This window comes from Phyllobates terribilis, unplaced genomic scaffold, assembly GCF_046119375.1.
Source record: "Phyllobates terribilis strain yellow unplaced genomic scaffold, ASM4611937v1 Scaffold_3__8_contigs__length_932513732, whole genome shotgun sequence".
In the NCBI taxonomy this organism is placed as follows: Eukaryota; Metazoa; Chordata; class Amphibia; order Anura; family Dendrobatidae; genus Phyllobates; species Phyllobates terribilis.
This window is the reverse complement of record NW_027362763.1, coordinates 911,547,555-911,619,643: the sequence shown is the minus strand read 5'-3', so window position 1 is coordinate 911,619,643 and position 72,089 is coordinate 911,547,555.

Sequence of the window (72,089 nt, the reverse complement as noted above, 5' to 3'; positions counted from 1 at the left end):
TTTCAAATTGCAAGATCTACGATAGGTCACACTAGGTTTGTCCCCAAGATATCTTCCGAGCATCGGGTCATTCAGTAGGATAGGCCATGCATTCTCAAGGATCCGATACATCCGATTATTAAGACCATGAAATTGGGTAATAAATCTAACCTTATTGGTCTCCGGGTTTCTCGTGGTGTTTGAATATAGGGCTTGATGATGTGATACATATTTCGCTCTCTTATAGGCTCTTTTTATCGATCTCTTACTATATCCTCTACTCTGAAATCTTCCTTATCGATACCAGCTGCATTTAGAATAGGGACAGGTGCTGCATATCATTAGCTGGAAATGAGTGTTCATTGTCATCGTATACATCTCTTCCACACTGTATAACTTGATTGATTTTTTCCATGCACTCATTGACCGACTCATAACTTTTAACAGTGATCTGTACTCACAAATTCATGAAAGCAGGTAGGGTTGCTAGCGTTCCTTCAGTTTGCTGCTGCCACGTCCAATAAAAACTTTTTGAGCCGTTAAAATCTATTTTAGATTCTAAAATATTACCTCTCTTGTCTGCAATTCGTATACGGGTGAGTAGTGATGAGCGAAAATGCTCGTCACTACTCGTTACTCAACCGAGAATCACAGTGCTCGAGCAGCTCATTACTCAGCTAGTATTTTTTGAATGTTCGGGCGGGAGCTCGAGTCCCCGCCCCGCATGTTTGGTATTAGGCAGCCAATTACCATGCAGGGATTGCCTGACAGTCACTGTAATGCCGTAGCCATGTTGGTTGTGGCATTACAGTGATTGGCTGGCCGCATAGCGTCATTGGGTTTATATGAGACCAGGGACCTTAAGCTCGTCACCGTCTACCCGTCAAACAGGCAGAGTAGGGAGAGGTGCTGTGCCTATTTTAGGCAGGGATTCCACACTACTATTATTTATTTCATCTACACTAACAGTCCTTGTAAGGGCTCATTGAATGAATATTAATACTGCTGCTAGCAGTAGTTAGGCAGAGTTTGTGGAGAGCTAGCATAATACAGAATAAGGTTCATCACACTTTCTTTCTGCTGCTGGAACTCATATCAATAGCCCTAGATATCAGGGCTAATAATAATCTTTTAGCTTTTATTCCTGATAATTTTGGTGAAAAGCATTATTATACACCATTTATATTGATTCATTTACTTGTTAACAGCATGCAGCCAGATTTGGTTGATTTGATTAGCATTGCTGTTTTGTGCAAGCAGAGAAACATGTCCATCATCTCAAGTGGTCAAATATTACTGAGGTAATAATCCTGAATTTTTTTGGAAGCTGACAAATATGCTCCATTTAAAGTGTGCCAGTGGTGCATTCAAAACAAATCCATACTTGGTCGCTGACCAATAGCATCACTATACCACCACTTAATAAAAATGTGGTCATCAGACGTGATCAAATATTACTGCGGTAATAATCGTGAAATTTTCTGCAAGCTGCAAAATATTATACTCCATTTAAAGTGTGCCAGTTGTGCCTTCAAAACATATCCCCAGTTGGCGACTGATCAATAGCATCGCTATACCACCACTGCATAAAAACTTGTAACATAGGGAGAGGGGGAAAGGAAAAGTCAGCTTACCAATTGGTATATGCACCTTGCTCCTAAGGAGCCATCGCACAGAGCCGCTCTGGTCCGGGTGTAAAACAATGCAGAAATAGGAAGAAATCTCCAGCGATCAGGAAATAAAATGTCCAAAAACGTATTTATGAAAATCCAATAAAACCAAAGATATGGAAATCAGCAACCACCAAGTGCCAAATATTAGGATTGACGCACAACAAACACCCACATCATTTCGACCTAGCTTCCTGTCCCACTTTCTAGGGGGCCATGGAACATGACTTGAAGCCAGACCAGTGTGAAAAGGTTGTTGGTTGGATAACAGATAATGGTTCAAGTCAGTTTGCCACCACCACCCTATCTTCCACACAGTCAGTTCACAGTAGCCGTGAGTCTGGACCACATAATCCTCACCCTGGTCCTCCTTCCCACCATGCCGAGTGCCCGGAGACAATTGATTCCACACTTGGACACTCCGAAGAACTGCTCACATTTCCATTTATAAATTCTGGCCTTTCGCCCTGCCCACTTTAATCGGGACATGAGAAGATTGCATGTAGCGATGTTTGAGCAGCCACGGTCACAAGAAGGCAATGGTGGGAAACTGCAATTACTGTCGCAAGATGTGCATGATGATGATGAGACACAATTGTCAGAAAGTCAGGAGGAGGACGTAGAAGTTGAGGTGGTGGATAATGAAGTCACTGACCCAACCTGGAAAGGTGACATGCATAGTGAGGACAACAGCACAGAAGGGGAGGGAGCCGTAGCATCATAACAGGCAGGAAGAAGCAGTGGGGTGGCCACAGACACAAGGCGGGCAACTGTTCCCCAGACCACCAGTCTAACTGTTAGGTCTTCCCGAGTTTGGCTCTTTTTTAAAGACTGTCCAGATAATCAAAAAAGGTAATTTGCAACATCTGCCATGTCTGCATCACATAATAGTTCACATAGTCCAATCCATAAAATCCATTAATCACAGACAATGTGTGCAATAACCCCTGAGGAAGTACGGAAACATGAGTCGGGGCCTCCCCTGGCACTGCTGGTCACTTGTTTACTTTCACTAAGTATGTCTTACTTAACCCTTTCCATGGGATGCTTGTACTTTTTATGTCTTGCTGAAAAAACCTCTGTTGGTTGTTTATACTGTGATTTGATATAGGTCACTTGATCTATGTTATTTAACTTTTTCTGCACACATTGTCTGTGATTAATGGATTATATGGGTTGGACTATGGGACCTATTACAGGTCCAATGTGAATTTGATACCAGCTGTGTCTCTATGTACCCCCTCCTGCCTCACATGCCCATGTTATGTCTTTTCACACATGTTATTTATACCTATGTGTTATTTCTTAAAAAATACATAAATAAAGCATTTATCTCTTTTAGTCAACATATGGTGTTTTAATTATGTTATCTTGGGGATTTGAAAATACCTATGGTCTCTCTGGTTTATATAATGTTTAGTGGTATGCCCCCTATTACATCTAAGGTCCTATCTGTCATTGTTATGTTGTTGTACTGGATGAATATTGTGGAAGCCGGGACCCAATCAGACCCTGGGATGGAACACGTGCTATCGACACTGCAGATTACAAGCCCTGGTTCAATGGTTCAATCTGGGTTGCCCCCCGTCTTCTACAGCACCTCCTTTTCAGCCTCCATCTCTGAAATGACCCCATCAATCGCAAGCTGGAAGCACTGAGGCTGCCTCGGCCAGGCGGCAACAGGATCTGCTGAAGCTAATCTACTTAGGTGACAAACTGCACACTGCTGCAGAGTTGTTGAAAGCTGTAACAGAGCAGGCAGATCTGTGGCTCTCACCCCTGAACCAGGCATGGTTGTGTGTGATAATGGCCGGAACCAGGTGATGGCTCTGAAGCTTGGCAACCTCGCTCATGTACCATGCCTGGCCCATGTGTTCAACTTAGTGGTTCAGCGGTTTCTCAACACCTGCCCTGATCGGCTTGTGAAAGTACACTGTGTAGGCCCATTTACGAAAGTCAGCTACAGCTTCCACCACCCTAACAGTGCTTCAGCAGAGTTTGCAGCTTCCAGCTCGCCGACTAGTGTGTGATGTCACCACGCATTGGAACTCAACGTTGCATATATTGGGAAGGATTTGTGAGCAGCAGAGGGCAGTTGTTTAGTACCAGCTTCAACATGCCCGTTTGTATTCTGTTCAGCCTCCGCACATAAGAGCTGATGAGTGGGCATGGATGTCTGACATCAGTGTGGTTCTCCAAAAATTTGAGGACTCCACCAATATGGTGAGTGGCGATGACGCCATAATTAGCGTCACCATCCCGCTTCTCTGCCTATTGAAATGATCGCTGCTTACAATTAAAGAGGAGGCTTTTCAGGCAGAGCACGATAAGATGGAGCAAGGAACTAAACAGAATGATGCTATACTGCCCAACCTCATTTCATCTTAACGCGGATTGGGTGATAATGAGGAGGAGGACAAGAAGCTGGTTTCCTGCGCTACAAACGGTACTACCGACACAACATTCATACCATCTGTTCAGCGTGGGTGGCCTGAAGAGGGGGAGGAGAGGGAGAACTAATGAGGAGCAGGAGGAGGATGAGGAGAACATGAAAAGTCGTCCCCTTGGTGGGGACAGGGAATTCCTGGCTGTTGGCAGCCTGGCACACATGGCTGAGTTTATGTTCTGCTGCCTTTCCTGTCACCCTCGCGTTGCATGCATTTTGGGCAACAGTATTTTCTGGTTGATCACACTTCTAGACCCATGCTACAAGGAGAATTTTCTATCTCTCCTTCCCATGGCGAAGAGGTATAATAAAATGTTGCAGTACCAGAAGGCCCTTGCTAAAGAATTATTAAAAAAAATTCCCATCTGACAACGCTGGCAGCAGAGGTCACAGTTTCTTGGACAACCAAGGAGTACAGGCGAGGGAGACATAAACCAGATGCAGCAGAGGAAGAGGAACACCGTCAAAGGTCTGGGACAGTTTTCTCAGACCCTCCCAGCGCCCAGGTCCTGATGCGCAGGGTACTCTGACAAGGAGGGAAATGTTTTGGAAGATGCTGAAGGAGTACCTTGGTGACCGTACCAGTGTCCTCTGTGCCTTACAACTATTGGGTATCCAAGCTGGACACATGGCATGAACTGTTTCTCTACACTTTGGAGGTCTTGGCCTGCCCTGCCAATAGTGGTTTGTCAGAGCGGGCTGTTAGTGCCGTCGGAGATATTATAACTGATAGGTGCATCCGTCTGTCAACTGAAAATGCTGACAGGCTGACTCCTATCAAAATGAACAAGGGCTGGATTGGGCCAGATTTCCCAACCACCGGATAATAGCAGTGGAACATAAATTCAAATCCAGTGTTTTTTGGGGGGTTCTATTCCCATGCACTCCTTCACACCCAGACATGGGTATACGCTTCAGGATTTCGTCTATTTTATGTCATCCTCTTCCTTCTCCTCATCCTCCACCACCATATCAACAGGGTGACCATCATGCAACACCCACATTATTTTTTTTAAGGGTGTTTATGATGCCCGTAGGAAATATTTTTAGAGGCCTACCTCTAAAATTCTATAAAATATATATGTATCCCCCAGGGGTAAACGTTTTTCAACCCACTCCTTAACAAATTTTAATACAATTTTTCTGAGGCCCTTCACTACGTCTCTTCAAAGTGCTATTGGAGTACATCCTAATTTTTAGCAGCCCTTGCACTTACTGCATGCGCATTAACAGTATAGGAGACCCACTCCTTAATAGTGGGAAGGCCAATTCAAATTGATTCTATATTCTACAATATTATCTCTTATCTGCAATTCATGTATGGATGAGTTATCGCACTATGGATAGTGTATTACACACATCCAGACAGGGATTATTGCATTATACTCCTTGCTGCTGCAAGCAAACAAAAAAAAAATTCTATTCCTTATGAATACCGCTGTTAGCTGCATTTAGAATAGGGATAGGTGCTAGGTTGTAACATCAGCTGGAAATGAGTGTTCATTCTGGTCACATACATATCTTTCACAGTGCATAACTTTATTTTTTCCATGCACTCATTGACCGATTCATAACTTTTAGCTGTGATCTGTACTCAGAAATTCATCAAAGTTGACTGAAATTTATCATGGTTGACGGAAATTCAGCGAAGTTGAAGAAAGAAATTTTTCAAATCTGACAGATTAATCAAAGTTAAAATTTTATGATTTAATGTGCAAATTGCCTCTTCAGAGAAAAAGAGGACTTGAACTCTATAGCGCCACCTATTGGAAGCAGCAATCCTACGTGTCATTCGCAGTTTCTCTACAGATTCTGTATGCAACAGGTAGTGATGGGAGACTTGACGCTACTGGAGCTGGAATTACCACTTCAGAACTCTACAGTGCTTTTTTTCCATCCATTTCTGGGTGCTTCTTGATGTATGTTTAGGGTCATATGACACTGGCATTACATTACGACCCAAAATCCTTTGGGAATCTTCACATTTCATGATGGCTTGCACACAATCAAGGCACCTAGTGCCAGAGGAAGCAAATCAACCCCTAAATATCATTGAACCTCCACCATATTTAACTGTAAGTACTGTGTTCTTTAATTTGTAGGCCTCATTCCATTTACAGTAAACAGTCGGCTGATAGCCCTCTAATAATAGTAAGGGCCACCTGATGGCCCTCTACAAATAGTGAGGGCTACCTGATGGCCATGTAAAAATGGGCATTGTGACTTTCAGATTCCCTCCTTCACAAATGAAACAGGATGTGTCTGATAATGTCTCACACACCACATGGCCAGATAAGGTAGTAAATTGTTAAAATTACATTTACTGGTGAATGTATTTTTCAATTTTAAAAGCAATGCGAACGTGCAAAAACACAGCAAAAACACTACGTGTGAATATAGCCCAAGGTGTGGAGGAGCATTTTTTTCTGTTATTTATTTTGCCTTATATACAAATCATTATCCTGGAAGAATGTTTCTTAACATTTTTTCCAGGAAAATCCATTTTATCTTCTTTTTTGTATGTTTCATTGTCAGTCTATAATACTGGCCTAATACTCTTGACAACATTGTTCACAGCAGCGACTTGGGATTCAGAGATGCTTCCAGGGGTCTTCCCCATGCTGTTCTAATGCCATTTTAGCACTGTTTCCATCGATTTGAACAATTTTTAGACCCCCTCTTGACCTCCGGGGGGTGGGGGAGGGGCGCTGGAAAAATGCTTGAGTTTCCCATTGACTTCCATTATACTCACCAAAGCATTACGATTTGCTCAACCCGAGTATTTTAGTGTCTTTGCTCATCACTACTTAAGTAGTAGTAAAATCTGATCAATAAGTTCAAAATTAAATCCGTTGGTATTACTTTGTCATGATTAATGCTAAGCTATACAGCATATGATGACATTTTTTTCCTGATGAGCACTTAGTACAGACTCTATATCTCACAATTGCACTATCTTAAAGCTGAAGGTAAGGCAAATTTGATGTAGTACTCAAGAGAAATTTCCCTTTGCTGGATAGAAGGCTTTATTGTGGGTGAATGAAAAAGGAAAGCACTCCTTGAATTTGAACTCAGGATCTCCTTTTTTCAAGAAAGGCACATTAACCCAGCAAGCCGCAGGAACATCATGATTGATGACTTTTGTCAGGAAGGATAGTGAACACTGATTCACTAATCGGTCAGTCCAAAATGGAATCCATTGGTGTTACTTTTGTCCTGCTTAATGGCAAGCTAAACAGCATATGATGACATTTTATTCCTTACGAGCACTTAGTACAGACTCTATATCTCACAATTGCACTATGTTAAAGCCATAGTTAAGGCAAAATTGATGTAGTACTCGAAGAGAAATTTCCCTTTGCTGGATATAAAGTTTTACTGTGAGTAGATGAAAAACATGAACTCTGTGGAATCAAACTCAAAAGCTCCTGTTTACATGATAGGCGAAGATCACAACAAACAACTATCGTCATGAAGGGCAGTGAACATTGAATCACTAATAGGTAAGCTCAAAATGGAATCTATTGGTTTTACTTTGTCATGCTTAATGCTAAGTTATACAGCATAAGATGACATTATGTTCCTTATGAGCACTTAGTACAGACTTTATATTTCACAATTGCACTATCTTGATGCTGAAGGTAAAGCAAATTTGATGCAGTACTAAAGAGAAATTTCCCTTTGCTGGATATAAATCTTTACTGTGAGTAGGTGAAAAACATGCACTCTCTGGATCCAAATTCAGGAGCTCCTGTTTACAATATAGGCGCATTAACTCAACAAACCACAAGAACATCACAATAAATGATTATTGTCAGGTAGGGCAGTGAACATAGAATCGCTAATCAGTAAGTTCAATATGGAATCCATTGTTTTTTAGGTCATGCTTAATGCCAAGTTATGCAACATATGATTACATTTTGTTCCTTATGAGCACTTAGTGCAGACTTTATATCTCACAATTACTCTATCTTTAAGCTGAAGGTAAGGCAAATTTGATGCAGTACTCAAGAGAAATTCCCTTTACTGGCTATAAATCTCTATTGTGAGTAGAAGAAAAAGAAAAGCAATTCCTTGACTTGAACTCAAGATTTACTTGTTTACAAGATAGGTGCATTAACTCGGTAAGACATAAGAACATCACAAGTGAAGACTGTAGTCAGGAAGGACTGTGAACATTGAATCGATAATCGTTAAGTTCAAAATGGAATTCATTAGTTTAATTTGTCATGTTAATGCTAAGCTGTACAGCATACAATGACATTTTGCTTCTTATGAGCACTTAGTACAGACTCTGTATCTCACAATTGCACTTAAAGCCAAACACAAGGCAAATTTTATGTATTGTAGCTTCATTGTATTTGAACTCAGGATCTCCTGTTTACAAGACAGGGAATTTAACCCACTAAGCCACAGGAACATAACCACAAAGCAGTGAATCAAATCGCTAATCAGATGTCGTTTTCAGTCATGACAATTAAGAAACCAAATAATTTTTTGAAAGCATTCTTAAAGCTGATGGTAAGGCAAATTTGACATAGTAAGCAAGAGAAATTTCCCTTTGCTGAATAGAAAGCTTTATTGCGAGTGAATGAATGAAAAAGAAAATCACTTCTTAGATTTGAACTCAGGATCTCCTTTTTTCAAGAAAGGCGCATTAACCCAGTAAGCCACAGGAACATGACAAGCAAAGACTATCGTCAGGAAGGGCAGTGAACATTGAATCACTAATTGGCAAGTTAAAAATGGAATCCATTGGTTTTACTTTGTCATGCTTAATGCTAAGCTATATAGCATACAATGACATTTTATTCCTTATGAGAACTTAGTTCGAACTCTATATCTACAGTATATTTCACAATTGCTCTTAAAGCAGAACGCAAGGCAAATTTGATGTTGTACTGTAGCTTCATTGTGAGATGAAAAATAGGCTATCCTTGTATTTGAACTCAGTAATCTCCCGTTTACAAGACAGAGGATTTAACACACTAAACCACAGGAACATCACCACAAAACAGTGAATTGAATCGCTAATCAGTAAGTTCAAGTGGTTAACTGAGCAAAACATTGATCCTGAGTTACATGCGGGACCATGGAATAAGAGGTCGTTTTCAGTCATAAAAATTATGAAACCAAATAACTTTTTGAAAGGCATTCTTAAAAAGAAAAATTTGTAGATTGCTTTAGAAGCTGGTTTGAGGTCAAGTGCTACAGATCTGAAGTTCCACAATTCATTGATCTACGTTTTTTTTTTTCCCCCAACATCATTTTTATTTGATTTTTCAAGACACAAATACATAACATACATCTAATCTGGTACATAGAGAGGTAATAATGCACGTACGTAGACTGGGTCTATAACAACTCTATTCACATATTTAATTGGTAAAACAGATATAACAAACAACAAAATGAATTAGTTGACAGTATGCATTATATCTCATTGAAGCCATCATGGATAATTAATGCATTTATATCTATGCCAAAAGTCCTGGCCCACTGATTGTTCTCCTCACCATTCTCTTCTTCATTTTAAGTTAAACGAAGTAGACCTAAGTTATTTTTGAGATCTTCTAGTATATACCATGCCGCACATGTAAAGGGTTCTACCATTTTCCTTTTGTCCTCTATTGAACAGCAATTTATAATAAACCGTTTCCATTTTAGAAGGAATTTGCCTGCTTTCTTCTCTTTATTACATAGGACATCTTGTTGTTCTACTTCCATGTAATGCTTCATTTGTGCTATTAGTTCCTTAATGGGGGGGGGTATTGGGATCTAGCCAATGTTTTAGGAGCTGCTTTTTCGCCAATATAAGCCAGGTATGTAGTTATTTTGGGGTGACTCCCTATTAATTTGTTAGGGTTGTTTATGTTAGTCCAAACATGCAGCAGGGCTAGACTTGGAGAGAGAACATATCTTGGTCCCCATGTGGTGTTAATCATGTCAGCTACCTGGTCCCAATAGGAAACCGCTGCAGGACAGGACCAAAGGCCGTGTAGGAGTTCAGAGAGTGGATATTAGCACTTGGGTCACGCAATTAGTCTATTAGAAAGTGGGTCTTTTATTGGTAGATTAAAGGCATATATCGCACCATGCATGATTTTGTACTGAGTTTCTCTCCACGACTCATTTATAATGTTTCCTGAATAACCAACCCGTTCTAATCTTCTCGGGGATATCTACATCATCAAATTGTTGTTTCCAGTACTTAAAAAAGTATCTGGGTGTGTTTCCACAAGGTTAGGTTTCATTGATGAATATAGTGTAGATATTGAGGGGGTACCCATTGGAGATGACAGGATATTATCCTGTTCATTTCGGGAAGATTCAAAGGTAACATCTCTTAAGTTAGCCATGACGGAGAGTTTGATCTGTCCATAATGGAAATAGTGCTGTGGGGGTAGTTCATATTTTTCTAAAGTTTCTGCACATGTTAGCCATCTCTGTTCAATTGGGTGAAGAAGGCGAGATATGTTCACAACACCTGCTTGTTGCCATTTTATAAAAAATTTATTTTCACTACCTTGGGGGATTTCTGGGTTGTGCCACAATGGGAGGTGTTTTGAGATTCTGAATGAAAGGTCATATTTTTTCCTGATTGCTTTCCATGTAGAGATAGTTATCACTAAAGATCACGGATTTCTTGATTACTAAGAGTAGCGAGGTAAAACGTGAGTGGAGGAGAGCTGTTAAGTTATATGGGGAAGCATAGTCAGAATCTAGCGAGTAGTCCAAATATGTATGTCTCTTATGAAGCCAATCTATTATATATCAAAAAAGACAAGCTAGGTTGTAATTTCTAATGCATGGAATGTTGATACATCCCTCTTCCTTGGAGGCTATCAGTTTATTCATACTAATTCTAGGAGGTTTTCCCTTCCAAATGAACTGACTAAAAGCTCTATTAAGTATAGTAACTTCTGAGTGTTTTAAAAGTAATGGTAAGGTTTGTAGATGATACATGAGCTTTGCCGTACTTATCAACTTCACCAAGTGTGCCCTACCCATAAAGGATAAGGGTAGATCTTGCCAGGTCTTTAGCTGATCAATAATTTTCTTAATAAGGGGGGGGATACTTTACAATGTATAAAGACGAGGGCGAGGGACCTATCTTGATACCCAAGTATGTAATATATGAGGGGGCTAACGTTATGCCACCGAAAGATCCACTCGGGAATAATTGTATTCCTCTCTCGGTTAGGGGGAGTATTTCGCATTTTTTGACATTTATTTTAAAACCGGAGTAAGTGCCAATTTTTTTTAGTAGTTCGAGAACTTTACGCAAATGCTGAATGGGATCAGACATAAATAAAATGACGTCATCAGCAAAAAAGGCAGTACCTTATTAGTATACCTATGTATTAGTACCTTATATAGCCATTCCCAATTTATGTTGTCAAAGGCCTTTTCTGCGTCTAATGAGATGATTGCTGGGGAATTTTTTTAAGTTAGGTGAGGTGTGGATTTTATCTAGAACCAAGAGCGGCCCTTAATAAAACCTGCTTGAGCAGGAGATATCAGGTTGGGCAAAATGGAGGCCAGTCTATCGGCCATTATTTTGGACATGATTTTGATATCCGAATTAATGAGAGAAATTGGCCTATAAGAACTGGAGGACAAAGTGTCTTTATCTGGCTTTAATAAGTTTAATGTATGCCATGTTTACAGAAGGAAAAATGGGATCACCTTGAGATATTTTTTTAAAGATCGGCACCAACATTGGGGAGATTTCTACCACCAGTGATTTAAAGAATTCGTTAGTATAGCCATCAGGGCTGGGTGCTTATTGATCTACATTTTAGCACAGATGGAATTTGGGACTTGCCTTGCTTTACAGTCATGAAATAGAATACACAGATTGAAAAATAACTGAAGGATTGGCAGTGGCAAAAGGAGGAAGAATTAGGAATGATTAATGTGTTGGTATTAAATGACTGAGCATTGGCTCATTTCTGATAGACCTTGCACTAGTCTAACTTCAGGCGCTGTAGGAGATGAGGTAAGACCCACTCCAACTGAGTCGATATACCGCCCTTAGGGAAAATTTAAGACGCATCAAAATCCTCATCAGATCTGATAGGACTGGGTTCTGTTTTTATGCAGACAAGTTGGCTGTGTACTTAAGGTGATGCGTTAGCGATGCAGTCAATGGACTGGGCTATGCATGCATGGCTTTGAATTTCATCTTTGTTGTCTTATTGGATTCGAATGCAGGATCTCTTCTTTACAAGACAGAGGCTTTAACCCACTAATCCACAGGAACATCACCAGAAAACACAGCAGTCAGGAAGGTCAGTGAAAACAGAATCGCTAAATCAGTAAGTTCAAGTGGTTAACTGAGATAAAACATTAATCTTGAGTTCCATTACATGCAGGGGTATGGAATAAGATGCTTTTTTTTAAATCATGACAATTAAGATACCAAATAAGTGTCTGTGTTTATCGCAGTATCCGTCTACCATATTGTGTGCAAGGGAAGCATGTTTTGTTAGACTGGCGTTACTTGCCAGCAGAGAACGTTAAATTTGTGTAACGTGTTGCGTGCCACTGGAGCACGCAATATCGGTCTTATGTCTGCAGTGTTGCATGCTACAAAAGCACAAAATGTCTTTCATGCCACTGGAGCACCCTGTGTGAGCCTGGCTTGTTGCGTGCCACAAGAGTATCAAGCGTCTTGCTTGTTGTATGCCAACTGAGAAAGCAGTGTTTAACTGACATGCAGTGAGCCATCAGAGCATGTTGTATCTGTCTGGCGTGTTGCGTTCAACCAAAGCATGTAGTGTTGTGTGCCACTGGAGCATGTTGTGTTTGTATGTTTTCATTTTTTTTTCAAAGGTTGAAAGTAGACATAGGTTATAGGTTGAAATAGGCAAACTTAATATGTTGATCCAGAGGAAGGCAAAACCCTCATGAGGCAGAGGCTATCTGGCCCATTTAGGGGAAAAATTCCTGCATATTGTAATAAGATCACCCCTAAGGCCTCATTTTTTCCAAACTGAATAACACCAAGTTTCATAACTTGTATTAGTATTGCAGTTCTCCCATTCCCTTAATCTCGGTCGCTCTTCTCAACACCCGCTCTAGCTCAGCTATATCCTTCTTATACAATGGAGCCCAAAAATACAGTATTCGAAGTGTGGCAACACATTTTTTAACACATCCAATGATTTTATTTGACTTGGCACCAGCTGCCTAGCACTGGTCACATAAAGGGAACCTGTCAGGTTCCTCATGCCCTCCAACCCAGCAACATTTAACTACGTATGATAAAACTTCCAGCCTAACCAGCCCTGTATAACGTAATTCAGTTAAATAAATGCTTTAAAAAAACATTTATAATGTCCTCGTTTCCTATGCTAATGAGGGCTTTGACTTCTGGATAGGGCATTAGTTCCCCAGACTACACATGACCGGAAGCCATCTTCTGAACTTCTTGTCACACGCAGTGCGCCTCTGAGGCCGGGAAGCGTACACCCAGCTAAAGAAATGCAGTGACGTTGCCAAAATCAGGGGAGTGTGTGCACAGATTTGCATGAGCTGGCAATAAAGCAGACTTGTGCAAATTATGTTATCACACCCACAAGCGCGTGATAACATGGAAATAGGGCTGACTAGTCTGGGGTACTAACTCCCCATTGACTCGTCAAGGATTCTAGCAAGTTTAATCTCATAGGGAATACATAGTGCACAGGTCCTTTTCAGTCTGTTTATAAATGATTTCTATTTGCCTGTATATTTTTATTTTTATGGACATTGTCCCAGTTCACGGCACTAAGATCATCTCTTAGCAGGTGGAAATCAGTACACAAGTATAGTGTCCGTGTAGCTCCTCTACTATACATCTTACCAAAAGAGTTGCTGGACCTGCAGGTTTCAGCTCCCAAGTTTATATTAGGCTAGAAGAAGTTGTAAATAGTACATTCTTTATATAGGCGAAGGCCAGTGACTAGCCCAGGGGATGGGGTTGACTCGGTACCCGGGCCTTTGCCTGGCCTTGGGGATGTCGCAGTGGTCGGCTCCCAGGCCCGTACCCTGGGGTCACTCTTTAAAAAGGGGCTAATAGATTTCTTAGTTTTATGAAAGTTCGTGACGGCACCTGTGGCTTCTGGTGAGAATCACCAGCGCTGCGCAGTCCACTGAGGCCGGTGATAAGGCAGCTTGGTTGGTATAGCTCCCCACAGGTGGAGCTAGGCCTCGGGGCAGTGTACGGAAAGGGGAATGCAGGACAGGTGAGACCCAGCCGGGTCAGAGTAAGAACAGGGACAGACACGATAGTCACTTCAGCACCTTTTACTAGTGGAAATTCAGGCACATCCCGGAGCACTGTAGTTTGAAGGGTGCATATCAGGATCCTCCCCAATGAGCGCGTGTAGGGCCTCCTGTTTCTTTGCTCTGCGTAGTAAGTTTCTGACCTGCCTGGAGCTAGGCCTAACTTTGTCTCAGTCCTGCGCTGGCTGACCTTGTGGTAGGGCCCTTTTCTTGGAGTACACGCTTCTCAGCTGGCGGGGCCTATGGGTCTCCCGGCTCTGTTACGTATCAGCACTTTAGCGATCCTGGGACTTGTAGTTCTCCAGGGATTCCAGTTATGTCTTACTGGGTCATAGAGATCCTGGTAAGCTTCAGATCCGGTGTCCGGTAAATGCTTCGTGGTGAGCAAGTTAAGCTCCTCTGCCCCCTATGTACTAACTTTCCACTCACCTTCGCCCTACTCGGGCCCTCACTAGGCTATACACACTAACGGCAGCTTGCCGTGCTTCACCGATCTTATGGCGCCGGCACACCTAAAGCTCACTACTCTGAGCTACAACTGAGTCTAGACTGGGCTTACCTCTGCAGAAAAACTTCTGCAGGAACCGAGCTGAGAACTCTGTCCCTCTCTGGCTGTGAGCAGGAACTGAACTGCCTGGCTCGACCTTCCCTATTTATCTCTCTAACGGGCTCCCTCTGCTGGTCTGAGGTGGAAGGTGGAGATATGTGAATGTTTATGGGGGCCTCTTGTGGAGGAATCCATCAATGCACACTTCTAGGATCTGTGATACCAAGCGCAGCTGGGCGTCACATTCGCCCCTAGCAAAGCTCAGCACTCCCGGGCTGAAGTACATTTTATAACAATAACAATAACATTAAAAATCCATTAACAATCTTCCCTTTATGGGAGGCACCAAGCTTAAACGTTGCATAACTATATAACCAAATACAAAGTGTCCTCAGAATTCAAGTCTCTTGTGGTGAGGTTCCCAGACAGGATGTCCATCTCACAGGGTAGAGTACTTGGTGGTTTTTGAGGGACCTGTCCCAAACCCTCAAAGTAGGCCCTGGGGTGGCTGCAGGGCATGAAGATCCCGAGTTGGACCTCCAATAGAGCCACTCCAGACAGGTTTTCCTTCTGAGGTCACGTAAAAGGGGCACTCCAGGGAGCACAATTATATACAAAAGCAGCTTTTGGGCTGCACACAGTCCTCAGCCACGGAGTTCTTTATGCAAACAATAAAGGAATTAATAAGGTAAAGCACAAATTAATAAAAACATACGTTTAAGAAAGTACACAATTAATACAGTACATTACAATTTAATACCCCAGGGGTAACTATCTACATTTTCAGAAATGTAACTATTTTAATGAGTGTATCTGACAGGGGGTTTACCTCTCATGCTACGTGTTGATCTGCGTAGTGCGGTGGTCTGTGGGGTATCAGAATCTGCATTGTCAGTTACCCTACCAGTTCTACTTGTGACCAAGTTGTAAAACTGCCTTAACCTCTCTCTTGGACTGGCAAGTTCACAATTGGCTGGGCCCTCTTGCTCTGCTCCTACCGGGGATAGTTCGTCCGGGGATACTTCTTGAGCTGGCTCTTCTACAGCACTTACAGGTTCAACTTGCTGTGGAGGGTTTTCTGGCTGTTCGTAGAATTGGAGTGTTGGAATGATTACTGCACCTCCTATTTGAGGCCAATCTGCCGGGAAATCTCCTAGGTCAGTGTGTATCACTGCTTCTTCAGGTTCCTCCAGTTTGTTGAGAGGCACTTCTTCTTGGGGTTTCAGTAGGTCTGGACACAACTTTAGGTGGTCTCTGGACACTGTTGTAGACGTTGTTCCTCCATCTCGACTGATTATGCAGGTCAAATCTTGACGGTAACACAGTGCAGTGTTCTCTCTCCCACTGGTCATCAAGTTTGTGATTTCGTCTTTTCCTTTTCAATACTGTTTCACCAGGTGTGAAAGGTTCTGCGGGCGCGTATCTGTTGTATTGAGCCTCCTGCTTTTCTCTCACCCGAGTGAGACTGTCCTCGACACAGGCTTGTACCCTTCTGTACTGCTCTTGTCTGGTGGTGTCCCAGTCCTCAGTGGTCATATCAGCTTCAGGCTCGACAATGCCAAGCTCCAGATCCATGGGCAGCTTTCCTGGCCTTGACCGCATGAGGTATGCTGGAGTGCAGTTGGTGGAACTTACTGGTATATGATTATACAGATCCACTAGGTCAGGTAATAGGTCTGGCCACTGGTTTCTCTCCTCAAGTGGTATGGTCTTTAGCAGGTCGATGATGATGTTGTTCATCTTTTCGCAGATACCGTTTGTGTGTGGGTGGTACGGTGTAGTTCTTATCTTTTTACAACCGTACAAATGGCAGAACTCCTTGAACAACTCAGCCTCAAAGGCCGGGCCTTGGTCAGTCAGTACCTGCTCAGGGTATCCATGGGGTCTGCAGAAGTATGCTTGGAATGTCTTCGCTGCTGTCTCTGCTGTCAGGTCTTTGACGGGGGCGACCACCAGGAAACGTGAGTTTCCAACATTGTCAAAGCATAAGAGTATCCTGACCTGCTGGGGGACAACTTGACATGGTCCAGGGCCACGGTCTCCAGGGGCCGAGTTGTCTTGATGGGTTGCAGGGGTGCCTTCTGGCTGCTGAGGTCTTTTCTTCTTAGGCCACAGGGTCCACAGTCTCGGCACCACCTCTCAATAGAGCTACCCAGTAGAATCGACACTTCAGCAAGGTCTCTAGCTTTTTCCAGCCAAAGTGTCCCGCCTGATCATGGTATGCTTCTAATACCATCTGGATGTCTGTCTTCGGGACCACTATCTGCCATACCATCTCATGGGTTTTTGGATTGACGTACCTCCGACACAGCTTCTCACGGTAGATAAACAGCCGGCTTCTCTCGTTCCACAGCTGCTTTGCTTGCAGAGACCCTTCCTTCTCCAGGGAGTCACCTTCTTGGGTTATCAGCTCCTTAATGCGGCTGACAACCGGGTCGCTGTCCTGGGACTCTATCCAGCTGGTGTTTAACGTCTTTCCACGCTGCCTCCTGGAGGCTCGTTGCCTGTGGATCATCCCATTCCGGTGAAAGGCAGGTAGCTCGATCTCTTCCAGGTCATCCACTTCTTCTTCTGTGTCTGACTTGTGAGGCATCCTGGACAGGGCATCGGCGTTGGCGTTCATGCGACCCGCCCGGTATTTAATTGTGAATTGATAGTTTGACAGCCGAGCCATCCATCGTTGTTCCAGTGCTCCTAGCTTAGCTGTTTCAAGATGGGTCAAGGGGTTGTTATCAGTGAAGGCAGTGAAATTACTGGAGGCTAGGTAGTGCTTAAACCTTTCAGTGATTGCCCAAACCAAGGCCAGGAACTCCAACTTAAAGCTGCTGTAGTTCTCTGGGTTCCTCTCAGTCGGGCGGAGCTACCTGCTTGCGTATGCGATCACTTTCTCTTGGCTATTCTGCTTCTGACTTAAGACAGCTCCCAGCCCTTCGTTGCTGGCATCTGTATACAGCAGGAACGGTTGGCTGTAGTCAGGATAGGCTAGGATCTCATCGCCTGTCAGGATCTCCTTCATCTCCTGAAATGACTCGGCTTGCTCCTTACCCCAGTGGAATGGGGGGTTTTTGCCTTTGGGGGACTGCCCTACCAGGAGGTCTTGCAGAGGAGCTGCTTTCCTGGTGTAGTATTTTACAAACCTCCGGTAGTATCCTACTAGTCCCAAGAACTGACGCACCTACTTGAGGTTCTTCGGCTCCGGCCACTTCTGGATGGCTGTGACCTTCTCCGGGTCTGGTGCTGCCCTTTCCATACTGACAATGTGCCCCAGGTACTGTACCTTTCTCTTGAGCAGGTGGCACTTTGAGGGCTTCAACTTCATCCCGTACTGGGACAGTGACTCAAATACCTCTGCCAGGTGTTTCAAGTGGTCCTCGTACGTTCTGGAGTACACTATTACATCGTCCAGGTAAAGTAACACAGTCTCGAAGTTGCGGTGTCCCAGGCAGCACTCCATCAATCTCTGGAACGTTCCGGGGGCATTGCAGAGTCCAAACGGCATACTATTGAACGCGCAGAGTCCCATCGGGGTGGTGAAGGCCGTATTCTCCCGATCCTCCTCAGCCACAGCTACTTGCCAGTATCCACTAGTGAGGTCAAGGGTGGAAAAGTAATTTGCAGACTTTAAGGCAGCTAGGGTCTCCTCTATGCGTGGTAAAGGGTATGCATCTTTATGTGTATTGAAATTTACTTGACGATAATCTACACACATTCTCATGCTCCCGTCCTTTTTCCTAACTGCTGCCCAGGGACTACAACTATCCCTTCTTACCCCCGCCTTTCTCATGTCATTCAGCATTTCCTTAGCCTTCTGGTAGTGAGCTGGTGGTATAGGCCTGTAATGTTCTTTGATGGGTGGATGGTCACCTGTGGGGATATGGTGTTGAACCCCCTTAACCCTCCCGAACTCAAGTGGATGTTTACTGAACACCTGTGAGTATTCTTGAACCACCCGGTGTACACCCTGTTTTTGATGGGCAGGAGTGGTGTCTGTCCCAACATGGAGCTGTTGACACCAATCCTCCACCTGGGTTGCAGGGTCGTTATCCTCCACTTCATCTGGTGAGGTTAAGGACTCCGCCTTGTGAATGCAATTGTTATTTACAAAATGTAATTTGGCAACAGTGGCATACCGTGGCAGTCTGACCTCATCTTCCCCACAATTGAGAAGACGGACGGGCACCCTCCCATTGCGTACATCTACCACCCCCCTGGCGGTTAAGAGCGTGGGTCTATGCTCGGAGCAAAGGGGTTCTACTACCACCTGGTAGCTCTGTCCTCTAAGACCTATAGCAGCTCTACACCAGATGAGCATTTCACTCATTGGGGGGATGACAATGGGTATTGGGTCCGTCACCCGCACATTACCGATTTCACCGTCTGTTAACCTTACTTGCTGTTGATACATCAGGACTCGGATCTCCTTCTGCAGCGCCCTCCTCTGTCTGGGTCTGGCAGTGTCGGCTATCTGTTGGAGCAAGAACTCAACTTCTCCCAAACAGTTACCAACAATGTTAGTGCTTAATACCATATACGGATTGGTGTCATCAGAATTAGTCTCTACTACAATTAGCCCCTGGTCCTTCAGCTCCACTCTCCCCACCTTTACAGTCACATTCTTAACCCCGATTAAGTTAAGGGGGAGTCCGTTTGAGGCATAAACAGAAAGATTTGGAGCTGGCGGACGTAGATCGTCCTTGGACCAGAACCTCTTGTAGAGGATGACAGGCATGATGGTTACCTGAGATCCTGTGTCCAGCAGGGCGTGCATCGGGATCCAGTCCAGTACAATGGACAGGAAAGGTCTTCCTCCGACGAACCTGTTGTACCATTCTGATGGTCCTGGGGAATTTACTCCTGGGTGTCGGCCCTCGGCCCCAGGGTTTTCTCATTTAAAGGACAATTCTGGGTGGTGTGTCCGGTCTTACGGCAGCGGTAGCAGGTAGGGTCCCTCGGCGGACTGTGCTGGTCACTGGTCCTCATAGATGGTGGTGTTGGCCTCCTCCTCCTTCGCATCCAGGGAACATCCTCAGGGCTATCGGCTAACAGGATTTTCCCTCCTTCCTCAGGCTCCGTCCGTAGCTGCAGGGCACTCAGCACAGTGGTCAGGGTTTTGCTCAACTGACGCACTTCAGAGAGCAGACTGTCCAGCTCTCTAGGGGATGTTGCTGGAACCTTGGCATCAGCAGCCACTGGGGAAAAGGTGGTTGTAGCAGGCACTGGGGTAGCCCCACCCTGGTAACATTGGATGGCATTTGATTCCAGGGGCTGCAGTCCTTTTACAGCCATGTCCTTGAGATTGTCAAAGGTGGCATCTGGATAATCCAGGGACCACCAACGCACAGTCCTGCTCTCCTCTGGAGACCTCAGTCCCCGGACAAACTGGTCCTTCAGCATTTTGTTTTTGTTTTTGATGCTGGTCAGACTAACCTGGTTCATAGCCCGCAGGGCCCCTTGTAGATGCCAGGCGTAGTCCCGAACATTGTCCTCCGGCTGTTGGGAACAATTGTAGAATCTCATCTGAAGGTCCGCCTCAGTAAGATCCTCAAAGACAGTCTGTAGCTTTTGAAAAATTGCGGACACTGACTCCCGGTCTGCGGCCAACCATGTTTCCACTTCCTGTTCCGCAGCACCAGTCAGTTGTCCTAATACGACAGCGGCTCTTTGCTTGCCTGTCATAGAGTACATGTCTAAGATACCGCATATCTTCTGTTTGAATCCAGACAGGGCATCTGGTTTGCCGTTGGACTGGGGGAGCCACTTTGCTCCAGGAATGTACGGTAGAGTTATGGGAATAACAGGAGTTACAGGCGCTGCTGGTGGAGCGGCCGCCTCGGCCTGCCCGGCGTCGGGCGCGGGTTGAACATCAGGGACGTTGGCCGGTATTCCGGCGTTGTGATGCTCGTCGAACATTCTTGCGCCCCCCTAGCTAACCGTGGCCTACCTTTTAGTTTTTCTTCCGGTAGGCCGCAGCTCCGCAGGTGACGGTTGTCTTCAGGACCTTGCATCGCCTGCGTCCTACGTCAGAGCGTTCAGTGACGCTCCTTCCAGGACCTGGCGCTTCTCGGTTTGACGTCGAGGTGTGGGGCGTGTCCGGGGCTTCGCGCTCTCTTGCAGGTACGCCCCTCAGTTTCCCGCGGTTACGCCCTTCTTCTCGCTCGGCGGCCCAACAATGGCGGCAACCTTCACCACAGTCAATATACAGTTCACTTCAATAAAGGCGCACAGTACCCGGTGGCAACGGGCATAACACTCCGTCGTTGCAGTCGGCACGCGATCCTGTTCGTGACTCCAGGAAAGAGATGACTAGCCCAGGGGATGGGGTTGACTTGGTACCCGGGCCTTTGCCTGGCCTTGGGAATGTCGCGATGATCGGCTCCCGGGCCCGTACCCTGGGGTCACTCTTTAAAAAGGGGCTAATAGATTTCTTAGTTTTATGAAAGTTCATGATGCCACCTGTGGCTTCTGGTGAGAATCACCAGCGCTGCGCAGTCCACTGAGGCCGGTGATAAGGCAGCTTGGCTGGTATAGCTCCCCACAGGTGGAGCTAGGCCTCAGGGCAGCGTACGGAAAGGGGAATGCAGGACAGGCGAGACCCAGCTGGGTCAGAGCAAGAACAGGGACAGACACGATAGTCACTTCAGTACCTTTTGCTAGTGGAAATTCAGGCACATCCCGGAGCACTGTAGGGTGAAGGGTGCATGTCAGGATCCTCCCCAATGAGCGGGTGTAAGGCCTTCTGTTTCTTGCCTCTGCGTAGTAAGTTTCTGACCTGCTTGGAGCTAGGCCTAACTTTGTCTCGGTCCTGCGCTGGCTGACCTTGTGGTAGGGCCCTTTTCTTGGAGTACACGCTCCTCAGCTTGTGGTGCCTATGTGTCTCTGAGCTACAACTGAGTCTAGACTGGGCTTACCTCTGCAGAAAAACTACTGCAGGAACCGAACTGAGAACTCTGTCCCTCTCTGGCTGTGAGCAGGAACTGAACTGCCTGGCTCCACCTTCCCTATTTATCTCCCTAAAGGGCTCCCTCTGCTGGTCTGAGGTGGAAGGTGGAGATGTGTGAATGTTTATGGGGGCCTCTTGTGGAGGAATCCATCAATGCACACTTCTAGGATCTGGGATACCAAGCGCAGCTGGGCGTCACACCAGCAGTGGGGTACCACAAAGACTTGAGTTAGGACCAATTTGTTGTAATATTTTTATTATTACCCTTGTGGATGGGATTGAGAGAAAAATGTCATTCTATGCTGATGACATAAAACTATGTGGGATAATAAAAGCTGAACTCAACAGTATATCACAAAGCAATCTGGATAACATGTCTGGATGGGAAGATGAATTGTAATGTCGACAATTGTAGAGTAATGTGCATAGGCCGGAGTAATAGTATTGCTGCATATACAATGAATGGAATTATACTAGGAACTATAAAACAGCAGGACATGGTTTTGTACTTACAAGCAAGTTAAGCAAGCAGTAATTAATGTAAAGCAGCTGCAAAAGCAAACAAGATTTTAGGGTGTATAAAAAGACAAAACCTTTTGATAATATTTTTACCCCTGTATAAATGACTTGTAAGGACATATCTTGATTATGGGATCGTTTTGTGCTCCACATTTTAAAAAGGAAAATGAGAACTTAGAGTCAGTTCAAAGGCGGGAAACTAGATTATTAAATGGGATTAAGGCTATGTGCCCATGATGCAGAAATGCTGCATATTTTTTCCGCTTCCCCCTGGCAGGAAAAATGCATACGGATTTTACATGCGTTTTTCCCGCCAGCTAGAAGCGTTAGTCAAGCGTTTTTGCATGCATTTCTGCATGCGGATTATCAAGCGCTTTTCCAACCGATTTTAGCATCACTTGGAAAATTGCTTGACAACTTGGTCACACTATATAAATCCATGCAACCGGCATGGATTTATATAGTGTGACCAAGTAATAGTTAAAAAAAAAAAAAGAATAAGAATGGTAAAAAATAACGATTATACTTACCTTCCGATGGCCCCCGGTATTTTCTCCGCTTCGTCCGGTCTCCCCGGTGTCTTGCGTTGGTGTGAAAGGACCTGCGATGACGTCATTGAGTCATGTGACAGGTCACGCGATCGTCAACGTCAGCGGTCACGTGACCTGTCACATGACTAAATTACGTCATGACAGGTCCTAACACCACCGCAAGCCGAACCAGAGACCGGACGCATCGCTGAGGAGGCTGGGGGACATCAGAAGGTAAGTATAATCTTTATTTTTATTTTAAATTCTTTTTTTACAGGTTCTATGGTACCCAGGTCTGGATGACAGTCTCCTCTTCTCCAGCCCCGGGTACCATTCGCACATTGAAATGCTTAATATCCATGTGTGCAAATGTGCTGACACGGATATTAAGCATTTCAATGCAAGTCAATGGCGGCAATTAAGCTGCGTGTCAGCAAAATTAATGGACATGCTGCGTATTATTCCGAAATGATAATCCTCAGCGGAAATTTCCGCAGCATGTGCACAGCACATGTGGATTATCATTGGGGATCATGGTGCACGTATTACCAAGCGTTTTTTAAGTGCTTTCGCTGTGGAAATTCCACTGCAAAAATGCTTGAAAAACGCATAGTGGGCACGCAGCCTAAAGGAATCTCCTACTTTAGCTTAGAAAAATGAAACCACAGAGGCGATCTCATTTATACGTACAAATACATGTGAGTAGCCCATGGGATGGGGATGACTCGGTACCCGGGCCTTTAGCCTTAGGAATGTCGCGGTGGTCGGCTCCCGGGCCCGTACCCTGGGGTCTCTCTTTAAAAGGGTGGATATTTGTTAATTTTAAGAAAGAGTTCGTGACGCCACCTGTGGCTTCTGGTGAGGATCACCAGCGCTGCGCAGTCCACTGAGACCGATGATAAGGCAGCTCGATGGTATAGCTCCCACAGGTGGAGCTAGGCCTCAGGGCAGTGTATGACGGGGTATGCAGGACAGACGAAACCCAGGCGGGTCAGGGCAAGAATAGGGACAGACACAATAGTCACTTCAGTATTTTTTACTGATGGAAATTCAGGCACGTCCCGGAGCGCTGTAGGGTGAAGGGTGCATGTCAGGATCCTCCCCAATGAGCGGTTTTTGGGCCTTCTGTTTCTTGCCTCTGCGTAGTAAGTTTCTGACCTGCCTGGAGCTAGGCCTAACTTTGTCTCTGTCCTGCGCTGGCTGACCTTGTGGTAGGGCCTTTTCTTGGAGTACACGCACCTTAGCTGCGGGCCTATGTGTCTCCTGGCTCTGTTACGTATCAGCACTTTAGCGATCCTGGGACTTGTAGTTCTCCAGGGATTCCGATTATATCTTACTGGGTCATAGAGATCCCGGCAAATTTCGGACCCGGTGTCCGGTAAATGCTTCTTCGGGGTGAGCTAGTTAAGCTCCTCTGCCCCCTATGTACTAACTCTCCACTCGCCTTCAGCCTACTCGGGCCCTCACTAGGCTACTCACACTAACGGCAGCTTGCCGTGCTTCACCGATCTTATGGCGCCGGCACACCTAAAGCTCACCTCTCTGAGCTACACGGAGTCTTGATCTGGATAAGCTCCACTGCAGACTAACCTCTCTCAGGCTTCTACTGCAGGAACTCTCTCAACAGGTTTACTCTCTGTCAATTCCAGTCTAGACTAACTCACAACAGACTAACTGCTGCCTGGCTCCACCTTCCCTATTTATCTATCCCTAACGGGCTCCCTCTGGTGATCTGAGGTGGAAGGTGCAGATGTGTGAATCGTTATGGGGGCCTCTTGTGAAGGAATCCTTCAATGCACACTTCCAGGATCTGTGATACCAAGCGCAGCTGGGCATCACATTCCCCCCTAGTTAAACTCAGCACTCCCAGGCTGAAGTACATTTTATAAAGCAATAACAATAGGAAACATGAACAATGCAAGAACAATCTTCCCTTTATGGGAGGCACCAAGCTTAAATGTTACATAACAATAACAAATACGAAGTGTCCTCAGAACTCAAGTCTCCTGTGGTGAGGTTCCCATACAGGTTGTCGATCTCACCGGGCAGAGTACTTCGTGATTTTTGAGGGACCTGTCCTAAATAGTGTTGAGCCACCCCCGTAGTGTTCGAGTTCGGTTCGGTTCGTCGAACACCCTTGTGTTCGCCGAACTGTTCGTCGAACTGTTCGTCGAACACCTTCAAACACCGTTAAAACCAAAGGCAGGCAAACAAAAACACATAGAAACACACAGAAAACACCTTCAAAGGTGTCTAAAAGCTGACAAACTGCTCAGAAGACACAACTAACACATGGAAAAGTGACAAGTACATATAGTCATGCGAAAAGAAAAGAGGTGGAGGAGTAAAAGGAGGGGGAGACACAGATATAGGCATGTCATGGCCTTCTAAAATGCAAAAAGTAAGAAGCCGACACGGCCAGTCCGTTCCTGCCCGTGCAACCTCCGTGTCGCCGGGTTTGTGCCAGAGCCGCGGTGGTCCCTGACGGCCAGCCCCCCTCTCCCAATACTGGTGCCTGTTCGCTGGTGGGTCGAGCGAGTCCCCCTGTTTTGGAAGCAGGTCTAAGCTTTTTAATTTAAATTGTCTCTCTAATTTGAATGAATACACTTTAAATCCTTTTACAAGGATCTATTGGAGGGCAAGTCTCATGCCAGCAGCCGCGTAATTCCAGCTCCAGTAGCGTCCACTAAAGCTGCTGCAGTTAAAAAGCTTTTATAAGGATCGAGCTCGGCGGTCCACCGCAAGGCGTCCTACCGCCAGTCACAGCCCCTATGCCTTGGGGTGCCTCCTGATGCTCTTCACTGAGTATCCCGGGGGCCCGAAGCATTTCCTTTGAAAAAATTAAGTGTCCAAACTACTGGTGGTGTAGCTTGCTTAACAGCTGGGATAATCCGCTGACTAGCAGACACTGCTACTAGGCACAAAGTATTTCCTGGGCTAGATGCAGTTAAAAATTTGTAATTAGATACTCTCGTTGGATGCTGAGAAAGCATTCCATAGAGTCTCCTGGCACGCCATATATTATTCTCTTAAAAAGCTTGGGGTAGGGGTCTAGGGGACCCTTTTATAGCCAAAATCACGGCCCAGTATCGCAATACGTCACCTAGGCTGAAGATAAATGGAACTGTAGCACCCTGAGGGCTCGGTTGCTACAGAGGTATTGCACCTCACCCGGAGGTGTGATATCTCACTCTCAGGTAAAGATGGAGTGTGGATCAGGACCCCGACACCTGCATGCATTACACCACATTGCCGTGGGGCAGGGCGACCAATATGCCCCTGAGATGGGCACGACAATCTCTGTCCCTAGCTGGAGTGGGGGGAGGGAACACTGAGGAAGGGGAACCCTGTAGTGCAGGAGCAGGGAGAAAGCAGTTCCTGGGTGCATTGAAAAGGAAGTATAAAAGGTGGGCACCATCTTAGTTCAGTGCAGAGAAGTCTGAGCAGAAGTGACAGGGAGCAGGGGCTCTGCATGAGCTCTGCTCCGGAGGCGGGCCTAGTAAGAGAGGCTCAGGCCTGGAAGAGGGAGAAGGAAGGAAGAGGAGCGGAGAAGGCTCCAGGAACGAGGAACGAAGGGATCCCAGGGGTGCGAACGGGCGAGTCGCCACAGCACGCCCGAATCCACCTGCGTGGAGGGGTCAGGCCAAAGGGGGAGACCGGTCCCCGAAACTAGTGGAGGCGGGAAATGACCCTCAGCTAGAAACCGGAGCCTGTGACATTTTATGTGGCGCAGCCCCTCGCTACACCCGCTAGGAAGGCACGACATAGGGTCAGGGAAACTGGCGCCAAGTTTACCAAGAGGAGGCCCGAGGCAGCCGGACAGAAGCGTTGGTAAGAAAGGTAAGACAAAGGACACACAAAGGGGGTCCTGTGAAGCGCTCCAAAGTTATCTGTGAGTTGTCTGAGCCCCTCACCTGGTGAACACAGTACGACGTGGGCAGCCGTTACCTGCAGAAGTGGTCTGGATAATAAGAACTGTGAGTAAAGGCCCTGGACTGCATCACTGACTCTGTGTCGTTACTGCTGCTGCCCTGCACCATCACCCCCATCCTCCGCATACACTGCCCTGAGGCTATACTCCTCCCGTTGGGAGTTATACTACGCTCTGCTGCACCCACAACACCAGCCTCAGCGGTCTGCCCTGCAGCGGCGGTTCACTCTGACCGCAATCCACGGGTGGCGTAGTCGGACATTTAAACAACAAAAACCACATAAATAGTTCCGCCACTGGTTTGACCGCCCTGAGCCAAGGAACCGGGTCGCCACCACGGAGACTACAACCACCAGCATCCACCAAAAAGGGTCCGGCTGCGGGTGTCCCAAGGCCCAGGGGGCGCGTCAGAACATTTTCATCACATTTCATAATCACCAATGGGACAAGGCAGGTATGTCCTCTGTCCCCTCTCTTATACATCCTAGTGACGGAGCACCTGCTCTCATCAATTCGCCATAACCCCAATATTAGGTGGATTGAGGTGGGAGGCACCCAGTACAAGTGCTCTCTATTTGCTGATGATGTCCTAGTATATATCACTCAATCACAAATATCCATCCCTGCTGTTATGACTGAAATAGATCACTTTGTTACATGGTCAAATTTTAAAATCAATGCAGCGAAGTCTGAGGCCCTCGATGTCTCCCTCCCCAAATCCGTACAGGATTCCATCCAGTCCAACTTTCCCTTTGCCTGGCCCTCACAGGGTATCAAATACTTATGAATTCCTATTCATAGAGACCTCTCCCATCTATGTTATCTTAATTTTGGGCCCTTTATTGAACAATTCCATACAGACCACGGTTGGTGTTTTGTGGAAAAGCACATGTACACTGTGTTCCAAATTATTATGCAAAAAGTGTTTAGGAGTGATAAGGGAAGAATTTGTTTCTTTGTCAGTTAAACTCATTGATGGTGATGTGTGTCAGGGCACTTTATATCACTGTAAGCAATTGCAGACACCTGTGCTAATTAGTTTGGCAGGTGTGTCCAATGAAAGGCAAGACTACTTAAGAAGGCTGTCCCACATAATTAAGCAGGCTACATTTTCTGCCAATATGGGAAAGAAAAAGGATGTGTCGGCTGCTGAGAAGCAACAAATTGTGGAGTGTTTAGGTCAAGGCATGAATACAATCAACATTGTGCGATTGTAACGGGTCTGGGAGGCGGAACCTCTGAGCTACTATACAAGGGGGCGGTCCTTGTAAGGGAGCGGGTGGCGACCAGGGAAGACGGGCAGGCAGTCACAGCAGGTGATCGGGACAGTCTCTGAGTGAACGGGCTGGAGGTCACGGCAAGTGACCGGGGCAGTCTCTGGATGAATGGGCAGGAGATCACGGCAAGTGACCGGGGCAGTCTCTGGATGTACGGGCAGGAGATCACGGCAAGTGACCGGGGCAGTCTCTGGATGAACGGGCAGGAGGTCACGGCAAGTGACCGGGGCAGTCTCTGGGTAAAGCGTAGGTACGACCTGTGATGGCAGAGCCTCCAGGTAGGCTAGCAGGCAGATGGTTGATGTGTGCTCCCAGGTGAGCAAGCGAGAGTCTCTGGAATGGCAGGTGGTCACAGCACGTGACGGCGGAGCCTCCAGGTAGGCTAGCAGGCAGGTAACAGGTGTGCGCTCCCAGGTGAGCGGGCAGGAGTCTCTGGAATGGCAGGTGGTCACAGCACGTGACGGCGGAGCCTCCAGGTAGGCTAGCAGGCAGGTAACAGGTGTGCGCTCCCAGGTGAGCAGGCAAGCTGGTCCATAGACAGACTGACAGGAGTTGGAGGGCAGACCGTCGGACCTCAGGCTAGCAGGCAGGTAGCAGAGGAGCGCTCCCAGGTGAGCGGGCAAGCTGGTCTTTAGACAGACTGACAGGAGTCGGTAGGCAGACCGTCGGACCTCAGGCTAGCAGGCAGGTAAGCAGAATATCAGCAGGAATCAGACAGCAAACTGGCAGGAATCTGGCAGGTAACTGGCAACTGGACCTGAGGGCTGAAGCAGAGTAGTGAACAGTGCAACAACATTGCTCGGGCACCTCCATTTTGGAGGAGGTGCCTTATATATGGTGAAGTCCTCCGGCCATTGGCCGGGGACTCCTTAGGACGGCGCGCGCGGCCCCTTTAAGAGGGAGGGAGAGCGCGCGCGCCCTAAGCACAGTGGCCGGGAAGGAGCGCGCGATGCCAGCAGAGCGGGAGGAGGATGCCGGGCACGGAGCAGAGAGGTGAGGGGAACAGCGTCCCTGCCTAGCAGAGGGCAGGGACGCCAGCGCTACAGCGATGATCTGGATGAAGTGTCTTGGCAATCAAGAAGTATGTAACTGATTCACAGTACACACGTGTGCGTGCTGATAAGGGCAATTTGAGGACTCTTTCCTATAGGCAATTACGTCAGGTTAAAAGAGCAGCGGCAAAAAAGCCTTGTCATAGCAGCAGACAAGTTTTTGAAGCTGCTGGTCCCTCCAACGTCCCCCGAAAAACAAGATACAGGGTCCTTCAGAGGTTTGCAGCTGTGCGTAAGCCATCCTGTCGACCTCCTCTATCCACTGCACACAAGCAGAAACGGCTCCAGTGGGCCAAACAATACATGAAGACTGACTTCAAAACTGTTTTGTTCACGGATGAGTGACGTGCAACGCTCGATGGTCCAGATGGATGGAGTGGAGGATGGCTGGTTGATGGACACCCCACGCAAACACGGCTACAGCGCCAACAAGGAGGAGGTGGAGTAATGTTTTGGGCTGGAATCATGGGGAGAGAGATTGTCGGCCCCTTTAGGATGCCTGAAGGGGTAAAGATGAGCTCCATAATGTATGTGGAGTTTCTCAAACAGCACATCCTGCCATGGTTCAAGAAGAAGAACCGTGTATTCCACAGCAAGATCATTTTCATGCATGATAATGCACCGTCTCATGCTGCACATAACACATCTGCATCTCTGGCTGATATGGGCATAAAAGGGGACAAACTTATGGTGTGACCCCCATGCTCCCCTGACCTCTACCCCATTCAGAACCTCTGGAGCATCATCAAAAGGAGTGTCTATGATGGCGGGAGGAAGTTCACATCTAAGCAACAGCTCTGGGAGGGTATTCTGTCCTCATGCAAAACAATTGAAGCAGAAACCATCCAAAACCTGACAAATTCAATGGACGAGAGAGTTCAGAAGCTCCTTTCGAACAAGGGGTCCTATGAGCAAATGTAACATCACCTAGAATAAAGTTTTGAGTTGAAAACTGTTTGATTTCAGTTTCTAATAACCTGCTGATGCTTATAATTTCAAAAATGACCATTTTTTTGTTCTTTATTAAAATGAAAAGGTTGATCGAAGAGTGTGGGGGATCTAAGAGTGTGGCAACACAGTAGTCAGGATTACTTCGAATTCTGACAATCTGAGGGTCATGTTGCAGGTAGTGCAGCAAGAATGCACTCATGTGTCTTGCTCATCTAGGAGACCCAAATTATTTTCCTGGCTAGATGCAGCTAAAAATTATTATTAATTTGAAAGCTGGTGGAGCTTAGTATAGATGGCCTAATAGAATCAGTACTGCACACTGCTACAAAGCCCAAATTATTTTCCAGCCAAGATACAGATAAACATGATTAGTAATTTTAAATCTGGTGGAGCTTAGTATAGATGGCCTAATAGAATCAGTACTGCACACTGCTACAAAGCCCAATATATTTTCCTGCCAAGATACAGATAAACATGATTAGTAATTTTAAATCTGGTGGAGCTTAGTATAAATGGCCTAATAGAATTAGTACTGCACACTGCTACAAAGCCCAAATTATTTTCCGGCCAAGATACAGATAAACATGGTTATTAATTTTAAATCTGGTGGAGCTTAGTATAGATGTCCTAATAGAATCAGTACTGCACACTGCTACAAAGCCCAAATAATTTTCCAGCCAAGATACAGATAAACATGATTAGTAATTTGAAAGCTTAAAACGGTTGGTGAGGTGATTTTAACCAATCATCAAGCTTTTACTCTCCCCAGGATGACACAGGGGTAGAAAAGTCGTTTCGGATCCATGATTTGTTCATCTTTATGAACGTGTGTCTGTCTACATTATCAGTGGAGAGCCGCGTGCGCTTATCTGTCAGCACACCACCAGCAGCGCTGAACACACGTTCAGACAGAACGCTGGCTGCAGGGCATGACAAGATCTCCAAGGCGTAAGTGGCGAGCTCCGGCCATTTATCCAGATTAGAAGCCCAAAAAGAGCAAGGGTCCAGTGACACAGTCATGGCTTCAATGTTTACTTGGAGATACTCCTGTACCATCGTCTCTAGGCGTTGACTATGTGTCAGACTTCTTGTCTCCTGTGGCCTTGCAAAGGATGGGCTAAAAAAGTGGTGAAATGATTCCGCAAAATTGATGTTACCAGCAGATACTGTGGTTCTGTTACGGTTTGAGTGCTGAACACTCGACGGTCCCATGGTTGGCAAGTTGGAACTGTGAGATTCACTACGTGCACCACTGGTGTTTTGTGGAAAAGCACATGTAAGATTCTGCAACAGTCTCTGCTGATACTCCTGCATCCGTGCATCCCTTTCTATGGCAGGAATAATTTCTGCAAATTTACTTTTGTACCGGGGATCTAACAGTGTAGCAACCCAGTAGTCAGGATTATTTCTAATTCTCACAATTCGAGGGTCATGTTGCAGGTAGTGCAGTAAGAAGGAACTCATGTGTGTTGCGCATCCAGGAGCACCAAGTCCCTGTTGTGTTGGTGGCGAGGTAACAATCATGCTTCCTTCCTCTGTCCTCTCCCCCCAACCTCGCACAACAGAAATGTGATCAAGGTCTCCCTCATCTGATGAGTCTTCCATCAGTTTGTCCTCCACTTCTTCCTGGGCTCCTGCACCTTCCTCACTAGATTGGCTGCTACCATGCGCCCTGGTAAAACCATCTCCCCCACCCTCACATGCCTGCCGCCTTGGTGCTGCCGACCGTCTGGAACTTGGAGATGTTAGCCCTTCCGCATACAACTCCTCCTCCTCTACTTCCTCCACCTCCTCTTATGCCACCACCTGACTCCGAATTCTGTTTAACATGTGCTCCAGCATGTAAATCACCGGAATAGTCATGCTGATAATGGCATCGTTAGCACTAAACATCTTCGTCGCCATTTCAAAACTGTGCAAAAGGGTGCATAGGTCCCTGATCTGAGACCACTCCTCCAGCGTGATTTGCCCCACCTCTGGATCTCGTTGCCCCAGGCTATATGTCAGAACGTATTGCACTAGGGCTTATCGGTGCTGCCACAGTCGCTGCAACATGTGCAGAGTTGAATTCCACCGGGTAGGCACATCGCATTTTAGCCGGTGAAGTGGCAGGCCCAACGACTTCTGTAGAGATGTAAGTCGCTGAGCTGCGGGATGCGAACGGCCGAAGTGAGCACACAGCGACCGTGCCCTCTGCAGAAGGCCATCTAGTCCGGGATAGTGGGCTAAAAATTGCTGGACTACCAGGTTCAGCACGTGAGCCATACAAGGCAAGTGTGTGACATTGCCCCAGTGAAGGGCCGCACCCAGGTTTGCAGCATTGTCGCACACAGCCTTCCCTGGTTTCAGGTCCAGTGGAGACATCCATTCATGAAATTGGTTCTCCAGAGCTGACCACAACTCCTCAGCTGTGTGACTCACATTTCCCAGACATTTCAATGTAAAAACCGCCTGATGACGTTGAGCCCTACTGCCAGCATAGTAAGGAGGTGTGCATAATCCCTTCTGCGCAGTTAGAAAGCTTGTGGCATGACCAAACAGGCTTTGGGTGCAGGTGGAGGACCGAGAGGAGGTTGAGGAGGCAGAAGCAGTGGAGGAACTTTGACATAAAGAGGATTGATGCACAACTCGTGGGGACGGCAAGACTTGGACAGCAGCCCCTTGTCCTGCTGTCACCATAGTTACCCAGTGCCCAGTCAGCGACATGTAACGCCCCTGTCCATGCCTACTCGTCCAAGTGTCTGTGGTGAAATGCACCCTGTCACACACAGAGTTTCTCAAAGAAGCAGTGATGTTGTGTGCGACATGCTGGTGGAGCGCAGGCACACCTTTCTTTGAGAAGTAGTGCCGACTGGGCATCTGGTACCGGGGCACTGCGACGGACATAAGGTCACGAAAATCCTCTGTGTCCACCAGGCGGAAAGGCAGCATTTCTGTAGCCAAGAGCTTGCAGATGGTGAAATTCAACCTCTTAGCTTTCTCATGGCTAGTAGGAAATGGTCTTTTACTTGTCCACATCTGAGGGACCGAGGGCTGGCTGTTGTGCTTAGACGGGGTTGAGAAGGGTGTCCCCGGCAAACTGCTGGTCTGTGAGGAAGATGCAGGCGGACATGTTAGGTTGCCTTGATCCAAAGGTGGTGCTATCGATGTCAGACAGCGCTCAACACCAGCTGGTGTTACCACCTCCAAAGAAAATGATGACCTGCCAATCACGCTGGCTGTTGCGGGTAAAGAGGTGGCAGGTCTGCGTCCCAAAACAGGTGTGACTGCTATCCCCCCAGTCACAGAGGATGAAGAGGCCACGGATGCACAAGATGTGGCAGACGGTGGTTGGCCCGGCCGGCTAGGCCGCATTGTAGCACAGTGAGCTTCCCACTGCAACTTATGTTTCATGTCCATGTGCCGGTTCATGCATGAAGTACTCAAACTATGTATTTTTTGGCTTCTACTTAGCTTTTGCTGACAAATGTTACAGATAACATGAGTTGGGTCATCGTTATTGATCTGAAAAAATGCCCAGGCTATGCAAGGCTTAGCACCCATGCGACCTGAAGAGCCACCACGACTTGTGGTCAGAGGCAGAGTTGTGTTTGAGGATGCAGTTGTTGACATGCTTCCAGTACTAAGTCTCTGTCCAGGAAGGCGCAACCTGACCTCGTCGTCACTAGCATCCTCCTCCACCTCCTCTGCTGACCTCAGATCTTGGCTGACTGTGGGTTGACAGTAAGTGGGATCTCCAACCTCATCATCATCACCATGTGTGTTATCACACCTGTCGTCCTCAGAGCCAACCTGTTCCTGCCCTGACAAAAAACTAAAGTTGTCGCTCCAATCAGGTATTTGAGTCTCATCATCGTCTTCCTCATTGTCTCCACCAACAGGAGTTACAGTTTGGGAATAAGAGTCTACATTATGGTCAGAACCTTCTGCGTCTGGTCCTGGATCCGACTCATAAAGATTCTGGGCATCAGTGCAGATCATTTCCTCGACTGGATTAACAGAAGCTCTGTAGCCGACCTCTGATTCCCAGGCAATAGTATGAGTAAACAGCTCTGCAGACTCAACCATCTGTTCTACCCCATAGTCAGACGGGCAGCTGGAGATTTGGGAGCTGTGAGGTAACAAGTGCGATTGGGGTGACACCTCAGAGGAATGGAGTATTTGTGATGTTGAAGTAGAGGTGGAGGAGAGCCCACTTAAAGGAGCACTTGATATCCATTGAAGCACCTGCTGTTTTTGTGCCTCATCTGGAATTTGTAGCGATTGGTGTGACCGTAAGAAAGGGATCTTATCACATTGTCCGCTAAAAGAAGTAGACATTTTAGTTTGGCTGGAAGATGGTCTTTCTTCTGCAGATGTTACTGTTGCTTTAACACCTACCCCACGGACACAACCTTTTTTCCCCTTCCCAACACGCCTATTCCCCTTTCCACCAGCAGCAGGCCTTTTTCCACTCATTTTGGTGGTTAACTAATTCACAACTCTGGAGTTGTTTGCACAAAAAAACAATGGATGGGAAATGAGCAGAGCTGAGTGGCCAAACTGTGGTATTAGGCCAAAAGTATTGGCTGGGTTAGATGCAGATAAAAATTATTTTGAATTTGCAACCTGATGGAGGTCAGTATAGATGGACTAATAGAACAAGTCCCACACACTGCTACAAGCTGAAATATTTTTTCAGAGCTAGATGCAGAAAAAAATTGATATTGAATTTGCAACCTGATGGAGGTCAGTATAGATGGACTAATAGAACAAGTCCCACACACTGCTAGAAGCCCAAATATTTTTTCAGAGCTAGATGCAGATAAAAATTATTTTTAATTTGCAACCTGATGGAGATCAGTATAGATGGACTAATAGACCAAGTCCCACACACTGCTAGAAGCCCAAATATTTTTTCAGAGCTAGATGCAGAAAAAAATTATATACAATTTGCAACCTGATGGAGGTCAGTATAGATGGACTAATAGACCAAGTCCCACACACTGCTAGAAGCCCAAATATTTTTTCAGAGCTAGATGCAGAAAAAAATTATATTGAATTTGCAACCTGATGGAGGTCAGTATAGATGGACTAATAGAACAGGTCCCACACACTGCTACAAGCTGAAATATTTTTTCAAAGCTAGATGCAGATAAAAATTATTTTTAATTTGCAACCTGATGGAGGTCAGTATAGATGGACTAATAGACCAAGTCCCACACATTGCTAGAAGGCCAAATATTTTTTCAGAGCTAGATGCAGAAAAAAATTATATTCAATTTGCAACCTGATGGAGGTCAGTATAGATGGACTTATAGAACAAGTCCCACACACTGCTAGAAGCCCAAATATTTTTTCAGAGCTAGATGCAGAAAAAAATTATTTTTAACTTGCATCCTGATGGAGGTCAGTATAGATGGACTAATAGACCATGTCCCACACACTGCTAGAAGCCCAAATATTTTTTCAGCGCTAGATGCAGAAAAAAATTATATTCAATTTGCAACCTGATGGAGGTCAGTATAGATGGGCTAATAGAAAAAGTCCCCCAAACTGCTAGAAGCCCAAATATTTTTTCAGAGCTAGATGCAGATAAAAATTATTTTTAATTTGCAACCTGATGGAGGTCAGTATAGATGGACTAATAGACCAAGTCCCACACACTGCTAGAAGCCCAAATATTTTTTCAGAGCTAGATGCAGAAAAAAATTATATTCAATTTGCAACCTGATGGAGGTCAGTATAGATGGACTAATAGAACAAGTCCCACACACTGCTAGTAGCCCAAATATTTTTTCAGAGCTAGATGCAGATAAAAATTATTTTTAATTTGCAACCTGATGGAGGTCAGTATAGATGGACTAATAGACCAACTCCCACACACTGCTAGAAGCCCAAATAATTTTTCAGAGCTAGATGCAGAAAAAAATTATATTCAATTTGCAACCTGATGGAGGTCAGTATAGATGGACTAATAGACCAAGTCCCACACACTGCTAGAAGCCCAAATATTTTTTTCAGAGCTAGATGCAGATAAAAATTATTTTTAATTTGCAAACTGATGGAGGTCAGTATAGATGGACTAATAGACCAAGTCCCACACACTGCTAGAAGCCCAAATATTTTTTCAGAGCTAGATGTAGAAAAAAATTATATTCAATTTGCAACCTGGTGGAGATTAGTATAGATGGACTAATAGAATCATGCTATGGCCAAAAGGTTTTACTTCACTAGGTGCAGTAAAATTATTGGTATTCTATACACAGGTGGTGTAGCTTGCAACACAGATAGGCTACTCCACTGACTAACACACTCTGCAATAGGCCAAAAAGGATTTGCTTTGCTAGATTTAGCCAAATGCTGTGAAAAAACTTGTACAGCACCGGCACAGACCTGCCTGGCAAAAACTGATAGGAACTGATGTAACTTAGTCCTGAAAAGAACTGCAATTACAATTAGTCTTTACTGCCAACCTATCTAGTTAAGAGCACAGACCTGCCTGATAAAAGTCGTAGGAAATGCTGTATCCTAGTCCTTAAAAGGACTGCAATCACAACTCTTCCCTACTCCCAAGCTATCTGTAGATTTGTGTGAAAATTGGCTTGAAATTAACAAGGTATAGCTCACACAGCAACAACGGTGCCGTCTAACACGCAGCTGCAGCAGTGAGAAAATGGTGGTGACGGGGAAAATGGCTTGGTCTTATAGGGCAAGGACATGTGACATACACTGCCAATGACACATGCCCTTGCTTGTGTGAAAAAAAGCAGTTCACTCCGTGTGTGCGCTGCTGATAGGCTGACAGATTGCACCTCCCCACTGTAAGTGCGGGAAAGAGAAAAAAAAAAGGAGATCTTCATTATTCCTGCAGAGATCCATCCCCTGCCCCTCCCCCCATCCCGCTGTACACTCAAACTGCGTATTAACATTAATTTTCAGCATTATTGAGAAAAAATCCAGTTATGATTTTGGTGCACGAACAGTTATCGAACAGCTAAATTTTTTTCAAATCGTTCGTGTTCGCCGAACGGCTTGAACACTGCCCAAAACAGCTCGAATTTGAGATTGGCGAACAGTTCGAGTCGAACACCGCTCATCTCTAGTCCTAAACCCTCTACGTAGGCCCTGGGGTGGCTGCAGGGCATGAAGATCCCGAGTTGGACCTCCAATAGAGCCACTCCAGACAGGTTTTCTGTTAGGATTTGAACCTGTGACCCATTACTTGCTAGTCTGTTCCTTTGCTGTGGAGCTATTCGGAACTTGTTTAACTCTTTCCTGAAACCATATGAACTTCGTCTGGGATAGAGATCATCACCTGCCCTGCTGATTGTTCCCGCCCTGATTGAGATTGATTGGACCTGCTATATATACCTGGCCCTGTGCAGCTTCCTGTTGCTGAGTATTGTGGTGCTCAGTCTAACTGAGTGAAGCATTATCTGAGCTCCTGAATGATTTGGAAGGTGTTCTGCTGGCGCTTTCCTGCTTCTTGTGAAAACTCTGCCGCTCCTACCTCGAACTTCCATTGCCTAAGCCAGGGGTCTCAAACTCAATTTACCTGGGGGCCGCTGGAGGTAGATTCTGGGTAAGGCTGGGCCGCATCAAGTTTTCCACAAAAAATGCGCTTACAAAATATCATTATTCAGATTCAAATGTCTTTATTAACAGTTCTTTAACATTTAACTTTTAGAACATGAATGGACATAAACTGTTTGAACATGGCTTTATCTGCCTACTTCTTGCTGCTAGAGATCTGACAGCGCTTACTCTTGCATAGCCGAGCCACATTTGGCGTAAGTGAGGAAGCAGTTGGGACCCTCAGCACAGCTTGAAGATGAGCATCAGTAATTCTAGACCTGTACTTTGACTTATTGAAGTTCAAGGTAGAGAAGAGCTTTTCGCACAAGTATGTGCTCCCAAATAGACACATGGTCTGCTTGAACATTCGGGAAAGCTCAGGGAAGCTGGGGGGCAATTCTCTTAAAAATTGCCCAAGTTTGTCTGCTTTTCCACTCACATCCCTAAACTTGGCTTTGAGTTCAGAGTTACACTGCAGGTCAATGAGCTCTATTTGAAACACTGGAGGGGCATCTTGCACATCAAAGGAGAAGGGGTCTGCAAAAATTTGAAATGTGGCTCTGTGTCTCTTGAAGTCTGCAAATCTATGATCAAATTCCTCCTGTAGCCTCAAAATGACATCCACATACTCCTCATGACTGAATAGTGTGCCTGAATCAATGAGTGACTTGCATGCTGGGAAATGGCAAAGGTTTGTTTGAGAAAGCTGGTCTTTCCACAATATAAGTTTTGTAGAGAACGCTCTCACGCTGTCATAGGCAGCACTGACAAGTTGCCCCTGGCCTTGTAACCTCTTATTCAGTACATTAAGCTCATGTGCGATATCAACCAAAAAAGCTAAGTCCATGAGCCATTTTGGATCACTTAGCAAAGGAACAGAAGCCCCATCTTTCTCCATAAAAGCTTTCACTTCCGCTCTCAACTCAAAAAATCTCTTCAATACGTTTCCCCTGCTGAGCCAATGCACCTCGGTAAAGTAGAGCACATCCCCATATTCTGACTCTATTTCCTCTAAAAAAGCACGAAACATTCTGTGTTTTAAGCCCCTGGATCTGATTTGGTTGATGCATTTCACAACGAAAGACATCACGTTGTCAAACTTCAGGCATTTGCTGCAAAGGGCCTGCTGATGGATAATGCAGTGCAGAGCAATGACCTCCTCTAAACCTTCCTCTTCCTTTTTTTTATTAACAAGTGCCACCAGTCCTTTTTTCCTCCCGATCATTGATGGCGCTCCATCAGTTGTTATTCCGACAAACTTCCTCCAAGGCAAACCAGCATTCTGAAAAGCATCACACAGCTGGTGAAATATCTCTTGGGCGGTGGTCTGGCCATGCATTGGAACTAGTGAGAGCAACTCCTCTGTGACTTCAAAATTGTCATCAACACCCCGGACATAGATTGCAAGCTGGGCAGTGTCGGTGATGTCTGTGGTCTCATCAAGAGCGACTGAGTATACACTGAAACATTTTATTTTCTCACACAGTTGATCATAAATGTCACTTGAAAGGTCAGAAATGCGCTCTGCCACGGTGTTGGAAGAAAGGCTGACGTTGCTAAACTGACCTTTCTTTTCTGGAGAGATAATACTTGCAGCCTGTAACATGCACTTTTTTATAAATTCCCCTTCTTTAAATGACTTTCCTGCTTTAGCAATCATCATACTAACTACGTAGCTGGCTTCGACTGCTGCATCATTCTCTTTGGTTGCTTTCTTAAAGAAATCTTGTTGCCTCAGCAGACATGTCTTAAGTTTAGCAACCTGGTTTGCTCTCTCATCTTCCTGGTACTTTGCATACTCCTCAGCATGTCTAGTTGTGTAATGACGCTTCAAATTGTATTCTTTTGGCACTGCAACTTTCTCTGTGCAAATAAGACAAGTTGGGATGCCCTTGTGCTCAATAAAGAAATATTGCTTTTCCCACTTTTCCTGAAATTGTCTGTGCTCATCATCAACCTTTCTCTTCACTGCAGGCTTTGAGCAAGACATATTTGGGGCTGCGTAGCAAAAACTTAGGCCTATGGTGCCTTGAGATACCCACTTCAGCACAAGGTGCTCTGGATGAGCGGAAATAGAGTTTCCCAGTCCCCCTAGCTGCCTAGCATGACCTTCGGCAACATTAAAGAGGACCTGATTTTTACTCACAGGAGTAGCCAAATACCTTTAGGGTGGGCACGCACCTGGTCTGGTTTATAAAAATAGCACTCCTCCACTCTGCTGTGCCCCCCTGTATATTTCTTGCCCTGTATGCTAATACTGAGCATCAAGGAGGAAGAGACGCCGGGGTTTCTCAATGGGCGTCTCCTTCTCCATGTGCCTCAATCCAATCACAGTGAGAGTCACAGCCAGGAAGAAAAAAACTCCTTGTCTGTGACACTCTTTGATGTGATTGGATCACAACACAGCCAGGGAGAAGGAGACGCCCATTGAGAAACCCCTGCGTCTCCTCCTCCCATGCAGGGCCTCCAATGGCAGAACGTCCTGTCGCCTGACTGGGAAGAAGAAGAAAAAAAGTGGGGCGTGGAGAGCGTGACTGACAGGCTGGAGAGCCTGTCAGTCACGCTCTCCACGCCCCACTTTTTTTTTCTTCCAAGCCTGCACTAGATTGAAAACAAAAGAAGAAGCTGCTGTCATGGCGTCTCCCAGCGCAAGGGAAGCCCCGAGCTGGGAGACGTGTCTTCTCTATGAACGCGCCCTGTGCACCGAGGGGTCCCAAGCTCCTACCCCCCCCCGGTACTTGCCTCTCCGTGTCCCTCCCATCGAAGAAGATGAAGTCGCCGCTCTGAACACACTTGGTGCAGGTCAGCCTCCGGCGGTGTTACACAGCGGGCAGCGCTCCACCGCCACTTACTCCCCCTGGTGAGACGCCGAGGTACTGTACTTGGCGGTGGAGCGCTGCCCGCCGTGTAACACCGCCGGAGGCTGACCTGCACCAAGTGCGTTCAGAGCGGCGACTTCATCTTCTTCAAGTACCGGAGGGAAGGGGACTAAGGTGGCTAAGTGCTTTTCCAGGCGGGGGGCCGCAAAATATTGTCCCGCGGGCCGCAGTTGGCCCGCGGGCCGCGAGTTTGAGACCCCTGGCCTAAACGAACCTGGTGCTCGTGTGTGATCCCGGCCGGCCCTTGCTCGGGCGGGCCCCTGCATCTGCTGACATAGTGAACTACCACCGCCATATATTGCATCTGCTGACAAGGTGAACTACTACCTCCATATACTGCATCTGCTGACAAGGTGAACTACTACCGCCATATACTGCATCTGCTGACATAGTGAACTACTGCCGCCATATACTGCATCTACTGACATAGTGAACTACCACCGCCATATACTGCATCTGCTGACATAGTGAACTACTATCGCCATATACTGCATCTCCAAAAGTCTTCCAACGGTCAGTTCACCTGTACACATCTGCTCCAGCCACTGACCTCCAGTCCAGTTTCGCCAGTAGCGTGACAGAATACTGAGCCTCTCAAAAATGGAGGCCGCTGGGGCAGAAACTATGAAGACACGTGTCAGAAAACTGCAGGGTGCAATATCAAGTCTGCACGCCGAACAGATGAATGGAAAATCACGGGTAGACGCATTTATTGTACACAGCGATCATAATGTTCAGAGTCACCAACAAGCTATCCAAGATCTGCAGAATGCTGTACAAGTGTTGACTGCTCGAATTACACAGCTAGAAGGACAAGCTTCAGTCTCGGCGTCTGCCATGCCCCCCAAGCTACCACCTTTTCGTTTTGGCGGTGATCGAGACAAATTTCGTGGATTTTTGAATCAATGCTACCTGTTCTTCGATAAACATGCTAATCAGTTCCCGACCGATAGGTCAATGGTGTTATGCATCATTATGCTGTTAACCCACAAAGCGATCGCTTGGGCTAATCCTCTGATTGAGACTCGGGACGCACGTTTAGACAATTTGAATGAGTTTATTCGAGCGATGCAGCTGATGTTTGATGACCCAAATCGTGCAGCTACAGCTGAATCAACATTGCTGGCATTACGACAAGGCAAATGTCCCGTCGCAGAGTATGCTATGGAGTATAGGAGATAGGCCGTCGACACCGAATGGAATAATGCAGCAAAGGTAACTTTCTTTAATAGAGGACTTTCTAGTGCAGTAAAGGACGAACTTGCCCGTGGAGAGACCCCCTTCGGATCTGGATGATTTTATCAAGCATTGCATCCGGGTTGACACCCGTCTGTCTGAATGATGACAAGAGAAGTGGACCTCCATGAATCGTTCAACTAACTCGTATAACTCCTCCCTGCCATCGGTCACTAAAGAAGTGCCTAGCCGAAATTCCCGAGATACAGAATTAGAGCCAATGCAAGTGGATGCGATCCAGAGATGAGCGAGTGCAGAATGAAGAGAATAGAGATTTAAAGAGAATCTATGTTTGTACTGCGGGGAAGCAGGACATTTTCTCATTAACTGTCCAAGTCGTCCCACAAACCGTTCAAGGAAAATGGTGGCGGCCATAATGGATCCTGATTCTTCCGATGAGGAGTCTATCATCTCAGAGACTGATTATGCTAAAGATGAGATCCAGTCCATATCATCCATAGCTCCACATACCAGGAAGGAGAGCCGAGAATCCCTTTATTTTGTAACTATCAAACTGAAGGTTAACTCCCAGTGGATCACTGCATCAGCCATGATCGACTCTGGGGCCAGTGGGACTTTCATGGATTATGCATTTGCTCAAAAACATGGCATAGATGTGCAGAAAAGACATTCACCTATTGTGATGGAGACGGTAGATGAATCTCCACTGAATTCGCGGCCAGTGGATCATGAGACAGGACTTTTAGAGATCTATATTGAGCCGCAGCATCATGAGATGTCGACATTCCTAATTATTTCTTCTCCACATTTTCCCATCATTTTAGGTCTGCCCTGGTTGCAGAAGCAAAACCCTATCATCGATTTGGAGATGAAAAAGATTAGTTTTGCCGAAAAGGAAGTTCAGGCGGAGGTTCCAAGTGAGTCCTCATTAGAAGCAGCTCAGAATCCAGAATTGCCTCAGCTGCCAGCGGTGTATGAAGATTTCCTAGATGTCTGTGACAAGAGGGGAGCGGATACACTTCCCCCTCATCGACCGTACAACTGCCCAATAGAGCTACTCCCGGGGGCGGCTATACCATTTGGAACTATCTACCCTCTAGCAGGTCCTGAACTGAAGGCTCTCAAAGAATTTATTGATGAAAATCTAAGCAAAAAATTAATCCGACCATCATCCTCGCCCGCTGGAGCCCCTATATTCTTGGTTAAAAAGAAGGATGGAGCACTACGGCCAGTAGTGGACTACAGGGAGCTTAATAAAGTCACGGTCAAAAATCGTTATCCCCTTCCGTTGATCCCGGAACTCCTAGAAAAAGTACAAAGTGCGAAAATCTTCACTAAGCTAGATTTACGTGGGGCATATAATTTAGTACGTATAAAACCTGGGGATGAATGGAAGACGGCTTTTCGTACCCGATATGGACACTTTGAGAGTCTAGTGATGCCCTTCGGACTTTGCAATGCTCCAGCTACTTTCCAGCACCTGGCAAATGATATTTTCCGAGACCTGTTGGACCAGTTCATGGTCGTTTATCTGGATGACATCCTGATCTTTTCAAACTCTGTGGAGGAACATCAGACGCACGTAAGATGAGTGCTACAACGGTTAAGGGAGAATTCGTTATATATTAAATTAGAAAAATGTGAATTCCATCAAGAAGAGATCCAGTTCTTGGGATACATCATTTCACCTCAAGGATTACGGATGGATGCTAAGAAAACGCAAGCTATCACCGAGTGGCCTATCCCGAAAAATGTGAAAGATGTTCAGCGTTTTGTGGGGTTCGCCAACTTTTACAGACGTTTTATCAAGAAGTTTTCAGAAATCGTGGCACCCATCACGCAACTAACAAAAAAAGGAGCAAAATTCATCTGGACCCCCCAAGCGCAAGAAGCATTCTCTCGTTTAAAAATGAAATTCACGACGGCTCCCATACTACGACATCCTGACCCTGAATTGGCTTTTATCGTCGAGGTGGATGCTTCAGACTGTGCGGTCGGTGCTATCCTCTCTCAGAGGACAGGGGAAAAGCAGTTGCTGCATCCCTGCGCATTTTTCTCACAACGTATGTCTTTAGCTGAAAACAACTATTACGTGGGAAATAAAGAATTGCTCGCCATCATATCAGCATTCAAAGAGTGGAGACATCATCTCCAAGGGGCTGCTCAACAAATTCTGGTGTTGACCGATCATTGCAATCTAGAGTTTATCAGGTCTGCAAAATGCCTCTCTCCTCGGCAGACCCATTGGAGTCTGTTTTTGAATCAATTCAATTTTGTAATTTCATATCGACCAGGCTCCCGTAACAAGAAAGCAGACGCATTATCCCGAATGTTTTCAAGTGAGGCTAACCTCGTGGCAACACCCAAACCCATTGTGGCAGATACTAAGATCTTGGGAGTAATACATGATGGAGATTTGCTGGAAGATTTGAAAGCAGCATACGAAACAGACTCGTTTCTATCACGTCCATCAGGGGACGTGCATCTGTTTTTTAAAAATCAAGTATGGACCGATGGTCGACGACTATATGTGCCAGAAGCAACTCGGTTAAAAGTTCTACAACTAGTGCACGAATCTAAAGTTGCAGGGCACAAAGGGGTACAGAAAACGCAGGAATTTTTGTCACGTTTCTTTTGGTGGCCGAACTTTCAAGAAGACGTGAAGAAGTACGTTAATTACTGTGACATCTGTGCCAGATATAAGACTCCACGTGCATCTCCTATGGGACTATTGCAGCCTCTCGCCATCCCAACTCGACCATGGGGATCGATTTCAATGGACTTTATAGTAGACCTACCAGATTCCAAGGGAAAAACATCCATTCTGGTAGTAGTGGATCGACTTACGAAAGCAGCACATTTTATCCCGTGTTCAGGTCTGCCTTCAGCAAAAGATACAGCTGATCTGATAATTTGCAATGTTTTTCGCCTCCACGGAGTGCCGGATGAAGTCATTTCAGATCAAGGTGTGTAATTTACATCCAAATTTTGGCGCAGTCTATGCTCAGCACTAGACATGGTACGATTGTCAACTGCTTATCATCCGCAATCTAACGGTCAGACAGAACGTACGAATCAGATGCTGGAGCAGTATCTTCGTTGTTATATTTGCCATCTGCAAGATGACTGGGTAGATCTGTTGCCATTTGCGGAACTTTCATATAACAATTCACAGAATGCCTCTACGAAACAGACGCCATTTTTTGCAAATCTTGGATATCACCCACACATCCTTCCCAAGAATCCTGTGGCACCATTAATACCAGCAGTCGCAGAAAGAATCTCTCTTCTACAGCAAAATCAGAATGTTCTGAAAGACACATTAATGGAAGCTCAAGAGAAATATAAAAAAGCTGCCGACAAGTATCGTAGACCCACTCCCACGTTTAGGATTGGAGATCGAGTGTGGTTATCCACTAAGAATTTGAAATTGAAGATTCCTTCTCCTAAATTAGGATAAAAGTTTGTGAGACCATACAAAATCAGTAAGATTGTGAGTCCATTGGCCGTACGTCTACAGCTACCAACATCAATGAAGATTCATCCCGTGTTTCACGTGTCTTTGTTGAAAGCCGCCACAGCCAATCCATTTCCAGAACGTTCCCCTCCGCCTCCCGATGCAATTGAAGTGGACGGACAGGAGCAGTTTGTGGTGGAAAAGATCTTAGATTCCCGAATATACAGAAATTGTTTACAATACTTAATCAAATGGCAGGGCTACGACACGGAAGAAAATTCATGGGAACCAGTAAGCAACGTCAATGCTCCCCGTTTGATTAGACAATTTCATCAGTGGTATCCTGCAAAGCCTGGGCAAATTGCATCCAGAGGCCGCTGTTAAGAGGGGAGTATTGTTAGGATTTGAACCTGTGACCCATTGCTTGCTAGTCTGTTCCTTTGCTGTGGAGCTATTCGGAACTTGTTTAACTCCTGCCTGAAGCCATATGAACTTCGTCTGGGATAGAGATCATCACCTGCCCTGCTGATTGTTCCCGCCCTGATTGAGATTGGTTGGACCTGCTATATATACCTGGCCCTGTGCAGCTTCCTGTTGCTGAGTATTGTGGTGCTCAGTCTAACTGAGTGAAGCATTATCTGAGTTCCTGATTTGGAATGTGTTCTGCTGGCGCTTTCCTGCTTCTTGTGAAAACTCTGCCGCTCCTACCTCGAACTTCTATTGCCTAAACGAACCTGGTGCTCGTGTGTGAGTCCGGCCGGCCCTTGCTCGGGAGGGCCCCTGCATCTGCTGACATAGTGAACTACCACCGCCATATACTGCATCTGCTGACAAGGTGAACTACTACCTCCATATACTGCATCTGCTGACAAGGTGAGCTACTACCGCCATATACTGCATCTGCTGACAAGGTGAACTACTACCGCCATATACTGCATCTCCAGAAGTCTTCCCACGGTCAGGTCACCTGTACACATCTGCTCCGGCCACTGACCTCCAGTCCAGTATCGCCAGTAGCGTGACATTTTCCTTCTGAGGTCACCTTAAAGGGGCACTCCAGGGAGCGCAATTATATACACAATCAGTTTTTGGGCTGCACTCAGTCCTCAGCCACGAAGTTCATTATGTAGGCAAGAAAGAATTAATGAGGTAAAGCACAAATTAATAAAAACATGCATGAAAATATACAATAATACAGCACATTTCAATTTAATACACAATATCCCAGGGGTAACTATCTACATTTTCAGAAATTTTGACCATCTACTGAGTGTACCTCACAGGGGGTTTACCTCTCGCGCTACGTGATGATTTACGTAGTGCAGTGGTCTGTGGGGTATCAATGTCTGTATCTTCAGTTACTCTACCAGTTCTACGTGTGACCATGTTGTAAAACTGCCTTAACCTCTCTCTTGGACTGGCAAGTCTACCATTGGCTGGGCCCTCTTGCTCTGCTCCTGCCAGGGATCCTTCATCCGGGGATACTTCTCGAGCTGGCTCTTCTGCAGCACTTACAGGTTCAACTTGCTGTCGAGGGTTTTCTGACTGTTCATAGAATTGGAGTACTGGAATGATTACTGCACCTCCTATTTGAGGCCAATCAGCTGGGAAGTCTCCTAGGTCAGTGTGTATCACCGCTTCTTCAGGTTCTTCCTGGATTGTGAGAGGCACTTTTTCTTGGGGTTTCAGTAATTCTGGACACAACTTTAGGTGGTCCCTGGACACTGTTGTAGACGTTTTTCCTCCATCGCGACTGATTATGCAAGTCTTCTTGTTATCAAACCTTGACGGTAACACAGTGTAGGGTTCTTTTTCCCACTGGTCATCAAGTTTGTGGTTTCGTCTTTTTCTTTTCAATACTGTTTCACCTGGTATGAAAGGTTCTGCCGGTGCGTTTTTGTTGTAGTGAGCTTCCTGCTTTTCTCTCACCCGAGTAAGACTGTCCTTGACACAAGCTTGTACTCTTCTGTACTGCTCTTGTCTGGTGGTGTCCCAGTCCTCAGTGGTCATATCAGCTTCAGGCTCAACAACACCAAGCTCCAGATCCATGGGCAGCTTTCCTGGCCTTGCTCGCATGAGATATGCCGGAGTGCATTTGGTGGAACTCACTGGTAGGTAGGTCTGGATGCAACTTTAGGTGGTCTCTGGACACTGTTGTAGACGTTCTTCCTCCATCTTGACTGATTATGCAGGTCAAATCTTGACGGTAACACAGTGCAGTGTTCTCTCTCCCACTGGTCATCAAGTTTGTGATTTCGTCTTTTCCTTTTCAATACTGTTTCACCAGGTGTGAAAGGTTCTGCGGGCGCGTATCTGTTGTATTGAGCCTCCTGCTTTTCTCTCACCCGAGTGAGACTGTCCTCGACACAGTCTTGTACCCTTCTGTACTGCTCTTGTCTGGTGGAGTCCCAGTCCTCAGTGGTCATATCAGCTTCAGGCTCGACAACACCAAGCTCCAGATCCATGGGCAGCTTTCCTGGCCTTGCCCGCATGAGGTATGCTGGAGTGCAGTTGGTGGAACTTACTGGTATATGATTATACAGATCCACTAGGTCAGGTAATAGGTCTGGCCACTGATTCCTCTCCTCAAGTGGTATAGTCTTTAGCAGGTCGATGACGATGTTGTTCATCTTTTCGCAGAGACAGTTGGTTTGTGGGTGGTACGGTGAAGTTCTTATCTTCTTACAACCGTACAAATGGCAGAACTCCTTGAACAACTCAGCCTCAAAGGCCGGGCCTTGGTCCGTCAGCACCTGCTCAGGATAACCATGGGGTCAACAGAAATACGCTTGGAATGTCTTTGCTGCTGTCTCTGCCATCAGGTCTTCGACGGGGGCGACCACCAGGAAACGTGAGTAGTGATCCACCATAGTCAGAGCATAAGAGTACCCTGATCTGCTGGGGGAGAGCTTGACATGGTCCAGGGCCACGATCTCCAGAGGCCGAGTCGTCTTGATGGGTTGCAGGGGTGCCTTCTGGCTGCTGAAGTCTTTTCTTCTTAGGCCACAGGGTCCACAGTCTCGGCACCACCTCTCAATGGAGCTGCGCATTCCTACCCAGTAGAATCGACACTTCAGCAAGGTCTCTAGCTTTTTCCAGCCAAAGTGCCCCGCCTGATCGTGGTAAGCTTCTAATACCATCTGGATATCTGTCTTCGGGGCTACTGTCTGCCATACCATCTCATGGGTTTTCGGATTGACGTACCTCCGACACAGCTCCTCACGGTAGAAAAACAGCTGGCTTCTCTCGTTCCACAGCTGCTTTGCTTGCAGAGACGCTTCCTTCTCCAGGGAGGCACCTTCATGGGTTATCAGCTGTTTGATGCGGCTGACAACCGGGTCGCTGTCCTGGGTCTCTTTCCAGCTGTGGTGAGGCAAGGGGGTTTAACGTCTTTCCACGCTGCTTCCTGGAAGCTCGTTGCTCGTGGATCATCCCATTCCAGTGAAAGGCAGGTAGCTCGATCTCTTCCAGGTCATCCACTTCTTCTGTGTCTGACTGGTGAGGCATCCTAGACAGGGCATCGGCATTGGCGTTATTGCAGCCCGCCCGGTATTTAATTGTAAATTGGTAGTTTGACAGCCGAGCCATCCATCGTTGTTCCAGTGCCCCCAACTTAGCTGTTTCAAGATGGGTCAAGGGGTTGTTATCAGTAAAGGCAGTGAACTTACTGGAGGCCAGGTAGTGCTTGAACCTTTCAGTGATGGCCCAGACCAAGGCCAGGAACTCCAACTTGAAGCTGCTATAGTTCTCTGGGTTCCTCTCGGTCGGGCGGAGCTTCCTGCTTGCATATGCGATCACTTTCTCTTGGCCATTCTGCTTCTGACTTAAGACAGCGCCCAGGCCTTTGTTGCTGGCATCTGTATACAGCAGGAACAGTTGACTGTAGTCAGGGTAGGCTAGGATCTCATCACCTGTCAGGATCTCCTTCATCTCCTGAAACGACTTGGCCTACTCGTTACCCCAGTGGAATGGAAGATTTTTGCCTTTGGGGGACTGCCCTACCAGGAGGTCTTGCAGAGGAGCTGCTTTCTTGGTGTAGTCCTTTACGAACCTCCGGTAGTATCCTACTAGTCCCAAGAACTGACGCACCTACTTGAAGTTCTTCGGCTCTGGCCACTTCTGGATGGCTGTGACTTTCTCCGGGTCTGGTGCTACCCCTTCTGGACTGACAATGTGCCCCAGGTACTGTACCTTTCTCTTGAGCAGGTGGCACTTTGAGGGCTTCAACTTCATCCCATACCGGGACAGTGACTCAAATACCTCTGCCAGGTGTTTCAAGTGGTCCTCGTACGTTCTGGAGTACACTATTACATCGTCCAGGTAAAGTAACACAGTCGCGAAGTTGCGGTGTCCCAGGCAGCACTCCATCAATCTCTGGAACGTTCCAGGGGCATTGCAGAGTCCAAACGGCATACTGTTGAACTCGCAGAGTCCCATCGGGGTGGTGAAGGCCGTCTTCTCCAGATCCTCCTCAGCCACAGCTACTTGCCAGTACCCACTAGTGAGGTCAAGGGTGGAAAAGTAATTTGCAGACTTTAAGGCAGCTAGGGACTCCTCTATGCGTGTTAAAGGGTATGCATCCTTATGTGTAATGCGATTTACTTGACGGTAATCTACACACATTCTCATGCTTCTATCCTTTTTCCTAACCAGCACTAGGGGAGCTGCCCAGGGACTACAACTATCCCTAATTACTCCCGCCTTCCTCATGTCATGCAGCATTTCTTTTGCCTTCTGGTAGTGAGCTGGGGGTATAGGCCTATAAAGTTCTTTGATTGGGGAATGGTTGCCTGTGGGGATACGATGTTGAGCCCCCTTAACCCTCCCAAAATCAAGTGGATGTTTACTGAACACCTGTGAGTATTTTTGAACCACCCGGTGTACACCCTGTTTTTGATGGGCAGGAGTGGTTGTTAGAACTCTCCTGTTAGGTTTTTTCTATCTTGCTGGTCACATGACCTTTATTGCCTATTTAATCCTGCTCCGCCCTTCTGGCTTTGCTGAACTTCATTGTAATTTCTAGTCTTAAGTTAGCCTGGTGCTTAGTTACTTTCTCAGTCAGTTTTGCTAGGTCTTCGGACCTTCATGTTCTATGTAGTATGTTTGTCTTTTTCTCCTACAATTTCTGCTAGGAGGTGTCCAATAGAGATGAGCGTTGTTCTACTCGAACTGTTCGCCAATCTCAAATTCGAGCTGTTTTGGGCGGTGTTCGAGCCGTTCGGCGAACACGAACAATTTGAGAAAAATTCGGCTGTTCGAGGTTATGTTCGATAACTGTTCGTGCACCAAAATCATAACTGGATTTTTTCTCAGTAATGATGAAAATTAATGTTAATACGCAGTTTGAGTGTACAGCGGGGTGGGGGGAGGGGCAGGGGATGGATCTCTGCAGGAACAATGAAGATCTCCATTTTTTTTTCTCTTTCCCGCATTTGCAGTGGGGAGGTGCAATCTGTCAGCCTATCAGCAGCGCACACACAGAGCGAAGTGCTTTTTTTCACACAAGCAAGGGCATGTGTCATTGGCAGTGTATGTCACATGTCCTTGCCCTATAAGACCAAGCCATTTTCCCCTTCGCCACCATTTTCTCACTGCTGCAGCTGCGTGTTAGACGGCACCGCTGTTGCTGTGTGCGCTATACCTTGTTAATTTCAAGCCAATTTTCGCACAAATATACAGATAGCTTGGGAGTAGGGAATAGTTGTGATTGCAGTCCTTTTAAGGACTAGGTTACAGCATTTCCTACGACTTTTATCAGGCAGGTCTGTGCTCTTAAATAGATAGATTGTGGGAGTAAAGACTAATTGTAATTGGAGTCCTTTTCAGGACTAGGTTACATCAGTTCCTATCAGTTTTTGCCAGGCAGGTCTGTGCCAGTGCTGTGCAAGTTTTTTTCACAGCATTTGGCTGAATCTAGCAAAGCTAATCCTTTTTGGCCTATTGCAGAGTGTGTTAGTCAGTGGAGTAGCCTATCTGTGTTGCAAGATATACCACCTGTGTATAGAATACCAATCTTTTTACTGCACCTAGTGAAGTAAAATCTTTTGGGCATAGCATCGTTCTATTAGTCCATCTATACTGACCTCCATCAGGTTGCAAACTGAATATAATTTTTTTCTGCATCTAGCTCTGAAAAAATATTTGGCCTTCTAGCAGTGTGTCGGACTTTCTCTATTAGTCCATCTATACTGACCTCCATCAGGTTGCAAATTAAAAATAATTTTTATCTGCATCTACAGTACCTCTGAAAAAATATTTGGGCTTCTAGCTGTGTGTGGGACTTGTTGTATTAGTCCATCTATACTGACCTCCATCAGGTTGCAAACTGAATATATTTTTTTCTGCATCTACCTCTGAAAAAATATTGGGCTTCTAGCTATGTGTGGGGCTTGTTGTATTAGTCCATCTATACTGACCTCCATCAGGTTGCAAACTGAATATATTTTTTTCTGCATCTACCTCTGAAAAAATATTAAGCTTCTAGCTGTGTGTGGGACTTGTTGTATTAGTCCATCTTTACTGACCTCCATCAGGTTGCAAACTGAATATATTTTTTTCTGCATCTACCTCTGAAAAAATATTGGGCTTCTAGCTGTGTGTGGGTCTTGTTCTATTAATCCATCTATACATACCTCCATCAGGTTGCAAACTGAATATAATTTTTTTCTGCATCTAGCTCTGAAAAAATATTTGGCCTTCTAGCAGTGTGTGGGACTTGTTCTATTAGTCCACCTATACTGACCTAGATCAGGTTGCAAATTCAAAATATTTTTTTGTATGCATCTAGCTCTGAAAAAATATTTGGCCTTCTAGCAGTGTGTCGGACTTTCTCTATTAGTCCATCTATACTGACCTCCATCAGGTTGCAAATTAAAAATAATTTTTATCTGCATCTACAGTACCTCTGAAAAAATATTTGGGCTTCTAGCTGTGTGTGGGACTTGTTGTATTAGTCCATCTATACTGACCTCCATCAGGTTGCAAACTGAATATATTTTTTTCTGCATCTACCTCTGAAAAAATATTGGGCTTCTAGCTGTGTGTGGGACTTGTTGTATTAGTCCATCTATACTGACCTCCATCAGGTTGCAAACTGAATATATTTTTTTCTGCATCTACCTCTGAAAAAATATTGGGCTTCTAGCTGTGTGTGGGACTTGTTGTATTAGTCCATCTATACTGACCTCCATCAGGTTGCAAATTGAATATAATTTTTTTCTGCATCTAACCCAGCCAATAGTTTTGGCCTAATACCACAGTTTGGCCACTCAGCTCTGCTCGGTTACCATCCATTGTTTTTTTGTGCAAACAACTCCAGAGTTGTGAATTAGTTAACCACCAAAATGAGTGGAAAAAGGCCTGCTGCTGGTGGAAAGGGGAATAGGCGTGTTGGGAAGGGGAAAAAAGGTTGTGTCCGTGGGGTAGGTGTTAATGCAACAGTAACATCTGCAGAAGAAAGACCATCTTCCAGCCAAACTAAAATGTCTACTTCTTTTAGCGGACAATGTGATAAGATCCCTTTCTTACGGCCACGCCAATCGCTACAAATTCCAGATGAGGCACAAAAACAGCAGATGCTTCAACGGATATCAAGTGCTCCTTTAAGTGGGCTCTCCTCCACATCAACTTCAACATCACAAATACTCCAGTCCTCAAAGGTGTCACCCCAATCGCACTTGCTTCCTCACAGCTCCCAAATCTCCAGCTGCCCGTCTGAGTATGAGGTAGAACAGATGGTTGAGTCTGCAGAGCTGTTTACTCATACTATAGCCTGGGAATCAGAGGTCGACTCCAGCGTTTCTGTGAATCCAGACGAGGAAATGATCTGCACTGATGCCCAGAATCTTTATGAGTCGGATCCAGGACCAGACGCAGAAGGTTCTGACCATAATGTAGACCCTCATTCCCAAACTGTAACTCCTGTTGGTGGAGACAATGAGGAAGACGATGATAAGACTCAAATACCTGATTGGAGCGACAACTTTAGTTTTTTGTCAGGGCAGGAACAGGTTGGCTCTGAGGATGACGGGTGTGATAACGCACAGGGTGATGATGATGAGGTTGGAGATCCCACTTACTGTCAACCCACAGTCAGCCAAGAGATGAGGTCAGCAGAGGAGGTGGAGGAAGATGCTAGTGACGACGAGGTCAGGTTGCGCCTTCCTGGACAGAGACGTAGTACTGGAAGCACGTCAACAACTGCATCCTCAAACACAACTCTGCCTCTCACCACAAGTCGTGGTGGCTCTTCAGGTCGCATGGGTGCTAAGCCTTGCATAGCCTGGGCATTTTTTCAGATCGATAAAGATGACCCAACTCGTGTTATCTGTAACATTTGTCAGCAAAAGCTAAGTAGAGGCCAAAAAATACATAGTTTGAGTACTTCATGCATGAACCGGCACATGGACATGAAGCATAAGTTGCAGTGGGAAGCTCAGTGTGCTACAATGCGGCCTAGCCGGCCGGGCCAACCACCGTCTGCCATATCTTGTGCATCCGCGGCCTCTTCATCCTCTGTGACTGGGGGACAGCAGTCACACCTGTTTTGGGGCGCAGACCTGCCACCTCTTTACCCGCAACAGCCAGCGTGATTGGCAGGTCATCATTTTCTTTGGAGGTGGGAACACCAGCTGGTGTTGAGCGCTGTCCGACATCGATAGCACCACCTTTGGATCAAGGCAACCTAACATGTCCCCCTGCATCTTCCTCACAGACCGGCAGTTTGCCGGGGACACCCTTATCAACCCCGTCTAAGCACAATAGCCAGCCCTCGGTCCCTCAGATGTGGACAAGTAAAAGACCATTTCCTCCTAGCCATGAGAAAGCTAAGAGGTTGAATTTCACCATCTGCAAGCTCTTGGCTACAGAAATGCTGCCTTTCCGCCTGGTGGACACAGAGGATTTTCGAGACCTTATGTCCGTCGCAGTGCCCCAGTACCAGATGCCCAGTCGGCACTACTTCTCAAAGAAAGGTGTGCCTGCGCTCCACCAGCATGTCGCACACAACATCACCGCTTCTTTGAGAAACTCTGTGTGTGACAGGGTGCATTTCACCACAGACACTTGGACGAGTAGGCATGGACAGGGGCGTTACATGTCGCTGACTGGGCACTGGGTAACTATGGTGACAGCAGGACAAGGGGCTGCTGTCAAAGTCTTGCCGTCCCCACGAGTTGTGCGTCAATCCTCTTTATGTCAAAGTTCCTCCACTGCTTCTGCCTCCTCAACCTCCTCTCGGTCTTCCACCTGCACCCAAAGCCTGTCTGGTCATGCCACAAGCTTTCTAACTGCGCAGAAGGGATCCTGCACACCTCCTTACTATGCTGGCAGTAGGGCTCAACGTCATCAGGCGGTTTTTACATTGAAATGTCTGGGAAATGTGAGTCACACAGCTGAGGAGTTGTGGTCAGCTCTGGAGAACCAATTTCATGAATGGTTGTCTCCACTGGACCTGAAACCAGGGAAGGCCGTGTGCGACAATGCTGCAAACCTGGGTGCGGCCCTTCGCCGGGGCAATGTCACACACGTGCCTTGTATGGCTCACGTGTTGAACCTGGTTGTCCAGCAATTTTTAGCCCACTATCCCAGACTAGATGGCCTTCTGCAGAGGGCACGGTCGCTGTGTGCTCACTTCCGCCGTTCACATCCCGCAGCTCAGCGACTTACATCTCTACAGAAGTCGTTGGGCCTGCCACTTCACCGGCTAAAATGCGATGTGCCTACCCGGTGGAATTCAACTCTGCACATGTTGCAGCGACTGTGGCAGCACCGACAAGCCCTGGTGCAATACGTTCTGACGTAAAGCCTGGGCCAACGAGATTCAGAGGTGGGGCAAATCACGCTGGAGGAGTGGTCTCAGATCAGGGACCTATGCACCCTTCTGCACAGTTTTGAAATGGCGACGAAGATGTTTAGTGCTGACGATGCCATTATCAGCATGACTATTCCGGTGATTTACATGCTGGAGCACATGTTAAACAGAATTCGGAGTCAGGTGGTGGCACAAGAGGAGGTGGAGGAAGTAGAGGAGGAGGAGTTGTATGCGGAAGGGCTAACATCTGCAAGGTCCAGACGGTCAGCAGCACCAAGGCGGCAGGCATGTGAGGGTGGGGGAGATGGTTTTACCAGGGCGCATGGTAGCAGCCAAACTAGTGAGGAAGGTGCAGGAGCCCAGGAAGAAGTGGAGGACGAACTGATGGAAGACTCATCAGATGAGGGAGACCTTGATCACATTTCTGTTGTGCGAGTTTGGGGGGAGAGGACAGAGGAAGGAAGCATGATTGTTACCTCGCCACCAACACAACAGGGACTTGGTGCTCCTGGATGCGCAACACACATGAGTGCCTTCTTGCTGCACTACCTGCAACATGACCCTCGAATTGTGAGAATTAGAAATAATCCTGACTACTGGGTTGCCACACTGTTAGATCCCCGGTACAAAAGTAAATTTGCAGAAATTATTCCTGCCATAGAAAGGGATGCACGCATGCAGGAGTATCAGCAGAGACTGTTGCAGAATCTTACATGTGCTTTTCCACAAAATACCAGTGGTGCACGTAGTGAATCTCACAGTTCCAAATTGCCAACCGTGGGACCGTCAAGTGTTCAGCACTCAAACCGTAACAGAACCACAGTATCTGGTGGTAACATCAATTTTGCGGAATCATTTCACCACTTTTTTAGCCCATCCTTTGCAAGGCCACAGGAGACAAGAAGTCTGACACATAGTCAACGCCTAGAGACGATGGTACAGGAGTATCTCCAAGTAAACATTGAAGCCACGACTGTGTCACTGGACCCTTGCTCTTTTTGGGCTTCCAATCTGGATAAATGGCCGGAGCTAGCCACTTACGCCTTGGAGATCTTGTCATGCCCCGCAGCCAGCGTTCTGTCTGAACATGTGTTCAGCGCTGCTGGTGGTGTGCTGACAGATAAGCGCACGCGGCTCTCCACTGATAATGTAGACAGACTCACGTTCATAAAGATGAACAAATCATGGATCTGAAACGACTTTTCTACCCCTGTGTCATCCTGGGGAGAGTAAAAGCTTGATGATTGGTTAAAATCACCCTACCAACCGTTTTAAGCTTTCAAATTACTAATCATGTTTATCTGTATCTTGACTGGAAAATAATTTGGGCTTTGTAGCAGTGTGCAGCACTGATCCTATTAGGCCATCTATACTAAAGCTTCACCAGATTTAAAATTAAAAATAATTTTTAGCTGCATCTAGCCCGGAAAATAATTTTGGGGCTCCGAGATGCGCAAGACACATAAGTGCCTTCTTGCTGCACTACCTGCAGCATGACCCTCATATTGTCAGAATTCGAAGTAATCATGACTACTGGGTTGCCACACTCTTAGATCCCCTAAACTTTTCGATCAACCTTTTCATTTTAATAAAGACCAAAAAAATGGTCATTTTTGAAATTATAAGCATTAGCAGGTTGTTAGAAACTGAAATCAAACAGTTTTCAACTCAAAACTTTATTCTAGGTGATGTTACATTTCCACATAGGACCCCTTGTTCGAAAGGAGCTTCTGAACTCTCTCGTCCATTGAATTTGTCAGGTTTTGGATGGTTTCTGCTTCAATTGTTTTGCATGAGGACAGAATACCCTCCCAGAGCTGTTGATTAGATGTGAACTGCCTCCCGCCATCATAGACACTCCTTTTAATGATGCTCCAAAGGTTCTGAATGGGGTAGAGGTCAGGGGAGCATGGGGGTCACACCATAAGCTTGTCCCCTTTTATGCCCATATCAGCCAGAGATGTAGATGTTTTATGTGCAGCATGAGATGGTGCATTATCATGCAGAAAAATGATCTTGCTGTGAAATACATGGTTCTTCTTCTTGAACCATGGCAGGAAGTGCTGTTTGAGAAAATCCACATACATTATGGAGTTCATCTTTAGCGCCTTCAGGGATCCTAAAGGGGCCGACAATCTCTCTCCCCATGATTCCAGCCCAAAACATTACTCCACCTCCTCCTTGTTGGCGCTGTAGCCGTGTTTGCGTGGGGTGTCCATCAACCAGCCATCCTCCACTCCATCCATCTGGACCATCGAGCGCTGCACGGCACTCATCCGTGAACAAAACTGTTTTGAAATCAGTCTTCATGTAATGTTTGGCACACTGGAGCTGTTTCTGCTTGTGTGAAGTGGATAGAGGAGGTCGACAGGATGGCGTATGCACAGCTGCAAACCTCTGAAGGACCCTGCATCTTGTTGTTCGGGGGACGTTGGAGGCACAAGCAGCTTCAAAAACTTGTCTGCTGCTATGACAAGGCTTTTTTGCCGCTGCTCTTTCAACCTGACGTAATTGCCTGTAGGAAAGAGTCCTCAATTTGCCCTTATCAGCACGCACACGTGTGTACTGTGAATCAGCTACATACTTCTTGATTGCCAAGACACTTCATCCTGATCATCGCACAATGTTGATTGTAGTCATGCCTTGACCTAAACACTCCACAATTTGTTGCTTCTCAGCAGCCGACACATCCTTTTTCTTTCCCATTTTGGCAGAAAATGTAGGCTGCTTAATAATGTGAGAGAGCCTTCTTAAGTAGTCTTGCCTTTCATTGGACACACCTGCCAAACTAATTAGCACAGGTGTCTGCAATTGCTTACAGTGATATAAAGAGCCCTGACACACATCACCATCAATGAGTTTAACTGACAAACAAACAAATTCTTCCCTTATCACTCCTAAACACTTTTTGCATAATAATTTGGAACGCAGTGTACATGTGCTTTTCCACAAAACACCAGCGGTTCACGTAGTGAATCTTACAGTTCTAACTTGCCAACCGTGGTCTGTATGGAGTTGTTCAATAAAGGGCCCAAAATTAAGATAACATAGATGGGAGAGGTCTCTATGAATAGGAATTCCTAAGTATTTGATACCCTGTGAGGGCCAGGCAAAGGGAAAGTTGGACTGGACGGAATCCTATATGGATTTGGGGAGGGAGACATCGAGGGCCTCAGACTTCGCTGCATTGATTTTAAAATTTGACCATGTAACAAAGTGATCTATTTCAGCCATAACAGCATGGATGGATATATGTGATTGAGTGATATATACTAGGACATCATCAGCAAATAGAGAGCACTTTTACTCGGTGCCTCCCACCTCAATCCACCTAATATTGGGGTTATGGCGAATTGATGAGAGCAGGTGCTCCGTCACTAGGATGTATAAGAGAGGGGACAGAGGACATCCCTGCCTTGTCCCATTGGTGATTGTGAAAGGTGATGAAAATGTTCTGACGCACCCCCTGGGCCTTGGGGCACCCGGAGCCGGACGCTTTTTGGTGGATGCTGGTGGTTGTAGTCTTCGTGGCGGCGACCCGGTTCCGTGGCTCAGGGCGGTCAAACCAGTGGCGGAACTATTTATGTGGTTTTGATGTTTAAATGTACGACTACGCCACCCGTGGATTGCGGTCAGAGTGAACCGCCGCTACAGGGCAGACCGCTGAGGCTGGTGTTGTGGGTGCAGCAGAGCGTAGCATAACTCCCCACGGGAGGAGTATAGCCTCAGGGCAGTGTATGCGGAGGATGGGGGTGATGGTGCAGGTCAGCAGCAGTAACGACATGGAATCAGTGATGCAGTTCAGGGCCTTTACTCACAGTTCTTATTATCCAGACCACGTCTGCAGGTAACGGCTGCCCACGTCGTACTGTGCTCACCAGGTGAGGGGCTCAGACAACTCCCAGATAACTTTGGAGCACTTCACAGGACCCCCTTTGTGTGTCCTTTGTCTGGCCTTTCTTACCAACACTTCTGTCCGGCTGCCTTGGGCCTCCTCTTGGTAAACTTGGCGCCAGTTTCCCTGACCCTATGTGGTGCCTTCCTAGCGGGTGTAGCGAAGGGCTGCGCCACATAAAATGTCAGAGCCTCCGTTTTCTAGCTGAGGGTCGTTTCCTGCCTCCACTAGTTCGGGGACCGGTCTCCCCCTTTGGCCTGACCCCTCCACGCAGGTGGATTCGGGTGTGCGGTGGCGACTCGCCCGTCCGCACCCCTGGGATCCCTTCATTCCTCGTTCCTGGAGCCTTCTCCGCTCCTCTTTCTTCCTTCTCCCTCTTCCAGGCCTGGGCCTCTGTTACTAGGCCCGCCTCCGGAGCAGAGCTCATGCAGAGCCCCTGCTCCCTGCCACTTCTGCTCAGACTTCTCTACACTGAACTAAGATGGTGCCCACCTTTTATACTCCCTTCTCAATGCACCCAGGAACTTCTTCCTCCCTGCTCCTGCACTACAGGGTTCCCCTTCCTCAGTGTTCCCTCCCCCCCACTCCAGCCAGTGACAGGGATTGTCATGCCCATCTCAGGGGCATATTGGTCGCCCTGCCCCACGGCAATGTGGTGTAATGCATGCAGGTGTCGGGTCCTGATCCACACTCCATCCTTACCTGAGAGTGAGATATCACACCTCTGGGTGAGGTGCAATACGTCTGTAGCAACCGAGCCCTCAGGGTGCTACAGTTCCATTTATCTTCAGCCTAGGTGACGTATTGTGATACAGGGCCGTGATTTTGGCTATAAAAGGGTTCCCTAGACCCCTACCCCAAGCTTTTTAAGAGAATCATATATGGCGTGCCAGGAGACTCTATGGAATGCTTTCTCAGCATCCAACGAGAGTATCTACTTACAAATTTTTAACTGCATCTAGCTCAGGAAATACTTTGTGCCTAGTAGCAGTGTCTGCTAGTCAGCGGATTATCCCGGCTGTTAAGCAAGCTACACCACCTGTAGTTTAAACACTTAATATTTTCAAAGAAATGCTTCGGGACCATGGGATACTTAGTGAAGAGCATCAGGAGGCACCCCAAGGCATAGGGGCTGTGACTGGCAGTAGGATGCCTTGCGGTGGACAGCCGAGCTCGATCCTTATAAAAGCTTTTTAACTGCAGCAGCTTTAGTGGACGCTACTGGAGCTGGAATTACGCGGCTGCTGGCATGAGACTTGCCCTCCAATAGATCCTTTTAAATGGATTTAAAGTGTATTCATTCAAATTAGAGAGACAATTTAAATTAAAAAGCTTAGAGCTGCCTCCACCACAGGGGGGCTCGCTCGACCCACCAGCGGACAGGCACCAGTATTGGGAGAGGGGGGCTGGCCATCAGGGTTCACCGTGGCTCTGGCACAAACCCGGCGACACGGAGGTGGCACGGGCAGGAGCGGACTGGCCGTGTCGGCTTCTCACTTTTTGGATTTTAGAAGGGCATGACATGCCTATATCTGTGTCTCCCCCTCCTTTTACTCCTCCACCTCTTTTATTTTCGCATGACTATATGTACTTGTCACTTTTCCATGTGTTAGTTATGTCTTCTGAGCAGTTTGTCAGCTTTTGGACACCTTTGAAGGTGTTTTCTACGTGTTTCTATGTGTTTTTGTTTGCCTGCCATTGGTTTTAACGGTGTTCGAAGGTGTTCGACGAACAGTTCGACGAACAGTTCGACGAACAGTTCGGCGAACACACGGGTGTTCGACGAACCGAACCGAACTCGAACACTACGGGGGTGGCTCAACACTAAATGGGAGAGCTCCAAAGCATTTTTAAACTTACCAAAATTTTGAGAACAATGGGAGAGTTCTACAGACTTATTTAATAAAACAATAACATTCTGAGAACAATGGGAGAGTTCCAAAGCATTTTTAAACTTCAGCAGAATTCCGAGAACAATGGGAGAGTTCCAAAGCATTTTTAAACTCTACCAGATTACCGAGAACAATGGGAGAGCTCCAAAGCATTTTTAAACTTCACCAAAATTTTGAGAACAATGGGAGAGTTCTACAGACTTATTTAATAAAACAATAACATTCTGAGAACAATGGGAGAGTTCCAAAGCATTTTTAAACTCCACCAGATTTCCAAGAACAATGGGAAAGCTCCAAAGCATTTTTAAACTTCACCAAAATTTTGAGAACAATGGGAGAGTTCTACAGACTTATTTAATAAATTAATAAGTTTCCGAGAAAAATGGGAGAGTTCAAAAGCATTTTTAAACTTCATCAGAAATCCGATAACAATGGGAGAGTTCTACAGACTTATTTAAAAAAACAATAACATTCTGAGAACAATGGGAGATTTCCAAAGCATTTTTAAACTTCAGCAGAATTCCGAGAACAATGGGAGAGTTCCAAAGAATTTTTAAATTTCATCAGAATTTCGAGAAAAATGGGAGAGTTCTACAGACTTATTTAAAAAAAAAAATAACATTCTGAGAACAATGGGAGAGTTCCAAAGCATTTTTAAACCTCATCAAAATACAGAGTACAATGGGAGAGTTCCAAAGCATTTTTAAACTTCAGCAGAATTTTGAGAGTTCTAAAGACTTATTTAAAAAAAAATAACATTCCGAGAACAATTGGAGAGTTCCAAAGCATTTTTAAACTTCAGCAGAAATTTGAGAACAATGGGAGAGTCCTACAGACTTATTTAAAAAAACAATAACTTTCCGAGAACAATGGGAGAGTTCCAAAGCATTTTTAAACTTTAGCAGAATTCTGAGAACAAGGGGAGAGTTCCAAAGCATTTTTAAACTTCATCAGAATTCCGAGAACATTGGGAGAGTTTCAAAGTATTATTAAACTTCAGCAAAACTCCGAGAACAATGGGAGAGTTCCAAAGCATTTTTAAACTCCACCAGATTACCGAGAACAATGGGAGAGCTCCAAAGCATTTTTAAACTTCACCAAAATTTTAAGAACAATGGGAGAGTTCTACTGACTTATTTAATAAAACAATAACATTCTGAGAACAATGGGAGAGTTCCAAAGCATTTTTAAACTCCACCAGATTACGGAGAACAATGGGAGAGCTCCAAAGCATTTTTAAACTTCACCAAAATTTTAAGAACAATGGGAGAGTTCTACTGACTTATTTAATAAAACAATAACATTCTGAGAACAATGGGAGATTTCCAAAGCATTTTTAAACTTCAGCAGAATTCCGAAAACAATGGGAGACTTACAAAGCATTTATAAACTCCACCAGATTACAGAGAACAATGGGAGAGCTCCAAAGCATTTTTAAACTTACCAAAATTTTGAGAACAATGGGAGAGTTCTACAGACTTATTTAATAAAACAATAACATTCTGAGAACAATGGGAGAGTTCCAAAGCATTTTTAAACTTCAGCAGAATTCCGAGAACAATGGGAGAGTTCCAAAGCATTTTTAAACTCTACCAGATTACCGAGAACAATGGGAGAGCTCCAAAGCATTTTTAAACTTCACCAAAATTTTGAGAACAATGGGAGAGTTCTACAGACTTATTTAATAAAACAATAACATTCTGAGAACAATGGGAGAGTTCCAAAGCATTTTTAAACTCCACCAGATTACCAAGAACAATGGGAGAGCTCCAAAGCATTTTTAAACTTCAGCAAAATTTTGAGAACAATGGGAGAGTTCTACAGACTTACTTAATAAAACAATAAGTTTCCGAGAAAAATGGGAGAGTTCCAAAGCATTTTTAAACTTCAGCAGAAATCCTATAACAATGGGAGGGTTCTACAGTATTATTTTAAAAAACTATAACATTCCATGAACAATGGGAGAGTTCCAAAGCATTTTTAAACTTCAGCAGAATTCCGAGAACAATGTGAGGGTTCCAAAAAATTGTTAAATTTCAGCAGAATTTCGAGAATAATGGGAGCATTACAAAGCATTTTTAAACTTCTGCATAATTCCGAGAACAATGTGAGGGTTCCAAAGCATTTTTAAACTTCATCAGAATTCAGAGATCAATGGGAGTGTACCAAAACATTTTTAAACTTTAGCAAAACTCTGAGAACAATGGGAGAGTTCTACAGAGTTAATTAATAAAACAATAACATTCTGAGAACAATGGGAGAGTTCCAAAGCATTTTTAAACTTCAGCAGAATTCAGAGACCAATGGGAGAGAACCAAAGCATTTTTAAATTTCAGCTGAATTCCAAGAACAATGGGAGAGTTCCAAAGCATTTTTAAACTTGACCAAAATTTCGAGAACAATGGGAGAGTTCTACAGATTTATTTAATAAAACAATAACATTCCCAGAACAATGGGAGAGCTCGAAGGCATTTTTAAACTTCAGCAGAATTCCAAGAAAAATGGGAGAATTCTACAGAGTTTTTTAAAAAAACAACAACATTCCGAGTAAAATGGGAGAGTTGAAAAGCATTTTAAAACTTCAGCAGAATTCCGAGAACAATGGGAGCGTACTACAAACTTATTTAATAAAACAATAACATTCCCAGAACAATGGGAGAGCTCGAAGGCATTTTTAAACTTCAGCAAAATTCCGAGAACAATGGGAGAGTTCTATTGACTTATATAAATAAACAATAACATTCCGAGAACAATGGGAGATTTCCAAAACCTTTTTAAACTTCAGCAGAATTCCAAGAACAATGGGAAAGTTCCAAAGCATTTTTAAACTTCAGCAGAATTCTGAGAATAATGGGAGAGTTCCAAATCCTTTTTAAACTTAAGCAGAATTCTGAGAACAATGGGAGAGTACCAATGCATTTTTAAACCTCAGCAGAATTCCAAGAACAATGGCAGAATACTACAGAATTATTTAAAGAAAAAATAACATTCTGAAAACAGTGGGAGAGTTCCAAAGCATTTTTAAACTCCACCAGATTACCGAGAACAATGTAAGTGTTCCATATAATTTTTAAACTTCAACAGAATTCCGAGAGCAATGGGAGAGTTCCAAAGAATTTTTAAACTTCATTAGAATTTCGAGAACAATGGGAGTGCTCTACAGACTTATTTAAAAAAAAATAATATTCCGAGAACAATGGGAGAGCTCCAAAGCATTTTTAAACCTCAGTAAAATTCCGAGAACAATGGGAGAGTTTCAAAGCGTATTTAAACTTCAGCAGAATTTCTAGAACAATGAGAGAGGTCTACAGACTTATTTAAAAAAACAATAACATTCTGAGAACAATGGAAGAGTTCAAAAGTATTCCGAGAACAATGAGAAAATTCCAAAGAATTTTTAAACTTCAGCAGAATTTCTAGAATAATGGGAGAGTTCTAAAGACTTATTTAAAAAACAATAACATTCCGAGAACAATGGGAGAGTACCAAAGCATTTTTAAACTTCAGCAAAATTCAGAGAACAATGGGAGAGTTCCAAAGCATTTTTAATCTTCAGCAGAATTTCGAGAACAATTTGAGAGTTCTACAGATTTATTTAAAAAACAGTAACTTTCCGAGAACAATGGGAGAGTTCCAAAGCATTTTTAAACTTCATCAGAAATCCAAGAACAATGGGAGAGTTCTACAGAATTATTTTAAAAAACCATAACATTCCATGAACAATGGGAGTGTACCAAAACATTTTTAAAATTTAGCAAAACTTCGAGAACAATGGGAGAGTTCCAAAGCATTTTTAAACTCCACCAGATTACTGAGAACATTGGGAGAGTTCCAAATAATTTTTAAACTGCAGCATAATTCAGAGAACAATGCGAGAGTTCTACAGACATATTTAAAAAAAGAATAACATTCCGAGAACAATGGGAGAGTACCTAAAAATTTTTAAACTTCAGCAGAATTCCGAGAACAATGTGAGAGTTCCAAAGCATTTTTAAACTTCAAAAGAATTCCGAGAACAATGGGAGAGTTCTAAAGCATTTTTAAACTTCACCAAAATTTTGAGAACAAAGGGAGAGTTCTACAGACTTATTTAATAAAACAATAACATTTTGAGTACAATGGGAGAGTTCCAAAGCATTTTTAAACTTCAGCAGAATTCCGACAACAATGGGAGAGTACCAAAGAATTTTTAAATTTCAGCTGAATTCCTAGAATAATGGGAGAGTACCAAAGCATTTTTAAACTTCACCAAAATTTTGAGAACAATGGGAGATTTCTACAGACTTATTTAGTAAAACAATGTCATTCCCAGAACAATGGGAGAGTTCCAAGGCATTTTTAAACTTCAGCAGAATTCCGAGAACAACTTGAGAGTTCTACAGAGTTTTTTAAAAAAACAATAACATTCCGAGTACAATAAGAGATTTAAAAAGCACTTTTAAACTTCACCAAAATTTCGAAAACAATGGGAGAGTACCAAAGCATTTTTAAATTTCAGCTGAATTCCTAGAACAATGGGAGAGTTCCAAAGCATTTTTAAACTTCAGCAGAATTCCGAGAATAATGTGAGAGTTCCAAAGCCTTTTTAAACGTCATCAGTATTCCGAGAACAATGGGAGAGTTCCAAAGCATTTTTAAACTTCAGCAGAATTCCAAGAACAATGGCAGAGTACTACAGAAATATTTAAAGAAACAATAACATTCTGAGAACAGTGGGAGAGTTCCAAAGCATTTTTAAACTCCACCAGATTACCGAGAACAATGGGAGTGTTCCATAGCTTTTTTTAACTTCAGCAGAATTCCGAGAGCAATGGGAGAGTTCCAATGAATTTTTAAACTTCATCAGAATTTCGAGAACAATGGGAGTGTTCAACAGACTTATTTTAAAAAAAAATAACATTCGGAGAACAATGGGAGAGTTCCAAAGCATTTTTAAACCTCAGAAAAATTCCGAGAACAATGGGAGAGTTCCAAAGTATTTTTAAACTTCAGCAGAATTCCGAGAACAATGGGAGAGTTCTACTGACTTATTTAATAAAACAATACCATTCTGAGAACAATGGGAGAGTTCTAAAGCATTTTTAAACTTCAGCAGAATTCCGAGAACAATGGGAGTGTTCCAAAGCATTTTTAAACTCCACCAGATTACCGAGAACAATGGGAGAGCTCCAAAGCATTTTTAAACTTCACCAAAATTTTGAGAAAAATGGGAGAGTTCTACAAACTTATTTAATAAAACAATAACATTCTGAGAACAATGGGAGAGTTCCAAAGCATTTTTAAACCTCAGCAAAAATCAGAGTACAATGGGGGAGTTCCAAAGCATTTTTAAACTTCACCAGAATTTTGAGAACAATGGGAGAGTTCTTCAGACTTATTTAATAAAACATTAACATTCTGAGAACAATGAAAAAGTTCCAAAGCATTTTTAAACTTCTGCAGTATTCCGACAGCAATGGGAAAGTTCCAAAGGATTTTTAAACTTCAGCAGTATATTGAGAATAATGGGAGAGTTCTAAAGACTTATTTAAAAAAAAATAACATTCCGAGAACAATGGGAGAGTTCCAAAGAATTTTTGAACTACATCAAAATTCCGAGCACAATGGGAGAGTTCCAAAGCATTTTTAAACTTCAGCAAAAATCCGAGAAGTATGGGAGAGATCCAAAGCATTTTTAAACTTCAACAGAATTCCGAGAACAATGGGAGAGTTCTACACACTTATTTAAAAAAACAATAACATTCCGAGAACAATGGGAGATTTCCAAAGCATTTTTAAATTATAGCAGAATTCCGAGTAGAATGGGAGAGTTCCAAAGCATTTTTAAACTTCACCAACATTTTGAGAACAATGGGAGAGTTCTACAGACTTTTTAAAAAAAAAAATAACATTCTGAGAAAAAAGGGAGAGTTCCAAAAAATTGTTAAACTTCAGCAGAATTTCGAGAATAATGGGAGAGTACTACAAACTTATTTAAAAAAACAAATATATTCCGAGAACAATTGGAAAGTTTCAAAGCATTTTTAAACTTCAGCAAATTTCCGAGACCAATGGGAGTGTTCCAAAGCATTTTAAACTTCAGCAGAATTCCGAGAACAATGGGAGAGTTCTACAGACTTATTTAAAAAAAAATAATATTCCGAGAACAAGGGGAGAGTTCCAAAGCATTTTTAAACTTCAGCAGAATTACGAGAACAATGGGAGCATTACAAAGCATTATAAAACTTCTGCATAATTCCGAGAACAATGTGAGAGTTCCAAAGCATTTTTAAACTTCAGCAGAATTCCAAGAACAATGGGAGAGTTCCAAAGCATTACTAAACTTCAACAGGATATTTAGAACAATGGGAGAGTTCCAAAGCATTTTTAAACTTCACCAAAATTTTGAGAACAATGGGAGAGTTCCACAGACTTATTTAATAAAACAATAGCATTCCGAGAACATTGGGAGAGTTCCAAGGCATTTTTAAACTTCAGCAGAATACCGAGAACAATGGGAAAGTTCCAAAGCCTTTTTAAACTTAAGCAGAATTCCGACAAGAATGGGAGAGTTCCAAAGCATTTTTAAACTTCAGCAGAATTCTGAGAACAATGGGAGAGTTCCAAATCATTTTTAAACTTCAGTAGAATTCCGAGAACAATGGAAGCATTCTACAAACTTATTTAAAAAAAAAAATTATTCCGAGAACAATGGGAGAATTCCAAAGCATTTTTAAACTTCAGCAAAATTCTGAGAACAATGGGAGAGTTCTACACACTTATTTAAAAAAACAATAACATTCCGAGAACAATGGGAGTGTTCCAAAGCATTTTTAAGTTTCAGCAGTATTCCGAGAACAATGGGAGTGTTCCAAAGCATTTTTAAACTTCAAAAAACTTTTGAGAACAATGGGAGAGTTCTACAGACTTATTTAAAGAAACAATAACATTCCGAGAACAATGGGAGTGTTCCAAAGCATTTTTAAGTTTCAGCAGTATTCCGAGAACAATGGGAGTGTTCCAAAGCATTTTTAAACTTCAGCAGAATTCTGAGAATAATGGGAGAGTTCCAAAGCCTTTTTAAACTTAAGCAGAATTCTGAGAACAATGGGAGAGTACCAAAACATTTTTAAACCTCAGCAGAATTCCAAGAACAATGGCAGAATACTACAGAATTATTTAAAGAAAAAATAACATTCTGGAAACAGTGGGAGAGTTCCAAAGCATTTTTAAACTCCACCAGATTACCGAGAACAATGTAAGTTTTCCATATCATTTTTAAACTTCAACAGAATTCCGAGAGCAATGGGAGAGTTCCAAAGAATTTTTAAACTTCATTAGAATTTCGAGAACAATGGGAGTGCTCTACAGACTTATTTAAAAAAAATAATATTCCGAGAACAATGGGAGAGTTCCAAAGCATTTTTAAACCTCAGTAAAATTCCGAGAACAATGGGAGAGTTTCAAAGCGTATTTAAACTTCAGTAGAAATTCTAGAACAATGAGAGAGTTCTACAGACTTATTTAAAAAAACAATAACTTTCTGAGAACAATGGAAGAGTTCAAAAGTATTTTTAAATTTCAGCAGTATTCCGAGAACAATGGGAAAATTCCAAAGAATTTTTAAACTTCAGCAGAATTTCTAGAATAATGGGAGAGTTCTAAAGACTTATTTAAAAAAAAATAACATTCCGAGAACAATGGGAGAGTACCAAAGCATTTTTAAACTTCAGCAAAATTCCGAGAACAATGGGAGAGTTCCAAAGCATTTTTAAACTTCAGCAGAATTTCGAGAACAATTTGAGAGTTCTACAGACATATTTAAAAAACAGTAACTTTCCGAGAACAATGGGAGAGTTCCAAAGCAATTTTTAACTTCATCAGAAATCCAAGAACAATGGGAGAGTTCTACAGAAATATTTTAAAAAACCATAACATTCCATGAACAATGGGAGTGTACCAAAACATTTTTAAACTTTAGCAAAACTCCGAGAACAATGGGAGAGTTCCAAAGCATTTTTAAACTCCACCAGATTACTGAGAACATTGGGAGAGTTCCAAATAATTTTTAAACTGCAGCATAATTCAGAGAACAATGCGAGAGTTCTACAGACTTATTTAGTAAAACAATAACATTCACAGAACAATGGGAGAGTTCCAAGGCATTTTTAAACTTCAGCAGAATTCCGAGAATAATGTGAGAGCTCCAAAGCCTTTGTAAATGTCATCAGTATTCCGAGAACAATGGGAGAGTTCCAAAGCATTTTTAAACTTCAGCAGAATTGCAAGAACAATGGCAGAGTACTACAGAAATATTTAAAGAAACAATAACATTCTGAGAACAGTGGGAGAGTTCCAAAGCATTTTTAAACTCCACCAGATTACCGAGAACAATGGGAGTGTTCCATAGCTCTTTTTAACTTCAGCAGAATTCCGAGAGCAATGTGAGAGTTCCAAAGAATTTTTAAACTTCATCAGAATTTCGAGAACAATGGGAGAGTTCCAAAGCATTTTTAAACCTCAGAAAAATTACGAGAACAATGGGAGAGTTCCAAAGTATTTTTAAACTTCAGCAGAATTCCGAGAACAATGGGAGAGTTCTACTGACTTATTTAATAAAACAATACCATTCTGAGAACAATGGGAGAGTTCTAAAGCATTTTTAAACTTCAGCAGAATTCTGAGAACAATAGGAGTGTTCCAAAGCATTTATAAACTCCACCAGATTACCGAGAACAATGGGAGAGCTCCAAAGCATTTTTAAACTTCACCAAAATTTTGAGAAAAATGGGAGAGTTCTACAAACTTATTTAATAAAACAATAACATTCTGAGAACAATGGGAGAGTTCCAAAGCATTTTTAAACTTCAGCAGAATTCCAAGAACAATGGGAGAGTTCCAAAGAATTTTTAAACTTCATCAGAATTTCGAGAAAAATGGGAGAGTTCTACAGACTTATTTAAAAAAAAAATAACATTCTGAGAATAATGGGAGAGTTCCAAAGCATTTTTAAACTACATCAAAATTCCGAGCACAATGGGAGAGTTCCAAAGCATTTTTAAACTTCAGCAGAAATTCGAGAATAATGGGAGAGTTCTACAGACTTATTTAAAAAAACAATAACTTTCCGAGAACAATGGGAGAGTTCCAAAGCATTTTTAAACTTCAGCAAAAATCCGAGAACTATGGGAGAGATCCAAAGCATTTTTAAACTTCAACAGAATTCCGAGAACAATGGGAGAGTTCTACAAACTTATTTTAAAAAACAATAACATTCCGAGAACAATGGGAGATTTCCAAATCATTTTTAAATTATAGCAGAATTCTGAGTAGAATGGGAGAGTTCCAAAGCATTTTTAAACTTCACCAACATTTTGAGAACAATGGGAGAGTTCTACAGACTTTTTAAAAAAAAAAATAACATTCTGAGAAAAAAGGGAGAGTTCCAAAAAAAGTTAAACTTCAGCAGAATTTCGAGAATAATGGGAGAGTACTACAAACTTATTTAAAAAAACAAATACATTCCGAGAACAATTGGAAAGTTTCAAAGCATTTTTTAACTTCAGCAAAATTCCGAGAACAATGGGAGTGTTCCAAAGCATTTTAAACTTCAGCAGAATTCCGAGAACAATGGGAGAGTTCTACAGACTTATGTAAAAAAAAAATAATATTCCGAAAACTATGGGAGAGTTCCAAAGCATTTTTAAACTTCAGCAGAATTACGAGAACAATGGAAGCATTACAAAGCATTATAAAACTTCTGCATAATTCCGAGAACAATGTGAGAGTTCCAAAGCATTTTTAAACTTCAGCAGAATTCCAAGAACAATGGGAGAGTTCCAAAGGATTACTAAACTTCACCAAAATTTTGAGAACAATGGGAGAGTTCCACAGACTTATTTAATAAAACAATAGCATTCCGAGAACATTGGGAGAGTTCCAAGGCATTTTTAAACTTCAGCAGAATTCCAAGAACAATGGGAGAGTTCTACAGACTTATTTAAAAAAACAATAACATTCCGAGAACAATGGGAGAGGTGCAAAGCATTTTTAAACTTCAGCAGAATTCCGAGAACAATGGGAAAGTTCCAAAGCCTTTTTAAACTTAAGCAGAATTCTGACAAGAATGGGAGAGTTCCAAAGCATTTTTAAACTTCAGCAGAATTCTGAGAACAATGGGAGAGTTACAAAGCATTTTTAAACTTCAGTAGAATTCCGAGAACAATGGGAGCATTCTACAAACTTAATTAAAAAAAAAAATATTCCGAGAACAATGGGAGAATTCCAAAGCATTTTTAAACTTCAGCAAAATTCTGAGAACAATGGGAGAGTTCTACAGACTTATCTAAAAAAACAATAACATTCCGAGAACAATGGGAGATTTCCAAAGCATTTTTAAAATTCAGCAGAATTCTGAGAACAATGGGAGAGTTCTACACACTTATTTAAAAAAACAATAACATTCCGAGAACAATGGGAGAGTTCCAAAGCATTTTTAAGTTTCAGCAGTATTCCGAGAACAATGGGAGTGTTCCAAAGCATTTTTAAACTTCACCAAAATTTTGAGAACAATGGGAGAGTTCTACAGACTTGTTTAAAAAAAATAACATTCCGAGAACAATGGGAGAGTTTCAAAGCATTTTTAAACTTCAGCAGAATTCCGAGAATAATGGGAGAGTTCCCAAGCCTTTTTAAACTTCAGCAGAATTCCGAGAACAATGGGAGAGTTCCAAAGCATTTTTAAACTTCAGCAGAATTCCAAGAACAATGGCAGAGTACTACAGAATTATTTAAAGAAACAATAACATTCCGAGAACAATGGGAGAGTTCCAAAGCATTTTTAAACTTCAGCAGAATTCCGAGAACAATAGGAGAGTCCCAAAGCATTTTTAAACTTCAGCAGAATTCCGAGAAAAATGGGAGAGTTCCAAAGCATTATTAAACTTCAGCAGAATTCAGAGAACAATGGGAGAGTACCAAAACATTTTTAAACTTTAGCAAAACCCCAAGAACAATGGGAGAGTTCCAAAGCATTTTTAATCTCCACCAGATTACAGAGAATAATGGGAGAGTTCCAAAGAGTTTTTAAACTGCAGCAGAATTCCAAGAACAATGCGAGAGTTCTACACACTTATTTAAAAAAACAATTACATTCTGAGAGCAATTGGAGAAATAAAAAGCATTTTTATACTTCTGCAAAATTCGGAGAACTATGGGAGAGTTCCAAAGCATTTTTAAACATCAGCAGAATTCCGAGAACAATGGGAGAGTTCTACAAACTTATTTAAAAAAAACCTATAACATTCCG